Below are 67337 nucleotides of genomic sequence, written 5' to 3'. Positions count from 1 at the left end.
GTCCTGCCCCTCTCAGCGCGGTGTTGGGGGGTCTTTGCTGGAATCGCACCTTCCTCTCATCCATGATGCCTTCCTCTCATCCATGCCAGCTTTCCCTTTACAGCTTGGCGGGGTTTTTTTCGTTCAGCCAGGATTTTCTACTGGGGGAAGGTAAAAGTGAGGCCCAGACCATGTGGAGGTCAGTCGAGACCCATCTGACGCTTTTCAGGAGCAGCAGGTCTCTAGGCAGTTCGCGGGGTATTACTGTCAGCTGTTTTACATACATTTCCCTGTGTTTTCACTGGGGTTTGGCCTCAGAAGTTCTTCTGGGGAGCTGCTTGGTGGCTTTGAAAGGGCTGTCCTCTTTAATCCAGAGCTGGCCACAGCTCAGGAGGGGCTCGTGGGTGCCTGTGGAGGGATGGCTCAGATGAAAGGACTGTACAAAGGTTCCTCTTTCTCCTGAGGAATTGCAGGCAGCAGCAGCGTTCGTCATGAAAGCATCGCTGGCTTTGATAATTTTCGTCTTTGGGGGATTGTTTTTGGAGGCTGCATCACTTCCTTCGGGGAAGACCTGCTGTCCTGTGCTGGGATGGGCCTTCTTCAGCCTCCAAGTCTGGCAGGGGACACGAGTGAGGGGTTTTCTTCCTTTTCAATAAAAAAAAACAAACAAAAAGCAGCTTAAAGATCATCTTAAGAGACTTTTTTTATAAATAGCTGAGGCCAAGGCACACGTGGAGCAGCAGTCCTGCTCAATGAGATAATTATACAACGTGCTTCTGAGATGTGATTTTCATTTTCCACCGTTTCTTCCCCCTGCCCTGTTACGTTACCCTCAGAATGAATCACTCCCCATTACCGTGGAAACAATCAACATTACTTAGTTTTGACTTCTTCGGGCCCGGAGTGACCGATGACACACGCTGACCTCCCTGGGCTCAGGCACACCCAAAATCTGGGGGCAATGCTTGCCCCGAGCTTGTCCAGGGCTGGGCGCTGTGTGGGTGAATCGCTGCAAATATTAACCTTTTGTTGCAGGGAAAGGCACAAACTGGGTGTGAGATTTCCCTTCCTGTCCTTTCCCTATTTCCTTTGTTTTGAGGGATTAAGAGGGCTGGGAAGGTCCCATCCGTGCTAAAAAATGAACACTTTTATTTTGCTTCTGTGCACGAAAAGAAACGAAGCGCTGGTTTGGCTGGTTAAATGAGGAAACCGGGAGCACGGACACATTTCCACTGCGTGAAAAATGACGGACGGGGGGTTTATCTGAACTCCCTCCGCGGTGTCTTTTCCTTGATGGAAAGATTTTGGGGCTGGGAGGCAGATTTTGCATTTTACCTCAGTAACGGTGAAAAGTTGTGACTTTTTTAAAAACCGAATCGTGCCATAACAAGGCCGTGACCACATGGGGTCAGCCCAGCTCTCCCCAGCGGGGCTGGGAGCAGAGGTCCTGGACCTGCGCGGGGAATACGGCGGGTTTTGGACAAGCCTTATCCAGATACATCCTCCCAGTTTCCGGCAACCGGCCATGTGGGAACACCCTGACCCAGGAGGTACATCCGTCCCGTGGTATTTAATAGCTGAACAGAGCTACCCGCTGTGCCTGCCTCTCAGCTTCTGACCTCCAGCGTTCCCACTGTAACACAACGTAACGTTGCAGAATGAGGGAAAAAAAATGGTTAAACCTCCTGGCCTGCCCCAGCAGGGCCGTTTTGTTAGTCCTGGAGACCAGTCCTGTCCTATTTACCACCACAGATGATGCTGGCTTCAGCTTGGCTTGAGGACAAAAACCTTTCTGCACTAGATTTCGCAGCGGCGTGAGTCTAAAACCAGAGCAGGGAAATGATCGGGATGGAAAAACCTTCCCAAGGGAAGGTGAATTTGCCAGGAGGTGGGAACAGACCCTCTTCGACTGGGTTTGTGAGCTGAGAGTGAAAAAACCTGCCCCAATGGAGGGGCTGAAACTGTCAGCGCCTCCGAAACCCTCTTCCGTTGCAGGAACCCAGAGACATTTTGGAGAAGGGCCGTTGCTGCGAGAGGATTAAACTCTCGCAAAGATTTGCTCTTTACACCCTCCCGGGGCCCATCCAAAACCTTTCGGCAAAACCAGAGCCCACCGCACAAGCAGGGCAGAACGGGGCCAGCTGGTTTTCAGCCACCCCCCTCCCCATGTGGTACATTCTAAGCTTTTTCTCTGATTTTAACCACATTGGAAGGAGATGGTGGTGCCACAAAGATGCTGGGAGGGCTGGAGCCCCTCTGCTGTGAGGACAGGCTGAGAGAGCTGGGGGGGTTCAGCCTGGAGAAGAGAAGGCTCCGGGGAGACCTTCCAGCCCCTTCCAGTCCCTAGAGGGGCTCCAGGAAAGCTGGGGAGGGACTCTGGATCAGGGAGGGGAGCCATGGGACGAGGGGGAATGGTTTTAAGCTGAAAGAGGGGAGATTTAGATGAGATCCAAGGAAGAAATTCTTGACTGTGAGGGTGGTGAGCCCCTGGCCCAGGTTGCCCAGAGAAGCTGTGGCTGCCCCAGCCCTGGAGGTGTTCAAGGCCAGGCTGGATGGGGCTTGGAGCAACCTGGTCTAGTGGGAGGTGTCCCTGCCCAGGGCAGGGGGGTGGGACTGGGTGGTCTTTAAGGTCCCTTCCCACCCAAACCATTCTACGAGTCTTACGAGCTTTTAAAGAAGAGTTGCCCCTTGGGGAAGGACCGGATTAATGGACTCGGCAAGGGGAAACCTGAATCAGGGCTCATCCACTTTGCGAAGGCTCCTGAGAGCGCACACGTGAAACAGGCTTTGGTTCGTAACAAAAGCTTGGCGAAAGGCATGTGGCCGCCCATGAGCTCCCACATCTCCTTGGGACACCCCCGGTTCCCCACCCGGTGGCTTTTTAAAGGCCAAGCGATTAGAGCCAGCGAGGATTTACAGCTGTCAACAGATAAATCTCCCTGGCACCTCCGAGGGCCAGGATTTGGTTGCTGGAGAGTGAGGGGAAAGTTGAAATAACACATTTCCACTTGTGGCAGGGATGCGTTCGTCTCCTCTCCCGACAGTTCCACTGCGACGTACATTCTTGCAGAGGGGAAAAAAAAAAAAAAAGCCAAAACCCAAAAGAACCCACCAAAGCGATATCCTGTGGCTGCTCCGTATTTGCCAGCGCTGGAACAAGGCAGGGAAATTGCAAATTCGTGACCGCGGGACAGTCGGAAAGATGGGAAGGGAGCCACGCACTTGCTTGATGTAAATGTCTGAGTCTGAAACACACCCTGCTTTACGAGGAGAGAGAAAGCGCTCTCCTTTCCTTTGGCCGCATGACACAAGGCACTAAGAACGAATAAAGCCTCGCCACGATAAAATTGTTTACGTTCTATTTTGGAAACAGATGCTCGGTGGACCTGGGGACCAGCCTCTTTGGTTCTTTTTAAGCTCTCATAGATGGGGCTTTATCCAGCCACCGCTAAATCCGCAGCGGTGGAAATGTCTGCGGAAGACCCAGATTTTGCGGAGGACCCAGCACCCACTTAATCCCCATCTGTCTGCCAGAGGAAAGAAAAAGGTGCTGCCGCATCTCCCCCCAGATGTTGCCCGTTGCTGGATAATGAGAAACTGAATACCTGCTCAAAGTTAATAAAGTCGTCGGGGAAAACCTGGCGGTCCTCGGCAAAGCCCTGCCGCCATCCAGGTGGCCACCAGGGAGCTGGGAAATGGCGTTTTTTTGTGGGGGGGGTTTATGACAGTGTTCTGAAAGGAGGAGTGCATCTGGAACCTGTCTGCCTCGCTGGAAATAATTATCCTGATCTTTAGCCGAGAAGCCGAATGTAATTTCACTGCAGGGGAAGGGGAAGTGTGAGGGGCCGCAGGTGCGTTGCAGCCCCCTGCCCCGCTGAGGCTGGAAGAATTGCATGTTCGTGTCGTCAGGTTTTCTCATCTCTCCTGCCCGTGGCCCAGAAACGATTATTATTTTTTTTTCTTTTTTTATATGGAGAAAATCCCCACCTGAGGCTAACAGTGTTGTGCCTCGTTAAAACTCAAATATCCCAGCTGAGTCCAAGTTGGGGCTTAAAAAACAAGCAATAGCAGCAGCTCCAGCAAGAAACCTATTTATTGCCATCGGCCTTTTTTGTGCGTGGCTGTTTTAAGAGAAGTTGCCCTGGTTTGAGCGACACAGGATTGATTTCTCATTCAGTCATTTTACTTTTCGGTAAGGTCTCTTCCAATGCCTGGGAAAACTGCACTTTTAGAAGACTCTAGTGTCTGAATTGGTGAAAATATTTACTTTATAGCCAGCTCTGGGATGTGGATTTCAAGGTCTCAGCGTTTTCCAGCTCACCGGGTGCAGGGACGAGGAGGAGCGAGACCCGGGCACTTGCCCCAAGCTGCCAATGGGATTATTTCATACCAAAACCGGCACATTCAATAGAAATTACAAAATTTGCTGAGGAGTCCTCTCTCTCTCTCCCCCCCCCTTGATGTCTGGGATCCTGAGCACTCCTCGCCCTGGTGCCGGAGCCCTGAGCTCTTCCCTTCCTCCCGAAGCCGCAGCGCTCGCAGTGTCCCACATTGGCCGTCCCCTGCTGGGTGTGCAGCTTCCTGCTGGTGGAATGGGATGGAAATGATCCTTGTCTATTTTATACTGGTATTGGGATCAATATTGGTTCCTGAGTATTATTAATGTTAATTATTTAGTCTTATCCTATTAAATCTGTTTGTATTTCAACCCTCAAATTCCCTTGTTTTTCCCCGATTCCCCTTCCCGGGTGGGGAGGGGTCATCAGGTGAGAGAATAATTGCCTAAACAACAATAAATTGTTGTGGGTTCTTCATAACAGAAGCAAAACAGCATCAGCTCACCCCAAAAAGTTAGAGCTGGGGTCAGACCAAGCATGGATCTGGCCTCGAGCTGAGAAATGGGGAGCGCGGCCCAAATGGCATTGCTGACCCCAAACTGTCCCGAGCCTGCGGGTACGAGGGTGTGTTGCCGGTAACTCCAGAGATTTGCTGTCCCTGCAGGTAAAGGGACATTTTTCTCACCATCCACAGGCAGAGCGCTCCGGGTTGACGGGATCTCTCCAGCCTTCCCGTACAAAATGAGCGCACTGTGAATTCGGTAAGCCATTTTCTCAGGATGCATCGGTGAGTAACAGCCTTTGCCCCCTTCCCTTCCATGAAACACAGGCTGGTGGCACCAAGATGGCCTTTATCTAGCGGCTGTCTCTGCGAACACGCCGTCTCACCCGGCGTCCCATCAGTGGGCCAGTTAAGAAGGACCATCCCGTGTTTCCCAAAGGTCGTATTTCTGTGACCTCGATTAAATTCAGGATCGAAGCTTCCTCAAAGGAAATTCCAACCTCATGCCTTCTATGAAATACAGCCCTGATCTCTCGTCCTCCCCTTCCGGATGGATGCTGGGGGACACATCTAAGGGACAAAACCAGCCTCTCTGCAGCCGTGGGGCAGACAGAGTTTGGGCAGGGGCGAGTGTCCATCCTGCGCTGTTGGATCATCTGAAACCTGGAGACAAAATTGCCATTCTGGCGGGATGAGCAGCAGGAAGGGCTTTCGGAGAGGGACTGTGGGCAGGAGGGAGCTCTTGCACCCCGCTGGTATGTGAGTCCCAGCACGGCAGCTCTGCTCGTGGCCACCCCGGCTGAAGGATCAGCGGCGGCTCCAGCGGAAAAGCCTTGGCGCGTCCCTCGGCAGCCGGGACAAAGTGTGCAGCAGTTTGGAAGTAAGTGGTTAATAACTGGCAGAGCGAAGGGAGGCTCTGCCCAGCTGGCTGGACCCTGCACCGTGCCGGGGAACGTGAGGCCTGGGAAGAAGCACACCCCGAAGGCGGGCAGCCGAGCAGGAGGGGACGGCATCGCCCTGCACGCCGCTCGGCAGGCTCGATCTCTGTTTATCCATCGCGGTGGAAATGCTTTATCTTCTGCCTGGGCTGCACTGTGCGAGCAGCGATAAGAGGCGGTTGTTAAACAGAAGCTGAAGCTGATGTTCCTTTGGTCTCCGATTTCCAAGGTTACAGAGGAGAAAAAAAAAAACAACAAAAAAAACCCCCAAAAAACCCCCCAAAAAACCAGTGGCTGATTCCCGAGGCTGGAGCGCGGGCAGGAGTCTGCGGGAAGGACAGCGGGGCTGAAGCGAGCTGGGTCTGAAATAGGATGAGCAGCCGGTTGGTGAAGGTGGGGGTCTGGGAGAAGAAAACACGGGGGCGTTTCTCAGAATTGCTCACGCTGGGAGAGGATCAGCAGGCCCTGAAAACGTCAGTAGTTTGCTAAGGTGCCTGCACGGGCTGTGCCGAGGGGGCTGCTCCTGTGCGGTGCTTCCCACCTCTCCTGCCTGGGGTGATGGTCCTCCTGGACACCAAGCAGACCTGGTGGCAGCTGGTGAGCACTGGGAGAAGGTACCATAGTTTGTGCCAGTGGCTTCACCCTGTCCAGCCATCCTACCAGCCATCCTACCAGCCATCCTTCCTTCCATCCTACCAGCCATCTTTCCATCCGTTCTTTCATCTATCCTACCATCCATCCATCCTTCCATCTTACCAGCCATCTTTCCATCCATCTATTCATCTATCCTACCATCCATCCATCCTTCCTTCCATCCTACCAGCCATCTTTCCATCCGTCTATCATCTATCCTACCAGCCGTCCATCCTTCCATCCTACCAGCCATCTTTCCATCCATCTATCACCTATCCTACCAGCCGTCCATCCTTCCATCCTACCAGCCATCTTTCCATCCATCTATCGAACTATCCTACCATCCATCCATCCTTCCATCCTACCAGCCATCTTTCCATCCATCTATCCATCTATCCTACCAGCCGTCCATCCTTCCATCCTACCAGCCATCCTTCCATCCATTCTTCCATCTCTCCGTCCATCCATCCATCCATCCATGCATGCCTGGGTGTATTCACGTCCTCTATCCCTAGGTTCAGCCAGATGCAGCCAGGAGCGGGCAGAGCAGTCCCCCATTTCCCTCTGAAGGACCTTCCCCTCCGATTGCATGGGGTGGGGAGACTGTGGCCAGCCCACCCCCAGCTCTGGTGGAGTCAGTCCTGGCTGGAGACGGGCAGAGGGTCTGCATGAGACAGGAGGTACTTCCCAGCTCTTATTATGTCTGGCCAAACTGCAGATGGATTTACCATTGAAAAATAGAGACAGGAAAGAAAGGCAGAGCATGCGGGTGTGGACAACAAACGCTCAGCTTTGTGGGGTGTTTTAGCACTGCCTGTATTGGGAGCACTGGGAGGGAGACCCTGACAAGGTGTGGGTTTGCTCGGATTGCCCCAACAATTGTTCCCTGAACTTGTTGCAGGGCTCGTCTGTGGAGATGTCCATGCCTAGGGAAGGAGTGAAATTCCAGGTGTCAGCAAGGAAATAACAACAGAAGGAAACACCCTGAGTGAAGGACTCAGAGAATCGCCCGTGGGGTGGTCACGGATCTCGTGTGTGAGACCGGTGAGTGGCGATTCGTCGTGGGGGTGGAAAGGGATCACTGGGGGTGGGCTTTCGGATCGCTGAGCACTGACGGTGGCTGATACACCCATGGAGAACATCGTGGCACCGCCGCAGCGAGCCATGCCTGCTCTGGTGTCCTGGGGCCACCTGCAGCAGGACAGTCCCCATGTCCAGGCAGCGGTTCCTCCTTGCTCCCAGCTGGCAGGTGACGGGGACATGGCCCGTCTGGCCCAACCGTCCCTTTTCCCTCTAGGTGGAGTTATTACACATCAGATTTCCGCTCGCTCCGTGTCTGGACCCGCTCCCACAGAGCAGCCGGGTGGGTGAAGAGGTCCCGGCCACCCTGCCTGCACCCTCAGCGGTGCTTCCTGGGAATTTAAGGACCTGAATTTAATGAAGCCCAGCATATCTGGGAAGGCTGGTGTCTGTGTGTTGCTGGGAAGGACGAGCTGTGCTTTGGGCGTGCGGGGGCAGGGGATGGAGGGGGGTCGCTCCAAGTGAAATGAGGGCCATAACGCAGGGATGTACCATGGGGCATCTTCCCTTAATTCTGCTTTACGAGCTTCTCCTCCTTCCTCTTCACCTTGTGGTGCGGTTGGAGGGGAGGGAGGGGAGGCAGGAAATCCTGCAGGGCTATTTTTGTACTCTGGATTAATTAACGGCGTCGTTAAGGGGCCAGGATTGGCTTGGCCGCAGAGGGCTTGAAGGACAATTTGGGAGGCGTCGCTTCCAGATGTGCTTGTTCCCAGGCCATGTGGACATCCCAGATCGGGCAGGGTTTGGCCGCGGGTGCCGGGGGAGCTGGACCCGGTGCGGGGGCCGGACCCCGCGCCGCTCACCACGCTGTGACAGGGACAGGGCCACCCTCGGGGCAGCGTGGCCCTGCATCCCCGCCACCTTCCGCTGCTGCCAGGCTGGGACGATCAGTCCGCTCACCTTTTAGGTCGTTGAAAGTATTTTCTTTCTCTATTTTTTGGCAATTCTGCATAAAAGAAAAATGTTAGAAGTGCTCGCCTAGTGCCCGCCCTGGTGCTCAGCTCGTCCCCCGCCCCCCCCAGCGACGTTCCCAGCTCTCAGCATCCCTCCCAGGATCCAGCACTTCAGCGCTTTTGAAGATTTAACACCCTCCCCCCCGCCCCGTCATTTCCCCCCATCGGTCTCAGACATGTTCCCATCTGCTCCTTCTGTTTATGGGAACGGGAAAAACATTCGGGAGATAAAAACAGCCGCCCCCGGCCGTCACCCGGACCCCGCGGCGGGGCGGCTTGCCATGGAGTTCAAGGGGAGCCCCTCGGCTATAAGGGCCGTGTCCTTTGAAGTGCCTGACACACGATTTTCAGCTGCGGGACGATGTGAATCAGATGTGGTCCCTCCAGAAGGGCCACCCAGGACCGGGCACAGCGCGGATGGGGGCCGGAGGTGGCCTCGGGGCGGCTCTGTCCCTCCGGTGGGATGGGGACACCTTGGCGTCTGGGCTGGCTGGGGGCGTTTTTACCGTGTGTTTGTTTTTGGGGGGGCATCTCGGGCTGTTTGTCGCCATGGGGGGAACCAGGTGGCGGTTGGTCTCATTGGTGGGCCAGGACCCAAGCTCTAGGCAGGGACGTCTCCTGTTTGGGTTGTTTTCGGTCTGGGAGCAAATATATACGAAAACCTGTTTTTCTTGAGCCTGAGCATGTCGCAAGCTCCCAGCGTTACACCTAGAGCCTTTCCAAGGCTTTCTGGGCTCCTGCTTTCCAGGTTTGCCATTCCTGAGAGCCCTCCTCACCCTTGCTGCCTCGTCAGGGCGAAAGCGAAGCACCCAAAACTCTTTCCTCGAGGTTCACCGAGAGCAAAGAGCAACTCTTTGTTCGCCCTCCTGCTGAAATCTGCTCTCCGGCAGGTCAAGCCCTCACTTGGACTGGTGAGTTGCGTTTGGGATGCTCAACATGGGGGAGTGCAGGAGCCCTGAGAGGAGCCCAGGGGAGGTGGCTGGCGGGGGGGGGACATGGAGGTGGCTGGGAGCTGGGCTTGTCCCTCTGCCCGGGGCGAGCAGAGCCAGCTGGAACTGTGGCGGTGAGAGGGGTCAGCAGGACTTAGTGGGGCTTCTTCTGCGGGGGACCAGCTCCTCCTCTCCTGCCGCTGGGCCAGCCGGGCAGAGCTCAGCAGCCATGCTGCTTTGCCTTGGGATTAAGGAATTGCACATCAGGAACAACAGAGCTGCTGTTGTCCCACCCGGCCAGCCCGGTTTGGAGAACCGGTGCCTCTCCCCGGGCAGGCTGGGGCCGAGGGGCTTCACTTTCCCCAGCCACCACCGCAATTCCCCTGGGGACCCTTATTCTCGCCCCGGAGCGGATCCGATTCCTCCCTCTGGGACACATCCCTGGGGCCAGGGTCGAAGAGGAGCAATTCCCAGCCGGGATTGCTGGCGTGAGTCAAATTTCTAACCCAGATCCTCTCCCATTTGTTTTACACCCCCTTTCCCGGCAGGAAATCAAAGCCCGGTTTGCTCGTCAGGGGCTGACCAGCTGCTGAACAAAAGCCAAAAAGAAAAAAAAACCCAAAAACAAAAACCCCAGAGCAAATGCTTTATTTGCTCAAACTGCTGATTTCTCAGCGGAGGGGGAGTGGGAGTCCTCCAGCTGGAGGATTCCCACCAGGATCTGCGGCTTCACCGGGAGCCGGCGGCGCCGGGGAGCTGCGTTTCCAGGTCTTTGTCTTAACTATGGATGAAAGGGAAAACTTCCCGGAATGACTTCAGTGTCTGAACAGGTTCTCGCGTCTTTGAGTCGCTTTAAAATACGGGGTTGGCCTTTCTGAGTCACTCGGACTCGAGGGAAATATTTCGATGCTCCCGTGTCAAGCTAAAAAAAGAAACCTTGTCCCCCCCCCACCCCTCGAAGTGCAAACGCTGCAGCCTCTTACATGGATCAGATAAAATCAATCCCATGTAAGCTCCCCCTGCCCCAGCTTTTTGGGGGGTGAATTTGCCATGTTGGTTTTTTTTTTTTTAATTCTTCTTAAACAGGTGTTTCCCATCGTCTCCCTCCCCACGTGGGGAGTTTTCAGCTCCCCAGCGTGGGGAAGGTTCGTTTCACATCCCTGGAGCATCGCAGACCCCCGGCCTCCGGAACACCCTGGGGAAAAAGTCCCCGTGTGCCTTCTGCAGTTACGGAAACCAGACGGGGGAGCTTAAGAGAAACCCGAAGGAGCAGTTTCTGGGAGGTGGGGAGGGGTGGAGGGGGGGGAGAGACTCAAGCCTGAAATATGTGGAACAGCTGGAGGGATGCAGGGGATTTCAAAGGGAAGGCTGGGATGCCAATCGGAACGGGCTGCCTGGACCACAGCACCGCGCTGGTGCTTACAGGAAAAGATGTGAGATGGAAAGCGCTTGTGGTTTGTTTTTGTTGCTTTTTTTTTTTTTTTTTAAATCTATAACATCCAGCAGATATTTATAGATCTTTTATCTCTTTAGTGCCTCGGTGCCACAAATAAAAGCCCATGGTGCTTTTAGGCTACTCAAAGCAAACGAATAAAAAAACCCAGCACTGGTTTCCAGAAAGGTCTTGAGCCGTGCGAGCGTGGTCACCCATCAGTCCGGATTTAATTAGCCTGATGAAACCGCTCCTGCCGGCCGGGATGGTGCCGCCGCCAACAGGCTTTGGCTCTTCATCTTCCTTCCCTGCGCCGGAGATGGGGGATAATACACCCGGGAAGGGCTTCTCGGCAGCTGGACCCCAGCCGGCAACTCGCATCTGCATGTGGTTGTGTCTCTGGGCCGGATCCTGGCTGGCGCTGGTGATACCTGGTCTGGCTTTCCTGCATCCCTGCTCGCCACCGGCTAAATCCCCAGTGGCCCAGGGAGCCCTCAGGGTTGCCCAGGGCTCCTGTCCATCGGCTCACGCAGCCCACGGGGAAGGTCAGGGTGAAAGATGGGTTTGGAGAGGCCGGAGGAGGCAGGGGAAGGTGCCCGCATCCCCTCCGGGATGTGAGCGCCAGGAATTTGGGAATGCCTTTGCACCCGGCTGGTGCCAGGGAGCTGGCGCTGGCCCCCTGCCCGGAGCCCCTTCCCAGCCCGAAAACTGGAAATTCCCCAAGGCGCTTCCTGCAGGGCCCAAGACGCTGAAATGACTCATCCAGCTTGGTTTTACTATGCATTAATTTGATGAGCTTTCTTCAGCCCCTGCCGGCCGCAGGAAAGCCCCGCTGCCCCGGGGTGGCCATCCCATGGGACACGGCTTTACCCCCCACCCCACACACCCCCCCTTGGAAACCCGCCCCCTGCTCCCGCGGGTCCCCATCACAGGCGGCGACCCTATTTGGGGTCTTTTTGTCTTATTACCCTCCCCCCAACCCAACGGCTTCCCCAAATGTCCCCTTCCCATCAATTCACAGCCGTGGGATGTGCAGGTCTCACGCCCCGCCCCCTCCGTTTGGGAGATATTTCTTTTTTCCATGGGTCTGTGAGTCCCTCCCCCCGTACAACACCACTGCCGTTCCGGCTGTAAAACCGCCCTGTGACTCGCTCACCTGCATGGCCTTGAATTACTTGGGGCTGTAGAAGCCGTAGGAACCCCAGGTGACACCCCCTGCCGACACCTCGCTCAGACGGGCACTGGATCCCCCCGCGGACACGAAGCCAAGCGTTTTTTTCATCCCGGCAGCTGGTTTGCATCGGTACCATTCGGTGAAGTGATTTATTTTTTTTTCCCTTCCCCCCGCCCCGCTCAAGCTCCTACAGGAGGGTCAGGAGAGGAGCATTCTCCATCCCTCCCTCCCTCCATCCATCCACCCCTCCCTCTCTCCCTCCATCCCTCCCTCTCTCCCTCCATCCATCCTCCTGCCATCCATCCATCCATCCCTCCATCCATCCTTCCCTCCCTCCCTCCCTCCATCCATCCCTCCCTCCATCCTTCCTTCCCTCCCTCCATCCATCCATCCCTCCCTCCATCCTTCCCTCCATCCACCCATCCATCCATCCCTCCATCCCTCCCTCCCCCCCACCATCCATCCCTCCATCCATCCATCCCCCCGCCATCCATCCCTCCCTCCCTCCCTCCCTCCCTCCATCCATCCATCTGTCCATCCATCCATCTGTCCATCCATCCTTCCCTCCCTCCATCCGTCCATCCCTCCCTCCCTCCATCCTTCCCTCCCTCCATCCATCCATTCATCCCTCCATCCCTCCCTCCCCCCCACCATCCCTCCCTCCCTCCATCCATCCCACCATCCCTCCCTCCCTTCCTCCCTCCCTCCATCCATCCATCTGTCCATCCATCCATCCCTCCATCCATCCTTCCCTCCCTCCATCCATCCATCCCTCCCTCCCTCCCTCCATCCATCTCTCCATCCATCCATCCCCCCGCCATCCCTCCATCCATCCTTCCCTCCATCCCTCCATCCATCCTTCCCTCCATCCCTCCATCCATCCTTCCCTCCCTCCCTCCCTCCATCCATCCATCCATCCCTCCCTCCATCCATCCCCCTGCCATCCATCCCTCCCTCCATCCCTCCATCCCTCCCTCCATCCATCCACCCATCCACCCACCCCCCCCCCTTCCTGCTGTCACGGGGCTGGAATAATCCCATCTCCAGGCACCTCTGCCACTTGTTTTGGTTAAACTGGGGCTTAAGCAGCCCCATTGGCTCTGAGCCTCCCTCCCCATCATGTGCTTATCAAAGTAATTGCAGAGAATGCCCCCACCCCACCACCCCCCAGCCACCAGTTCATGGATGCCAGCCGGCTACTGCCCTTCCTCCCCGAGGCTGGGCCACCCCAGGACACCCATGGGCTGGGTTTTCCTTTGGTTTTGGTTTTGTTTTGAAGTCGGTTTACTTCATTTTAGTTACCCTGAAACTTTCCCTGCGTCAGCAGAACAAACCTCCGCATCTCCCTTCAGCGCCGGTGCTGCGGGAAGCGGGGTGGGGGTGGCGTGGGAGCCTGGGCTCGCCGAGACCCTCCTCATCCTCCGTGGGTGGCTTTAAAGCCCAAACACCCCCAAACCCACCCACCCGGTCCCCGACACCCCTCGCCAGCACATGGCCGGAAACCCCGTGGCCCCACCGCATCCTGGTTACCGTTGGACTCGGCGTCACCCCACCAGCGCTGTCTGATGGCTCCTGGGGGTGGCCTCAGCTTCCGTCCTTGTCCCGGCCCCCTGTCCCCGGGTGGCTCCTTCGTCCCCTCCCGTGGGCTCCAGCTCTCACCACCTCCCTCCCCAAAACATCTTCCAACGCGTTCCTCCTGCTCCCTCCTCACCCCCCGGCCTCCGTCCGTGCCGGCCAGCCCCGGCGCTTGAGCTTGAGCTTCATGCTCTATTTTAGCTGGGCTTTCTCCAGACTTCAGGTAAACCACAGATTTTTATTTTTATTTTTTTAATCTCCCTCCTCCCTCTGCTCCCACAGCCCATTTTCGGTTGCATCTTTTCACCCAAGGAGAAAGGAAAGACTCCTAGAAAACTCGGCAGACTCCTCTGGATGCCCTCGAACCGCCCCCCTGTGACCCCTTCGCTGCTTCCCAGCCTCCTGCAAGCCCCGTCGCCGCTCCCCGCTTCCCACCCAGCTTCTCCCGGCTCCTGTCACCGAGGCGGGGCGGCCACCCGGGGAAGGGATGCGGTGGGAAAACAGCCTCTGCCTTCCCATGCCCCTTCTCCGACCTCCTCTGCTTTTCTGCTCAGCGTTTCCTGGCGTATCAGCCGCAAATTCAGGCCCCGATTCAGCGCAGCCCCGCAGAGGGGGCTGGGGATGGATGGAGGGATGGAGGGATGGATGGATGGATGCTGGGTGGGACATGCCAGCTTCTCCCCCCCGACCTTTCCTCTCCCCCATCCCGCATAACTTCAGGCCATGAAATAGAAGGTAAAACATTTTTCAGGGAGCCCTCCCCCTCCCACGCCCAGCTTGGGTGTTAATTCCAGGTTGGGCAGGGTTTCATTGCCATGCCTCGCCCGCTCCTGCATCCAGCCAAAATCCCATTCCCTGCCTCCTGGGGCTGTCTGGACTTGCTGGGCAGCCGGGACCTGCCAGCACCCAAAAAAACAAACCCGCGGGCGTGGGGCAGGGTTGGGAGCATCCCCGTCACATCCCGAGCACACCTCTGCCCTGGCCGCCGTCCCGCTTGTGGTGGGAGCGGGAGGAATCTCCTGGCCCCCTCCTTCCCCTCGCTTTTATGGAACATCCAAAAGCACGTGGTGCAAAAAAAAAAAAAAAAAAAACCAGCGGATTGCGGCAGAAATGAGGGGGAAACGCATGATTTCCTCTGAGCACCAACCTGCAAGGAGTAAATTCAGCTCACGCCCGGGAAGATGCTGCAGGCATTGCCGTCACCTGCCCCTCTCAGTCCTCCTGGACATGGAGGCGCAGGTGAGCAGCCGTCATCCTCTGGCACCCCTTTCTCCTCCTCGACCCCTCTCCGGCCCCACTGCGGCTGTGCCATATCAGGACGGGATAACCTGAAGCCGGGAGCTGGACCAGACCCCACTCTCGGAGCATTTTTGGGCAGTGGGATTGTGCCGAGTGGGTGGATGAATCCGTCATCGGCATCGCTTCCTGGGAACATCCCGATGGCCTCAGCATCTCTGCCACCTGCCAGATCCCCGCTCCACGGGGTCAAGGGGCCTCCCTGGAGACCAACCCGATTTCATTTCGCTGCTGATCAAAAGGCTGAAATACAGCCTTTTAAGCCTGGTTTGCAAATAGATCGATTTTCCTACTCCCCACTGTGCCGAGGCTGTTTTACACAGCAGCCTTCAAATGAGGTGCCGGCAGGGTACTGCATCCCAGGCAGCATCCTTCCCTGCATCCCGGCCAGCATCCTTCCCTGCGTCCTGAGCAGCATCCTTCCCCACATCCCAGGCAGCATCCTTCCCCACATCCCAGGCAGCATCCTTCCCCGTGTCCTGGGCAGCATCCTTCCCCGCATCCTGGACAACATCCTTCCCCGTATCCTGGGCAGCATCCTTCCCCGCATCCTGAGCAGCATCCTTCCCCACATCCCAGGCAGCATCCTTCCCCGTGTCCCGGGCAGCATCCTTCCCTGCATCCCGGGCAGCGTCCTTCCCCGCACCCCTGAGGCTGCTTCCCCACTACCTGCCTGGCCAGGGACGGGGGCCAAAGCTCCGCCTTGGACTCTCCTGCCCCATCCCTCTGTTCTGCTTTACTTTTTGGTGGTATTTTATTTTGGCAAACTCAGGATAAAGCAGCAGGAGGGAACACCAGGGGCTGGCGCGGAGGCACGGGGCAGTTGTGCCCAACGGGAGCCGCGCAGTTGAGCCACAAAAACCAGGAGCGGCGGCTGAATATTAAATAAAAGATTTGACTTTTATTTAAAATAAAATGCATTTGTACATAGTCTTGAAACCACAGACTACAGGAACGCAACACTGGTTATTCCCCGGCATTAGGTGGGGCAGGACATCGCTCCTCGTTAGCGTTAACGCTGCGCTGGCTTAACGAACGGGGAGGTCCTGGCCCCAGGTATCAGTTATGGAGGGTGTTGTGGCGCAGCTCTGAGATCCCACTTAACTTAGAGAAAAATTTACTGGACTGAAATTGGGGTTTTTCGGAGTTTGTTTTTTTTTTTTTTGTGTTTCTTGGTTACTCCCCGTCCCCCTTACAGGCATAATATAGTTAATGCTGATACACCCGATCTATGCAATATTCTAGCTGGCTTGTGAGACTAGTTAAAAAAACTGTACAATTTTATAAAATTTGTGTTTTTTACATTAGTTACACAAAACCTATACTTCATAGACCTTTACTTCATATTGTAATGAAAAAGTTTGCATATCATAGGCAGAACAGTGACTATGCTGGTGAATACTAAAAGTGTCGTAATACAATACGGTGTAAAAATAAAATAAAATTTAAAAAAAAAAAAAAGACAATATAAATGATTATCAAAAGGCAAGTTAACAAATAAAACCAAGCTATAACAGACTAACAGAAGATCATCTTCGAGGCCACACGCGACTATCTCCCAAGGCATGTCAGGCACCTGGAGCAGTCCCGGTGCGTGTAGTGTGAAAGGAGAGATGGAAATTCTATTTATGGGAAGGACGACTTCGAAAAAGGTCAAATGTACAGAATTCAAAAAAAAAAAACAAAACAAAAAAAAAACACCGCCAAAAAAAAAAAAAAGAAAGAAAACACTCATGCATTAAACATGATAAATAGACTTCATATAGGTTAAGCCCCGGATGGCTTTACGAGAAGATGGCTTAGAGTTCTCTTAAAAAATTGGCTATTTTAAAGTCAGTCAAATCTTATCCTGCTCCGCCTGTCAGATTCTGCATCTAAAAGCCAGCGGCAGGATCGCCTGGCCCAGGCACGGTCTCGTTATAGCAAATTAACAGAAGTGCTCATTAGTGCACACAGATTAACTGGTCTGGTAATGCAAAAATTTTCATGATTAAAAAAAAAAAAAAAAAGATACATTTCAAGCTTACTTTATTAAGCAGCATATTTCAAAGAACAGCTTTTTAAAGTTAAATATTAATATGGCCACGGGGTTTCCTCTCGGTGCAGAGTAGGTGGGACTCACACCCAACCGCTGGTCAGTTTGTAGAACATCTCTTCATCTAAACTCTCGTTCTGGTCCTTCGCGCGCGTCGACAGGAAGATGTAGCCGCCGATGAACTCGTGAACCACTTTGCAATCCACCTCCGTGCAAATGAAGGACACCCGCACGTCGTCGGCGAACTCCACCGTCACCTGGAGGGCGAAACCAGAGGGGTTACCTCCGCCGGCGCCTTCCCAGAGGCGTCACACCCGCACACGCGCTTCCCTTCTGCCTTAGTTTTCTTTTCTCTTAACCCAGATGCCTTCTTTTTTTGTTGCCTAAGCGAAAAACAGGGAGGTAAATGATGATTTGGACTCGATGGTCCTTACGGGCCCCTTCCAACTCGAGGTATCCTGTGATGCAAATGTCCAGGTTGTTCGAATGTTTAGATACAGAAATACCTTTTCTTCCCTTTTTATTGTTTTATTTTTATTTATATTTTTAGACACATAAATACCTTTTCTTGCTTTTTTATCCTTTTATTTTTATTCGATTTAATTTTTTTAGATAGATGAATACCTTTTATTGCTTTTCATTATTTTAATTTTCTATCCATCCACCCACCCATCCACCTACCTACCTGTGTACTTACCTACCTACCTATTTATTTAAATTATCATTATACCTTTTATTCTCAGAGATAACTGCGTCGGCGCTGAGCACGTGGCAGCGCCCTCTTCGCTTCAAGTGAAACAAGAGAACCCGGGCACAGACCTGCTGAGAGCCGGAATTTCCTTCCAGTTTTCCCCGCGAGTTTATTCCAGGTGGGAGTTTGGACGTAGAAATGCTTTACGGGAGCTGGGGGGGGTGGGGGGGGAGCTCGTTTTGGCATGACCGAACAGACTCTCTGTTTATTGATGTATTGATGCCCGTTATTTTTTTTTGTCCCCCCATCCGCGACAGCTCTGCGGGAGGGAGGGGGATTCCCAGCAGAGCATCCCAGCTGAATAATTGGGATATTGGGGCTTGCAACTGGGTCAAAACAAAGACTCAGAGGCTGAGGGGAAGCTGGATGATTTCGCCAGCAACTCTCAATGGCCGCAAACCGCAGGAGAACAGCCGGCCCCCCCTGCCTCCCCCTGGATCCCTGGCACTTCTCCTGGGGTGTTGTGTGGAAAAGCAGCACAAAAACCGTTGCGCGTCCAAACATAACAGTTGGGTAAAAGCCCATCTGGGAGCCCAGCGAAGGGTCTGCCGGTGCTTTTCAGTACTTGCACGCAAGTCCAGCACGAGCTGTACTGCCAACAAAACAAATTTTAGTACGGACAAGACCCAGCACGTTTGTGTTGCTGGTCAGGATCGAGCCTGAGCACCAGGTCTCAAGTTCGATTTTATTTAGCTGCCTTTGAGGGGGTGTTCAGAGACCGGAGAAAATCGTTACGCGTTAAGTGTGTAACCGGATGCGTTAAAGGAAGATTCTTCTTTTAATTTTTTTCTTCTTTTTAAGGTTCATCCTCAACTCTAGCAGCAGTTAGGACAAGCTCCGCTACATCTCCAAGGAGGGAGGAAAAGGGAAGAGGAGAAACTCAATCGCGGTAATGCAGCCAGACAGGACACGCTTGGGAAAACAGTGCTGTGAAAACCCGACTTTTTTTAAAAGGCGAACGACAAAATCAACTTAAAAAAACCCAACAACCCCTCGAGAGCAGCGCCCGCCTCGCATAAGAGGAGCAGGGGAAGCGGCCGAGGCGCAGAACGCCGTCTCACCATTTTGATCTCCCAGTTCACGTTCCACTGCTTCATGTTGCTGAACCGCCAGGTTTTGACGGCGTCGCCCGTGCTTGCGTCCATCCGGATCAGCCGGTTGTAGGCGATGCCGATCAGCTCCTCCTTCTTGCCCCCCTGGAACCTGCGACACGGCCAGGGATTAATAAAATTGATTATTTATGTATTTATTGATTTATTATTTAATTTATTTATTAATTCACCGGCTGCATTAACTTATAAAACCGGTTTTATAAGCCGATACAATAAATGCTTTTAATTTCAGCGCGGGTGCAACACCTGCAGCTCAGGATGCGCTGCGTTATTTAACGTACTCCTGTGATTTATTGATGGAATTCCCCCTTTTTTGCCCAGCCGAGCCACCCACCTTGCTATGAAATGCGTGATGCCGAACTCGGGCAGCGACTGCCAGGCTTGAATAAACCGCATCTTCGCCTCGATGAGGCTCATCTGAGCCACGTTCTGGTGGGCTTCCAGGATGCGGGCCGTGATCTGCGGGCGGCGAGACACAGCGGGGGCGTGAGGCCGAGGCGGAGGGGGCTCGTCAGTGGGCAGCACCGCGACCCTCACGCCAAGGGGGAGCGACTCGGGAGGCGTTTGGGGAGCCAGCGCGGTTACGAACGACGCCGAGGAGTGGCGGTTTCTACCCGAGAGGATGGATTTCAGCTCCCGGCGCTCCCCGCCTGCCACCGCCGCTGATAAATGTGGAGCTGCTCTGGCTTCGTGTCTCCAGACGTATAAAAGCAAATACAGATCTGAGCCGTCTGGAGGCAAAGAGCCGCTTGGGCCCATTCGGTTTAAGGCGCAGGACGTGAGCAAATGGCGGGACGAATTTCTGGTGTAGAATTTCCCGTTTCACAGCATAAAAATCACTGGGGACTATTATAAAAACCAAACAGGGCCCAAATTTCTCCGGGGTCGGGGCGGGGCGGGTGTGTGTGTGTGGATTTTGTTAGTCTTTTGATTGCTGCTCTCCAAACCAAAGGGGGTTCTAGACTATTTTAAGTTTTATCTTAAATGTAGCTTAATGTTATTGTTGCTGTCACTTACCAAGTCTCTTACATAGCCTGGCTGTAGATGGCAAGGCGAAAAAAAAAAGAAAAGGAGGCAGAAAGAAAAAAAAAAAAAGCGATCAGAAATATGGCAACAAAGCAAAGAAAAAAAGTGTAAATTAACTGCAAACCAAAGTTCAAGCAAAAAAAAAAAAAAAAAAAAAATCCACATGCACCATTTCTGAGGCAGAAAAGCAGCCAAAGTGGAACGTAAGGATGGAGAGGGGCAGAGATTCGGAGCAGCGGTGTGGTCCCGGGATGGTTTTTGGTCCTGGGGTGGTTTTGGTGGATGAAGGGGAAGGTGACGCTGCCGGCTCAGAGAAGAAGTCATGTCCTCACACCCACCCCGTGCCTCGGCGTGAACTCCAGGCCACTTACTGGTGGAGGAAGCTCAAGAGCTCGCTACGGGCCGCCAGCTCGAGAGCTCCTTTTATTTGCCGTTCGCAGAGAAATGCTGGGGAGGCTGCTGGGGGTAAGAAGGGGCTGGAGGACAACATCAGCCGGGCTCCCCGGGGACGCCTCTGCCCTTGCAAAGCTGGCTGGACGCCGCTTCCGACACCGAACCCCAGCCAGGCACCTGGGAGCTGCGAATACACTTATTTCGGGTTGGGTTTTTTTTTTGTTTGGTTTTTTTTTTTTTGGCGTTTAGGATTTGGCGCTCCCCAAACCCAACCTCCGGCTGGTGCAAGGGCACGTGGAGACAAACACCACCCGAGCGGGTCTGGGGCTGCTGTGGGACCAAACATATCTATAAATCCTCCAGCAACGCCCACTGCCAATTCCCGTTTCAGTGCTGTTGGTGGGCTGCACAACCTCCTCCTCCTCCTCCTCCTCCTCCCCAGTGCCAGGGCGCGGAGGGACCCTCGCGGCCGAATTCCTTGCATTCCCACAGCCTCCATCCCTCAAAAACATCCTCCGCTGCTGCGAGCTCTGCCTCTGGCCATAAAGGAAAAGCTGAAATCTGCTCTTTAGCTGATGTCTATAGGGGACCCGGCGTTTGCATCGTGGCCACTGGCCCGGCTTGGAGCAGGACGAAGGCTGGTGCCCGTCCCCGTGGTTCCACGGAGGTTGTTTTTCTAACGAGGATACCTGCACAGTAAGCAAGTTCTGAGAGCTAATATTTTTCCAGGTGCCTCCATTTTACTGAGTTCAAGCCTAGAAGGTATTATATATGTTAAAATGGTATATTTATGCAGCCTCTCCTCCATCCAAGTGGATATAAAGGCTTATTCAGAAGAATAATAAGGGCTATAGAAAATATAACTCCACTGCCAGGAAATCATCGTGCTGTGCCAATAAAAAGTTATATTTTTCCTGCTTCTCTGACTTGCAGCCTTCTTCTGGGTTGTGAGAAATCCTATCTAGCCGCAGCCAGCCCGAGGCACAGGGGCTGCGAAGCTACAGCCGAAGGATTAAGTCACCGAAAGGCCACGGAGGAGCAAGGCCTGACTTATTTTTGCTGCTGTCCTGACATATAACGTCTTTCAGAAAGTCAAGCATTTAATTCCAGCGTGGAACAGTTCGGCCCTGTCATGCACGGACCGAGTGCGGCGCGGAGTTCAAGCGCAAGTCACGGCAACTCGAAATGAAGCAACGTTTCAAGGACTGGCATTTGGAAGTAGTGGAAAAGCAAAGAGAGAAATATGCAAACCGCATTACAGCCAAGTCTGGATAAAGCGCTGCAAGCAACTGCAACTCCACTGATCCTGAGGATTTCTGCACGGATTCTGGGCAAGGGAAGGGGTTTTAATCCCAGCACCGGGGACTGATTTCGTCTCATCGCTGCTACGTCTGCACGGGGAGAGACAGGGGCAGCTGGCCCGTGCTTTGCTGCACCGTCGCTCGGTACCAGCAGGGGCAAAAAACCATTCCCCTGTTTTAAACCATTCCCTTGTTTTTAAAATAAATGTAAGAAAATTTAAAATGTAACGAAAATAAGTGGTTCCCCGCTGCCAAGGCTGTGTGCATGCACCGCTGCGTAATATATGGCATAATTAAGGTCGTGGGTGCCATCACCAGGTGCTGGATCGAAACCACACATTTCAGTTGGCGTTTTGTTTTAGTAACCGCGTGCATCCGATTAAGTGACAACATCCGAAACACACAGTGTTAAACACTGGCTACCACCGAAACGGGTGCAGGGTCAGCCCGGTCCACATGAACACCAGCACAACACCGCGCCGGCAGAGCGGGCGAGCACGTACCTGCTTGTTCTTGTACTTTTTCAGGTAGCGAGGAGAAACCAGACACTCGGGATTAATGTCGGTATTGATTTGTTCCGGGATCAGCTGCGGGTCTGGGTTCAAATGCTGCATTTTCAGGAAGGAGAGGATGTTCTGCACTTCCATGCCGTAGGAGCTGTCGGCCATCGTCTTGCCCTTGGAGGCCAGGCGGCAGGCGGCCATCCAGCTGGCATACTGCGTCTCCTGCCCCCAAAACGGAGGGTCAGAACGGCGCGGATACCACCTTCCCCCCACCAAAAATAAAACTGCAGGGAGCCTTTATTTTCCTCCCAGCCCCAGGAGACTCAAGCACACGCAGAGACGGGCAGAAACCCAGCCAATGTGCGGGCTACGACCATGGGACAAAGCCAAGGAAGAGCAAGGGCTGATTTTTCTACTCCATATTCACACATGTTCTCTGAACATCAAGGTCAGACACACGTGAGTGCATTTCGTATTCTTTTTTTTTAATTAACACCAGCTACACAGCACATCCAAGCGTGAGCTGGTGGTGGGCAAAGGACGGAGAGGGACGGTCCAAGTGATAAACTTACATTATCGCAGCGAAGCCAGATTTCATTCATTCCCTCCGCCACCGGAATCAGAAGTTTGATGTTAAACTTCTGACCAGAGATGTTCACGTCGGGTGTAACTTCACATCCTGCAATGAGGGAGCCGGTGGTTAACAGGGGTGTGAAGAGCCACGCTTTAAAAAGCCGGGGGGAAAAAACACAAAAAAAGGAAAAGAAAAAAGCAAAGCCCCTCCAACTAAAGGGTGTCCAACAGCATCTCAGTGCTGCAAAGGACCTACACCACATCTCTGATGGGATGAATGCTTTACATAGCCGGGACAAAAATTGTGGCAGATGTCTCCTTTTCCAAGTGACAGGAAAAAAGGGGGGAAAAAAGCAAGACCTGAGCTGAAAGCAACAAAGCCAAAGCTAACATGTGCCCGCAGGATTCATCTCGCAGATCCTGCCTGGCTTCATGAATGGACCTGACGGCTGACAAACGCCCCACATCTCCAAAATTTTCATGAAAGGGTAGGAAAAGGCAGCTGGATGGGTGCTGACTCTCACCCTGAAACCTCTCTAGATTATTTAGGTTGGGTGCGTCACTGCTATAGCCTGTGGCGAGGTGTGAGCACCTCGCTTTCGGTGTCTGGAGAGAACGACAAGCGGCTGTATAAACACCAGGGGGTGATGAACTGAACCAGCCTGCTTAGCCCGGGCGCCGCTTCAACGCCGCCTCCGAGATTTTTTAAAAGTGCCGTCACAGCAGATATGTCAAAAGCTCCCCAAAAAGGTCCGGCGGGCCGGGCTTCGCTCTGACTCCAGCCTGAGGTCGCTTGGCATCCCATCTGCTCCTGCCTCCACGGGGGAAAAAAAAAGAGCTCTCTGCAGTCTGGTGGCTGCCGGAGCAGGAATGTTTAACTTGACAGAAGAAAAGCCAGCAACCGTAGGAATTTAAAAACTCATGTGCGAGGCTCGCAGGGAGTGCTTGAGCGCGGCTGCTCACAACCAGCACCAGGGAGAGGAGGGAAAAAAAAATTAAAGGCAGCAGAGGAAGAGAATGGTCTGTTCTCTCTGGGGCAGCGTGTGCTCAAACGTATTCTCTGATGAGGGAGTTAGTTCAATACTTTTGGATAGCCACGACGAAAAGGAGAAGGGCAAGTTGTCTCCCCGTGGTATTGGGGAGGTGGTGGAGCTTCCCCTGGGGGTCACATGTACACCGTACTCACTTTCTAAAAGCCTAAGTACACGCCATGCTATCAAACCCTGGCACCCTCAGACCTTCGAACGCATTTACCCAGCGCTAGGACAGCATGCCAAGAAGATAAATCAGTGGGAAATCAAGGTGCAGGAGGAGCAGCCCATTACTGGAATAAAACGCAACGGCGCCGAGGCTTCTCTTACCTCTCAGGTTCATCTGGTGTGCAGGAGTCCCGTTGGATTCCTCTTTGCTTTTATAGCAGGAGATAGAGGTATCTTTGAAGGTGCACCAATACGGCTTGTAGCCTTTCAACGTCAGCTTCTTGGGCCTGCCAGACAGGTTGAGGGATGTTACATTTGGTTTAAGCTCCTAAACCAAGCTGCTGCACCGGGAAACTCATTTCACCCTTGAAAACCTGGTGTCAGCAGCCTGGGGTATGTCCAGCCCCGGGATAGTCCCTGCCTGGGAGCTCAGCCTTGAGCAGAGCTTCTCGCTGCTCCATCTCCTGCCCCACCAACTGGAGCATCCAATTTGCAAGCAATTAGCTCCCTGAGTCGTGCCTAATTTTATTGGCAAATAAGGACATCAAAGGAAAGAGCAAGTTTGTTTGTTTGTTTGTTTGTTTGTTCAAGGGGCAAAAAAACCACCCACTCAGATGCAGGGCACAGGCTGCAGCCCTGAAAACTGCCCTAATTAAGACAGACCGCAAGCCCGGATGAACACCAAGACCTTAATCATTTGCCTTCAGAGAGGGAGAAAGAGCTTTTCAGAACCGAAGTGGCAGGTTCTGACTCCAGAACCAAACAATTAATAAAATAAAAGCTTGTTCCAGAGCTATTTCGCTGCCTACAGCTTTTCTTCCCCATCCTATAGCTACGCTGTGAAATCTCATCATCGTTTCCAGCTTCCAGAACTTTCACCGTAACCCCCGCCGCAGCAGGCAATAAATTGCAAAAGACGGTTGCGGCTGCCAAAATGTTACTTAAAAGTCCAGACGTTGCCGTTCCCGGTTTCCACATACCACTGTCCAAGTCAAAGCAAAATAAAATAGAAAAAAACCCCTAAATCCTGAGTGAGCTGGAAGAGGAGCAGAGTCAGCTTAACCTGCTCCTTTTGGCAAGGAGAGGGCAGACAGACCAGGATCCTGGCTGTTTTATAATTCATCCAGCCTCTTGCGAACCAGGAGAAGTATTTAAGCAAGGTTTCTACGTTTCACTCCTAATTTTAGGACGGCTTGATTATCTCCCAGGCATTAATTGTTAAAAGAAATATCCCAGCACGTGCTGCTGGCTACGGGATGCAGCAAGTTCTCCTGAAGGGATGCGTACCTGCTGGGGCAGTGATAGTGGGAAAATACCCTGGATTTTATATTTAAGATCAACTTCAGCATCGAATCGGCTATTTTGGAATAGCGTGAAATACTTAGCAACCACGCCACGTGCGGGATAAAGACGTGAAATGTTTTAGTAGCACGAGAGCGCAGATGCTCTGAGCTGCGGTATTACACAGCCATTGCTCGCCGGCTTTTCACGTGAGATAATGTAGCGGTGCAATCTTAAGCCAGGAGATTAAAAAAAAAAAAAAAAGGAAAGGGTATTAGGTGGTAGGACCGTTAATTATTCACAGACATTACCAGTCTCCCAAGCACCTCCTCCCATCAGCACTTACTTGAAGACTTTAATGTAGTCGGCGAGCTCCGGGATGGAAGTGATGTCACCCTGAAAAGACAAGACGATCCCATTCACCCCCCTGCCCCAGCGGAGCTGGGATGGTGAGACCGGGAGGGAAGGGACGCTGCGCAGGGCAGGAAGCTGGTGGCAGCTTCACCGGCCAACATCGGGGGCTCAGGGGTCATGAAAACGCTCCTGAGAAAGCCCCATCCGCTTCACGGGAGAGGCAAACGGAGAAAAATCTATTGCACAGAAGTGCCGTCTGGAAACCCGAGGACAAGGTTTTATTTTTTTTTAAGGAATTCCTGCTGCCGCCGGAGCCAATTCCCACCCGCGAGGTCACTGGCGGTCACACCAGCTCCTGTTCACACAGGGATTGTTCTCCTCCCTTCATTTTTCCTTATGCTCCAAACAAAAGGAAAAGACGCTGCTTTGCAGCTGCAGGGAGGACTGGGGAAGGGCTTTCCAACACTCTAGAAAGGCTTTTCCCCCCAGTTTTTTTTTAATATTGAGTTTATCTTCACATTTTGGATGAGCAAAATATACCGGGTGGCACTTCCAATTCCCACGAGCTCAAACTGAAGGGTTTTTTTGAGAGACAGAAAAGGCAAAGGCTGCTCCAACAGCTTCCAGTAGCAAGATGGTTTACTTTCCATCTGCAATGAGCAAGGCTGTTTATAGATACCATGGGGGAAAAAAATGCAGAATCTAAACAAACAATCCAGTAATTGCCCATTATCCGTATTCAATTACTCGAATGCATCTGGAAATGGCTACTGCAAGCAGCCCCTCCGGAAAGGGATGGAGTTTTTTTGATGAATCATTGTCGTCTTCACTCCTATCTGGCAGGGACTGTTCCTCAGTACCGGGCTTCAAATCTGGTTTTGCAAAGAAATTATAAAAGATCTCCCGGCGATTAAAATTTGTCATGATTTCTGTCGCACTGAAGCAGCGCTGCTCTCCCTGCGGCGACTGGTCAATATTATAAATCTCTGCCGTTATTAATGCCAGTAAAGCAGGCTAAGTAGGGACGTCAACTTCAAAGAGACCCTTCGTAAACACTTAAAAAAATTATATGAAGTGTTAAGACTGGAAAATTTCAGGGGTTTTAGGGTTTGAAAGAACTTAAAATGAAACTCAGAGATGGTATAAATGTGCAAAGCGCCTGGAAAAGCTGTGCTGTGCCAAGTCTGACCAAGCCTACTCCTTGTTCTGCAGTTTAGTTTTTGGGCTTTATGTTTTTAAAGGTGGAAAACCAGTGTTAAAACAGCATATCAGAAAAAAAAAAAACCCAAACCCTCTGAAATACAGTCATAGCCCACTCCAGGCTGAAATCCAGTCTTAAAAATAGGGTTTCATAAGTGTAAGTTATTTCTGAAAATCCCACCAGCTGTTTTAAGTACTGTCAAACTTTGCCATGAATTAGCAATAGCGGAAGAGAAACCTCAGCGTGAAGAATTCAGTATTTTGGAAAGTCGGTAGCGAGAACAGAAACCAAAAGAATTTAAATTTATTTTTCCATTATTTCACTGGGAAGGTGGCTTGGTGCCGGAGGGAGTTTCAGTAAGATGCCGGCTCCTCCAGGACTTCTCCAAAGCCATTTGGTCTTATGGTGCCAGCAGGAAAAAAGCAACATTGCACTTGACTTCTGCAGAGACGGGCAGGTGGGATGGGCTGAGCTCTCCCTGCTAAATTAACTGCAAACACCCAAAAAACAGAAGGCAGTCTGACAGCTTAAACATAGCCTTTGGTTCAAATCCTCCATGTGTTTAAAGAGGTTTTTATGCCACTTTGGGCTCAGAGCAGAGTTTGGCGCTGGTCCTGTGCTGGGCACTGCCCGGGGTCCCCTCCCACCAGAATTACCCCTCGGTATTTCAAAAAATATTATTTAAAAAAAAAAAAGATGGGGGTTTGTGTTCTGCATTGCTCCACTGGGCCATGGGCAACTTTCTCATGCCATAAGAGCAGCAATAGAAAAAGAGGGAGAGGAAGGAAAGAAAAACGGTTGGATGCCTGGAAAAATTCCCAGCTCGGGATGATTATTCCTGCCTCGTGTGAGGCGAGGAGGGGACGCGCAAGCCACCCTGCCACCGTGTGCCTGCACTCCTTACCAGGATCGTCGACGTTTTGCCACCCTCCAAAGTAATTTCCAGATCCGAGAGCGCGGCGTCCACCTCATCCACCTCCTTGTCGCTGTTGTTTAGGTGGTTTTCCGAGGACATGATGGACAGCTTATTGATGTGGTACTGAAAGGCAAGGCACAGCATTTCAACTGGGATGCTCCTGCGACCTGCCGGATGCCGCGGGCTCATCACGACACAGCCACCACGGTCGGGAAACAAAGTGGAAAACCAGAGCCATGCTCCCTGCGGGAGCAGAGCCTGGCAAATGCCCTGAGCGCAGTCGAGTCAGGAATGACCATCTAGGCTGTTTTCAGTCCAAAGAGTCAGTGGTACAAACCCTGAAGGACGGCTCTGGACCCCACAGGGCATTTCATGGCATCACAGACTAGTTGAGGTTGGAAGGGACCTCTGAAGATCATCTGGCCCTACCCCCAGCTCAAGAAGGGCCACCTACAGCCGTTGCCCAGGACCATGTCCAGGTGGCTTTTGAGTTATCTCCAAGGATGGAGACTCCACAACCTCTCTGGGCAACCTCTGCCAGTGCTCCGTCACCCTCACAGTAAAAAAGTGTTTCCTGATGTTCGGAGGAACCTCCTGTGTTTCAGTCTGTGCCTCTGGTCCTGTCACTGGGCACCACTGAGAAGAGCCTGGATCCTTTACAGCCGCCCATCAGGTTATTTATATATATTAGTGCATCCCCCTGAGGCTCCTCTTCTCCAGGCTGAACAGTCCTAGCTCCCTCAGCCTTTCCTCAAAGGAGACATGCTCCAGGGCCTTCATCATCTTCGTGGCCCTTCGCTGGACTCTGTCCAGTATGTCCATATCCCTCTCGCACCGAGGAGCCCAGAATTGGACTCAGTTGTCCAGGTGTGGCCTCACCAGTGCTGAGTAGAGGGGAAGGATCACCTCTCTCGACCTGCTGGCAATGCTTTGCCCAATGCAGCCCAAGACACCATTCACCTTCTTTGTCCCAAGGGCACATTGCCGGCTCATGGTCAACCTGGTGTCCACCAACACCCCCAGGTCCTTTTCTGCCAAGCTGCTTCCCAGCGGGGTGGCCCCCGGAATATAGCGGTGCATGGGACTGTTCCTCCCCAGGGGCAGGACTTTGCACTTCTCCTTGTTGAACTTCATGAGGTTTATGTTGGCCTGTTTCTCCAGCCTGCCAAGGTCCCGTTGGATGGCAGCATGACCCTCTGGCGTATCAGCCACACATCTGTTTTTATCCCAGAAAACAGAGACGTCCATAAAATCTCACATGAAGGACCATGCCCAACCCACTCTGGACTTCTTGGAGAGGTAAACTTAGTCTTTAAATTTCTGTTTTCACTCTTTTCTTCCTAGGAGGGACCCTAGGAGTAGACAGCCCTGCTCTTGATGGGCATGCTTCTGCATCCTACAGCGACGAGGCGCGCCAGACCACACGTAGTAAATGGCCTGCCATCCATCTTACGGAAGTCAATAGCAGGTGTAGTATTTATGCCAAATCACACCGAGTATTTCATAAAACAGATAAATAAATAGTTCTGGGAAACCCACAGATTATCACCAGCTGTTTGGGGGGCAGCGTGCCAGAAAGGCACAGTTCAGTAACCTAGTGTACTTTCTGGGGTTTTTTAAGAAGGGCAAAACTGAAAGTTAAGCTAGACATAAACATGTTTGGTAAAAGAAGGCCGAGTTCCTTTTCACGAGCAGTAATCAGCAGCAAGTATTTAAATTACCTAATAAACTCAAGTGAGGATTAGAAGACGGGAAATGATCTGACTTCTACCAGCACAAGAAGTCCAAGCTCTCACTGAAGGCAAGGTGAGGCTTAAAACAACAGTTACAGCAGGCTTCCCTTATCGTGTTAATCAATATTCATCAATAGAGAAATCTGCAAAGCTACAAAAACAAGTTTAACCAAAACAGTAAGCATCTCGGGCTGTCTCCTACCTGCAGTGCCGCAAACATCATCATTTCTTCCTCCGTGCACTCGATCTCCTCCAGCAGAATAGCCCACTTGGACTGCTCGTACAGCTGGTTGATCCTGATCGCGTCGTACTACAGCACAGCGCAAAAACATGCCAAGGTTGTAAAACGTACGTGCCCAGTTCAAGACAAAGCACTTTTATTTTTTATTTCAACGCAATGCTTCAATCCCAGACTGAAAAGCCTCTGCCACCGAAGCAGAGTGGCTCTAGGCAACCCTTAGAGCATCTCTAGCAATGCCTAAGCATTGGCAAACCGGTACGTGGGAGCACACAAAGCCAGGTTTGATGCCTGCGAGACCAATTTTCAAAGAGCTGAAGGATTTATCAACACAAAAGCACATTAGAGATAGAGGCATCCTTTTCTCAAGGCCTTTGCCTGCAAGATGCAAGTAAAATTAATAGCTCTGTACCTTTGGATTCAGGTCAAAAAAGCTGTAGTACTTGAACCGGAGCAGCAAAGCCTCATTTTCTTTCACCTCCTGCTCCATAAGAGATCGGGACGAATCCAGCCATCTGTAAATTGTCAACACGGGATAACACACACAAAAAGCTCCAACGCAGTCGTGATGATACTTTCAAGAATGCAACTTAAAACCACGTATTTGAAAAAAAAAACCAAACAAACAAAACAAAGAAAAAAGCAGAAAAACAAATCCTTAACTCACCCTTGGTTGATTTTGGCTTTATCGAGCAGCGCCTGTGGCTTGTACATTTTTGCTAAGGACTCCGGGGAGGTGACGGGCTGGCTCACGGCCAGGATGCCCGGGTTCCCCTCCGACAAGGCGCTGTCACCGAACCAGGCTGAAGTGGGGGACAGGGGACTGCCGTCGTGAGCGTCGTAAGTTGGTGTCATCGTTTTGCTATAAAGTCCTGGGCTCGAATATATGTTTCCTACCGGTAAGAGGAATAAAAGCTGGGAGTTAGCTCACGGCCAAGCCCTGCCTGCTCCCAACGAAGCCAACTCAGACACGAACCCGAAGCCAGCGGATGAAAAACCTTCCCCCTTTTTTTTTTTAACCTTTTTTTCTGCAATGGGAAAACACTGTGCTGCTTGTTTTCCCATGAAAAGCTGTCCCTCTCTCTCTCTCTGCTCTTCTCTGAGAGCAAAACCGATGGAAAACTCATTCCAGCCCAAATCCATGGGAAAAGGTGTAGGTCTCCCACGCTGGGAAACTCCTGCCCCCTGTGTTTCTGCAGCACCTGGGACACGAAGGGCCCCCGACTTACCGGTATTACCTGTCGCTTAAAGATTTTGGAAGTCAAAAGTTTTAGAGGAGCAGGAAAATAAACTAAGGGCGCAGCCAAAGAGACCAGAGGCAGAGGGCAAAAGTCCTACTGAGGTGGAGCTCACCTTTGACGGGGCCGATGTAAAGAATATCGGTGCCTATAGAGAGGGAAAGAAAGGAGGGAAGTGAGAAGGCGAGAGAAAGTCACCGGGAGAGTAGGAAAGGACAGAAGCCGAAAATGGGCGTTTTCGGAAGAGGGCAGAATAGCGCAGGTGAGGTTTCACCACCCAAATGGAGCGTTTGCAGCAGCGCCGGTGGATTCGGGCAGGCAAAGCAACCAAAGTGACTCCATGGTTATTTTATTCACTTTACAAAAAAAAACAGCCGGGCACGGAAACACGACATTTCACGGACGGAAAAGCTTGCTGAGACGGCCAAACAAATTTGGTATTAATATGCCGAGCAAGTGGTGCGACTTGGTGCAAAACTGATCCTGAAGCACACATTACTCCCAGGCCTTTTAAAGATTTACAGCTCGTACAGACTCCAAGCAGCCAAAAAAAAAAACCCCAAACCCAACCCTTTTAAAATTATGAATTTGAAGAGAAGAAATTGGACCCAGCTTGGTATCTCATACCTCAAAATAGCTAAGAGCTAAATAGTCCCTATTCGTCTCACGGGAACATTGATTTTTACATTAAGAACACAAAACATGGATTTTTGTAAGGGAGGTCCAACGACCATATCCTAATGTCAGGAATTCCACTGCTTATGTACATCAGGCAGTGAGCTCAGCATCATTTGCTGGGCATAAATCTGTGCACCAGTACCGTGAAGGACCAATGATTGGCTTTTTGGGAAAGAGTTGCATCCTTTTTAAATCACGAGCCTGTTCAGACAGGCAATTCGATGCACCCAACCTCCACCTCCAAGGGCACCATTAAGGGTGTTGAAGGTGGCACGTGGCAGGGTTGAGATGCCACAAGCAAGGTCTTCTGTGCCACCTCCTGCCCCTGCCCTGAACCACCTCCTTGGGCCATCCCCAGCCCCTCACTCCAAACAATCCCTCCTTCCTGAATGCCCAAGAAATGACAGAAAGCTGAGAAAAACATCTGGAAAAGTCTAAGACCAAAGCACCAGGAAAACCTTTCCAAACCCTCATTTTTTGCCATGGGTATCTCAAGGAGCAGTAAGAACGGTTTGAATCAGCAGCATCATACTAATGACAGCCAACATCTTGGTTAGGAAACTTAAATAATACAGAAACGCGATTCTAAACTGCCTGACAGGATGGAAAATATATGTTGCCATCAAACAAGAGCAGCACCAGGGTGCTTTTAATGCTCCTGCTAGTTTTGCCGGCCTTCCAGTCTGGATTAATGATCTGGGGGACCAGTAAGCACCACAGCTACATGCCATCAAGACAGACCCAGGAAACCAGACATGAGTAAAAAAGCAGCAGAAATGGTCAAGGGATGGAGATCTCCACCTTCAACCTTCATACTTGGATGGAGAAGGCCGGGGGTGACTTGTATATCTGGTACTTACACTTTGGGAGTTGGACTTGATGAACCTTATGGGTCCCTTCCAACTTGAGACATTCTATGATTCTAAAAGTAGCAGAAAGGTGCTCTCCCCATGGAATGTCGTTACACTGGAGAAGAGCAGTCCAACAAAAAATGGCAATAACCCACCATCAGAATCCATAAACCGCATCCCAAAAGATGCTCTTGCCTCCTCCCCATTTGCCCTCGCACCGCGCCAGCCTCAGCCTTCATGTGGCTCAACCAGACAGGGCTGAGCATTAACTGGACCAACAAAAGAAAAAAACCCACTTCTGGCCCCAAATCGGGCAGGTTTTCCCATGGACATCCCCCCACATCCCTCTGTTTGAGTGCTCCAAAGGAGCCAAGCTTCCCCTCGGATGTTCTCCTCATCATGTCTGAATGCCTGAAACATCTCAGAAGAAGCTTCGCTTAAAAAATTTGCCCGAGGCGGGCAATGTCATGGAAAGTTTCAACTGAAATAAGTTTGGCTAACTTATAAACAAGTGAATACAAGTCTTCTAATGGAAAGTGTTGGGCAACATGTCCTGTGGGTGTATTGACAGCTCTGCCTACAGTGATTTAAATGGTTTTCCTGCCAGGTACGAGGTGTGCTGTGACAAAATATGCCCATTAATTCCACACGCACTGAAATAAGCAGAACCAGCAATTCACAGAAATCAAAACCTAACTTTACAGAAGCATTTGGCACACAAACTCATGTTGCAACAACGCTAGAAATCGTTTATTCAGATTAAAACCCATGACTTTTAACTAATGGCACCTAAACTTCACAGGTAGCTGCAGTGATGAAACCTGCAGCGAGTCATCTCATCCACAAGGAAAGCACAACCAGCAAGACACTTCAAAGCGACCCGCTGAAAGACCAATAAATAATTCAAATTAAAAAATAACCTTCTGCATACATTTCCCCCAAAGTGTGCCAAGTATTTCTTATTAATCTAATGGAGATGCTCTCCGTGAACGCTGACTTTTGGAAAGGCTAATTGCGGACTTCCAAGACAAAAATGCCAAATGAAAATGCAAACTGAATGGAGCCTTGCCCGATGCAGGGAAAACTCCTGGAGCCAGGAGTGGGAGAGGACTCGCCCACAAGTATTTTTAAGTAACTTAGAGGAGAAAGAGCGAGACCTGAGCAAAAGAAGGATTGTTTTTCCCTCGCTACAGCCCCGCGCTGATGGTTTGCCGCAGAGCCTGTGGTTCACACCACTTTGGCACGGCAGCTCCACAGCATCGTCGCCCTCGCCTGTGCAGCCAAAACCTTTCTGCTTGCAAGCCCAGAGCCACCAGCGCTTTAACCACACTGCGTGACCTTCACTTGTACTTCAGTTAACTTAAAACAATTAATACAAGTTTACCGAATTCCAAGATTTATTTTTATTTTTTTTCCTTAAAGCTGCCCCACTTCCTGCTTACGGCTGGATTTAAACCCAAGAGCTCTGGCAGGCAGACAGGTCTCTCCCACCCGGCAGCGCGCATCTCTGCGGCTTTCTCTGCCAGTCCATTTGGGGTAAAGTGCTCCCACTATGGCCGACTTTATGGATTAAGCTCCTGCCATTTGCCTTCCAAGACCAGACTTCCAGCAGCCGCCGAGCTGAGCCGAAAAATCCCCCTCTGCTTGCAAACACCTCCCTGAATCCGTTCGCTGCCTGTGGCAAGAGATGTTACTCCATCAGCGATGTTACTCCAGGAGGAATTCTCTAAGTAGCTCCGCTCGGGTTCTGTATGCCAGACTGGCAAACCACACCCCCCAGCAATAAAAAGTGGGTTTTTTTAGCACTACCATCTACAGCTACACCCTTAACATAAGAGAACACTAATGCAATTAATAAAATACTGGTTTTGCTGGGCTATAAATATGGAGTAGAACGGTGGTACTGCCTCAAACACACCTGGAATTTGACATTAGGAACGACTTTCCATTTAACTCCTTTCTTAATAGGGTAAGAAAACCTTTCAGTAACACAATCCGAGTGGTAAATTGCTCACGCTTGGTTTCTGGTTTATTTTATAAAGTCTGGCGTTGTTCTGCTCCCCCGTATGCGTGACAGCTCCAGGCATGCATCTGTGCGACCGCGACCGAGTGCTGCAGCCCTGCACGGTTTGTGGAATTTATCTGGGGTCTGTTTCTTGCACAGACCTTAAGGAATTAGGTCAGACCAACACCGCTATGTCATTCCCCTTCCCCCCTCCCCGCCCCCCAATTTTATTATCTGTTCGCCTCTTGGTGACCCCTTCCCTCCAAGCCCATCCTCACAAAGCCAGCCCCGGCTCACCAGACCCTGGCGTGATCAGGGGACCCTCCAGCTCGAAGGCGTCGTCTTCACATTGATCATCCAACTTCTTCTTTTTTTTCTTCGATGGATCTCTGGGTTTCCTCAAAAGGGAGAGCTCTTCTGGATGCCTGATGTCTGGGGAGAGAACGGACCGCTTTTACAAAGGCAAGATGGGAAAAAAGGGGGAAAAAACCCCGAATATCCTTCCTTTAGGAACAACATCCAGCAACGTGCAGTATCTCCCTCGGATGATTTTCCTGTTTTGCAATGGTTAAAAATCAAGTTGAGAATATTTTCCCTGCAAGCCTGTTGGAAACAAGCACTGTCCTTGGCTGGAGAGGTAACACGGCATTTGGGGAAAATGCAGAATTTCCCAGGCGCGGCCACTCAAATGCAAACACAAGCACTGCTAGAGCCTGTGACAGAGCCTAGTACCATTCCCATCCATTATCTTAAGTAAATATAAATTATACGAATAAATAAATTTATATGTATTAATTTATATGTATTAATCTGCATGTAAACCCCTATTTAGGCCCCTAGGTAACAGCCCAGGTACTCTCACTTCCATAAGAGCAATCCAAGACTCAAGCCATTCATTTACATGTCAGACTGGAAATTTTAGAGCCTATGTTTAAGGCACCCACTTTTTAAAGAGATCTTCGCCAAAGTGTTTCCTTTTCACAGCCAATCTTTCCCACTTTCCTGCGCAGAACCAGCCGGAATCATTTTAAAACCATGTTATTTAAAAAGAAGAGCATCACAGTGCGTGTTTTAAGCCACGGGAGTATGGGGGGGGGGGGGCTAATGAAAAAGAGAATTTTGGGGCGATTTCCTACAAAGGCGGGATTTTGGCTTTGCTTATGCCTGCTGCAGACTCTTCCAAGAGAGAAGGAGTTTTCCGGGAAAGCAGAGCGCACCGTCCGTCCTACCACCAAAACCACTGGAAGGGAGCCAGGAGTCCCTCACCGACGCTGCAAAAACCAAGAGGGGAAAACAAAAACCTCCACCTCCTCTAAACTGTCCTCAGTCGATATGCGGGAACCCACCTGGAAAAGCCTTCACCTGGGCACGAAGCCATCCTGCTGCGATGCTGAAAGGCTGCAGAAAGGTTGGAGAGCTCTGAAATACGGCTTGTATTCGAAAAAAAGGAGGTTATGGGTCATGCTTGAGCCTGGAAGGAAGAGTTTTGGAGCTCTCCTCTGCAGCTGGTTGTCCATGTTTAAGCCCCTGTGTTGTTTCTAGCTCTGTTTTTTGCCTGTATCGCTTGAAAATGCTCAGCCGCACGGAGATGTCCGAAGCTTTGGGTTCGGGATGCCCTAAGGAAAGCAGCTCCCGGACCTGTCCACATGGAAGCATGCAGCCATAGCTGCAAGGGAGACCGGGAGACGGAAGAGACAGAGCTGGTTGCATCCGCAGCCAGGCTGTATTTTCCCACCAAGAGGAATGCTGAACAAGACAATAAGTCATTATTCTAACGATGAGAGGTTACAGGGTTCGTATCTCACCCTGGTCCATCCCCCACCCCCGCGCAGCCGCCGTGCTGGCAGCAGTGGAATTTGCTGTACACTCCCAGCCGCGAGAACAGAATTAATAGAATTAAAAACTGGAATTTGGTCCCCAGCGTGTGACCCGAGAGGGACACATCCACCCCCATTCCCGCCCGCCCACGCCACTATCTTTCCTTACGGGAAATAAGGGGGGAAACGTCAGGCTGGAAGCGAGCTCCGCTCCCCCCTCGCCCCATCCAGGGACACACCGGGAGCTGATTAACCAAAAGTGCCTTTCCACATTTGCCAGGGGACGGCTGCTGTTACAAATGGCACATTCCAAAAATTACTTTTTAAAAAAAAAATAATAAAAATTTATGAAATCACGGCTTCCCTGACAGGTGACATCCCTGGGCTTCACTCCCCGTTTGCAGACACGGTGAGCATCGGGCTGTCCCCTCCTGGGGAGGACACGGTGACAGCCTCCCTGCCTTTCAATATTTAAACCTGTGCTTTTCCCCTGCTATTTTAAATAACAGCCTGTGCACCCTCACCAACCCCGCCGTGCCTGTGTCACATTTGGGGCATTTGATTTTAGGTGACCTCCAGGGATGGATCCAGTTGGCCTTGGCATTCCCAAACCCAGAGGCTGGGCACCCCTGGATTTAACTCTCATATTGCGGGTCTCCCGTTCCAAACTATCACCTGTCACAGCTTTAACAGAAGCTTTATTTTATATATTTATTGATATTTATTTATATAATATTTATATTTTTATTTTTATATATAAGCTTTCTTTAATTTAAGCTTTAACACTGATTTATTATCACTACATACTTATTACCAAGCTAAATGCTGTCCCTGCACCCACCGACCAACACAGAGTTTCCCCGTGCAACTTTTTGACCATTTCTAGCAATAAATACCTAGCGTACGAATCCAGATGGCTATTCGCGTTCCCATTTATCACAGCCAGCTTACCTCATGATGAAAAAATCTGCTGGGACAACGAGGGTCAGGCGCAAGGGACAGCACACAGCACAGCCCTAAAATGAGGAGTTCCCCCTGGTATTTTGCTAGCAGGGTTTATACTCTGGTGTTTATTTATGGTGCATTAGCAACTGATACAGCCTCTCAGCTGAAACCATTCAGAGAGGCCAAGAGAAGGGCTCTGGGCCAAGCTCAGCTCCCGAAAGCAATCTGTTGGAGCCGTCCCAAAGCTTGACCATCTGATTTCAAAGCGCCTTTTTATAGTCCCTCGCTTGTCCATGATACGGGCAAGTTTTCGGCAGCTGCTTTGAAACGGCGCATGGCTGCGGGGCACAGCAAAGGCAGCAGCATCCGTGCGACACCAGAGCATCCCCGCTCCCCATCAGCCGAGCAGGTTTCCCATCGATAAGCCGCAAATTTCTCCCGAAAATCTATCTGCTGGTCATACCATCGTCTCCGAGACTACAAACCTATTGAAACCAACCGAGGGTTGCGGGGGACATTAAAAATAAAGCCCCATGCTAAAAAGCAGAGAGCAGAAAAGCAGCAAGAGAGCGACGTTGGTTTTATTTCCGATCCCAGAACTAGAGAAAAAGCCAGAAGCAACTTTTCAGTCTTTCAGTAAACGGCCGGTGGAAAAAATATTTGCCGCTGCTTATGATTAATAAGCGTACAAAGGGTCTTAAAGAGTGTTTTGAACAGAGCCAGGCTTGGCAAACACGGTGTTTAGTTACTGTAGCTAAAGCAGAGCCTGTCCCAGGGAGTAAGGGCTTGCAGATGGTACAGCTCCAGTTAATTGGAAACTGGGACAAGGAACGGCTCCAGAGCCCCAGCTCCTGTCTTCCGGCCCTAATAGGAAGATTCTTAAAGTATCCAAATGGAGCAAAAAAAATTCAAGTCTTTTACGGAGGTCTGGGCTTTTTATGAAGTCCCACTGCACCTGGAGGAGCTCATTTGCCGGAGTTGTTCACCTGGGGTAAAACATCTCCCCAGGGCTTGTCTTCAGCCCCAAATTCCCCCTCAAAACCCGCCACTAACTATTTAATCCACATTTTCCAGCTGAAGCCAAGCTGCTCCTGCCTAAGGTCACTTGGAAGAAAAAAGGGTCGGTGAAATGTGGGTGGACCAGGAGAAGTCACCTTCTGAACTAGGCTAATGTGTTGACTCTTCAATTAACGCGTTGGTGGGGGCTGTGTTTGCTTTAAAAGAGACTCCTTGTCTGTACACATGGGACAGATGGCACTGGCAACATCTACTAGAAATTACTGTAAATGATCCTTTTAGCGTTTTATTTCTATTTATTGTATAAGCGCGTGAAAATCCAGCTATCCAGCCTCTTACTAAGCGTCCCTGGTGATGCTGGTGGCAGCCACCAGCAGAAACTATCTACGATGATGCGCGGTGTGCTCCATATGGAGGGGAGAGCGCCAACCAAAAACTGGTCTAAACCCATTTTTCAGCTGTATCCGACTGGGAACCATTCATACTTTGACATCTCTTCCAGCCCAGCCCACGCTGGATCAGCTGCATGTCCGTGTCCCAGCAGAAGGGCTTCACCAAACTTGGGAGATTTGTTGCCAGAGAGGTGGGAGATGCCCCATCCCTGGTAACATTCCAGGTCAGGTTGGATGAGGCTCTGAGCAACCTGATCTAGTTGAAGATGTCCCTGCTCATGGCAGGGGGTTGAACTAGATGGCCTTTAAAGGTCCCTTCCCACCCAAACCATTCTATGATTTTATCAAACTAGGGAAATGCCCTTTGGCAAGAGGAGCAAAAGCATTTCTTAGGTGGCATTTCAAAAATGTGACCAGGAAAGCGGCTTTCAACCTCCAAGAAAATTTTTTCCAACTGTTGGATGAAACCATTCTACTCCCTACAGCATTATCTTTTCCATCTGCCTGCAAAAGCCTCCCTGTGCCTGCGCTGTGTCCCGCTGAAAACAAACCCTTGGCCTTTTTCCCCCCCGTGTAATCCCTCATTTCTCGTCCAGCCCCTGCACAGCTCACCCGGCCCAGCTGTGCCCATTTATCTCCCAGCCAGAGACGAACAGCAGAGCTGGGATGAAACCCTCCTTCACAGGACACCGCACTTAACTGCACCCAGAAAACTGGCTTTATGGAAAAATATCCATCTTGCAGGGTGTAAAATTCACCATTTATGCCCTTTTGCATTGAATCCACCGAGGAAATCTTGCAGCTGCTGCGCTTTTAACCACCAAGGCGTATTGCAATGGGAAAGCAGTTGTGGTCAGAGGCGGGACCAAAATCCACGCGTCTGGGTGCAGAAGAAGGGTTGATTTGGCTGCTTTGTCCCCATCCAAGATGTGGGGTCCCCAGGTCCCACCAAGCAGCATCCCAAGGGGTCGGGGAACACACAGTGATGATTTTGGTGCTCCCAAGGGATGGTCTCTCACTCCCACGAGAAATCAAATTTGAGGTTTTCTTGCATCACCTACACACACAACACGGCACCATCGACTGGAAGCGCTGTCTGAGTATGTACCGACTTCCCCCAAATTTAAAATGATAGTTCCAATATTCAGTTTTGATATATAACAAAAATTAATTGTCAAAAGAAGCTTTTAGCATCCATTTTATCACCTGATTTCTGGCTCCCTTAAAAGGCCAGGGAGCTGGTTCGCCTGCTTAGCTCTTAGAAGCATAAAAACTCCATAATTTTACTTGTAGCACAGACAGCATTTAGGGGAAATCCTCTCTTTAATGCCGATCCAGCTACCCTCTGTTAGGAAATGTGTTTTGAAGTGGGATATTTCTGCACTGGATCACCACTGTCTCAAAGCAATGACTCATAAAAATTACAGCCTTTGCACAGTGACATGACGATTCTTAGAAAAATGAGACCTCAAACCCCATTTCTCACCCATTTCAGGCTTAAAAAAAACAAAAAAATTATTTTTCTTTGGAATGAGTGAATTCTACGGATCGTGTTTCCTGAATTTACAGAATTCCTGCATTTACAGAATTAAGTATGCGACAATCTTCAACATAAATTCACTTGAGATAAAAATTTGCAAAACAGACCAGAAGCAAAAAAAATTAAAAAAAAAAAAAAAAACTTATATAACTTTTGAAGTGCCTGTAGATAAGACCGGCTGTACCGGACGCTGGGCAGTATCTGATGGCGGAGGAGGTCCTCACCCCCTTAGCACAGTTTACTAGGTTTGTACACCCGCCTACATTCAGAACATTTTATTATGGGTTCTTCAGCTGCCTGGTAGCTTAAATATTTATTTGGGTAAAAGCCAAGTTCTCCACTTGCCGCCCCGGGCCATGCAGCTATGTCAGGACATCCCGCAAAGCCTCCTGAGATGCCCAACGAGTGCCATGGGCACAGAGCAAACCGGGGCTGACCCTGGCAGGGGCTTTGCAAGAGCCTTTACAAATTCAGCGTGGAAAGCCCAAGCGCCCGTTGACTGATTGACTTGCTGCCACAGTAGCCATCTGCAAAACCACCCGAAAACCAAGATCAATGGGGCTTCTGCAGCGGCACAACTGCTGCTCACAAATTCTGTCTGTGCGAGTGGTACCCAGAGCCGAAATCAGGCACCATCAGCCAGAAGGAGGAAGAGGAGGCAGCCAGCAGCGATGGAGCCAAGCTAATAAAAAGGGCTGTTGGAGAGACAGTCAACAAACGCTGAGTGTTTGGATGTTTTTTTATGCAAGTGGGACGAAATCCCCAGACTCCAGTTATCATCCGGATGCTTCTCAGAGCACAGACAGCACTTCCAGCCTTGTCCCTGAAGTGTCTGAACTGCAGCTAAAGTCAAATCAAACGCAATTAAATTAGGCACCACAAACAGGAGAAAAAAATCCACTTATACTGTCTGCATTGGACCATAAAGAGCAATCAGAATAATCTTAAGGAAGGAGGCAGCATTGTGTTTGCCAGCATCTCCTAATGTCTTCAGGATGAAAGTCTATTTAAAGGGTCTCTGTCAACAGCGGAGTAAGGATGAAAAAATTCACTGACTCACGCGGTGACATACAACCTGATGCTACTCGACAGGCAGAACAAGGACCGGGGTGGGGAGGGGGGGGAAAGGGCAATCTTTTTTTTTCCATTTCAGTCACTTTGCAATTAAATCTTATTATTTCCCTTACGGTCCAGTTTCTGGTGTTCCTCTGGATCCTACACAACGGCTGCAGATGAATATAGGCAAGCGATAAAAGAGGAAAAGACCGAAATGAAGAAGTTGGCAGCGGTATACTTGGGCCTTGCAATTTAAAAAGCTGAGTACATTGCAATTTGGCCGACTCTCTAAATGGTAAGATTTCCTTCCCCACCCATCCCCTAGACATATTTAGAAATAGCTGCGCTACCGCCAAACCTCTCTGCTCGTGGCAGCAAAAGGCAGCAAACCCTTCCCCGGTGTTTCACCGGATCTGTCTCCGTGCCGGTACACGAACGCCATCTCCAAGGCATCTTCACGGTGCTACTGAGCATCCAGAGACTGCATCACAAGATGCTGGTGTCATCCCCAAAACACCCTCCGAGATGCTCGCATGCATCTACCAGGACTTCATTTCAGCCCCGCTATTTTAGGAAAAACACTACTTGATTTTCCAGCGGGGCGTGAACGAAGAAAAAAAGGTTTAAATAGGTTCGCAACGGCGAGGAGTAAATCCAGACAGCTTTTCCTCCTGGAAAGAGACTGTGCCGGGGCTGTGGCTCCGTGTGCTAATGGGCACAGGCAGAGCCCTGGGAACACTGCGCATCTTGGAGTACCAAAGGGTTGCAGTTTTGCAAAAAAAAAAAAAAAACAAAACAAAAAAACCCCAGAAATAAAAAAAAAATACAGTGGCTTTTTATAGAAGTTTTTTTGGCAACTGAGGGCGTGGAAATATTACAAATACTTCAGAAGTCAGAGGACGTTCTGTACTGGAGTGGAGACCATTTATAAAGAAAAAAAAAAAAAAGGTAGGGTTCATATTCGGCGTCTAGACTGCTGGATGGTGTCACCTTGCTCAGGCCAGGCTTGTGTCATGCTGCTCCCAAATGCCACCGTCACCTCAGGTTGCGTTCGGTGGCTGGAGGCTGAAGCAAGGAAGACCGGCTATCGCCTTCCTATCAGTCACGCAGCTGCGGGCACCTCATGATTCTGGCCCAGGAGAGGCGAGCGGAAGCAGCCCATCACCTTCGCAGGACTCTCCGCATCCCGTCCCCTCTTCCTGAGCCCCACCATCTCCCCGGGATGGGACCACCCTTACCCTAGGCAAGAGGGGTCCAAATTTCCTGGCGTCCCTTGCCCCCAGGGAGCTGGGGACTGGAGCGAGACGGGATGCGGGCACGGAAACTGCTGGCTGCTCAACACAGGATGCTCCCCAGACTTCATTTTCCAAAACAGGTGATTAATTCACACAAAGCTCTTTGAGGATTACGAGGCAGGAGCTGGGTGTGATGCCCTCCCAGCCTCTGGGGGGAAAAAAAAAATGACCCGAAGGGAATTTCTTCCTCTTGCACAGCCTCAGGGCGGGTAAGGGAGGGAGCAGTCATGAATTTTGGAAAGCTTCCTCCCAGAGCTGCCTCCTCCCAGCTCCGGCACCATGTCCTCCTCCCGGCGCTCCCAGCTCCCCCCAGCATCAACTGGAATGAACCTTGCTTCTCTGCTCAGGCTGGAGGACAGCGTAGGCCCCAAATCTTCATAGCCAGAAGAGGAAGAGGATGCAAACTTCTACCCCATCACAGCATCTCCCCTCGCCCTGTGGCTCTGCAACAGTTTCCCCATGAGAAGCAGCATCGCCGGGGCAGGAAACGCCGAGGCATGGGAAAAAAACCTTCACACTTGCATCTCTCTGTTTGCTTTTCCTCTCCCACGTGCCCACACAGCAGCAGCGGATCCTGCCTGGAGTCCCTTACTGCTCCCAGGACACATGGAAAAAACATACAGGCAGCAGCAGGAGAAAGGGGATGCTGTGAGGAAGCAGCTTCAGGGCATGAGCAGATGCAAGGCATCCGCTGTCCTGGAATCAGATGAAACCGCTGTGGAGAAAAAGGGGGTTTTTCCACTCGTAGGATGATGGGTCAGTGGGAGCTCTGCAATGGAGCCACATCTCCTGTCTCCGCAAATCCCACTTTCCAGTGAGGATATTCCCACCCATGCCAATAAAGTGTTGACTGCAGACCCATCAAACTGCATTTGCGTATTTGATGGGCTGTCTGCTGGGCAGAAACATCTCTGCAATGGGACAAGGAGAGGAGGGGGACAAGCGGGAGGCCCGCAGGCAGCATCCCATCCCAACCTCTGCGCCCCGCTGCCGGTCAGGCAAGGCAGCACCAACCCCTGCCGCTCCAAAAAATAAAATAAATAAAAAACCATCATAAGTGAAGTTTTACTTTCTCTTTCTCTGGTCTTTAATTGCAGATCAAAGCTGGCCCTTCAGGCCAGCGCTGCCTGCCAGCAGCTGCCTCCGGGCAGGCTTCCAGGCCACCCTTCGGGTGAGGGCTGCCCATCCCATCCACCGTCCGGCTCCTCTCCTCCTGCCTGCTCCTGCCGCAGGAAGGGTCAATCCCTGCTGTTAACCCTCCCAACCGGTTGCTGTGGGAATGGAGGGGCTGCAATCCAGCCACTGGGAATGAGATCGGGTTTTTTTCTGGCTTCGCACGACCTCCAAGGAAGCGAGGGATGTGCAAGAGGCTCCAGCGTCTTCCCACAGACACCTCCGAGCTGCCCCCCGGGAGCCATGGCGAGAGCTGCCCTTTGCAATAACTTTGCATAAGAACAGAGACTTTTCTTTAAAAAGCAACCACACACCGCAAAGGTGACACCTCTAAAGGGAAAATAAGAAAAGGCACAACCCTAAATAATTCACCCAAGTGTGTTCCTGCTTCCACATAGAGGAGTTTATAAACACAACCAGCTACAGTCCCGGCAACATGAGGAATTACTTACATTACTCATTAATCATGCCATATGCTAAAATTACTCAAGTGTGTAATTAAATGCTCTGGGGCAAAGACAGCAAACAGTTGTAGCCAAAATAGGAGCAATTCACAATCACAGTTCTCTCTGCTGGACATCGGTCCACGCCACACTGGACCCTAACTTTAGAAATCAAGGGATTTCAGAGACAAGAGCTATGCTGTTAGAGCAGGGAATAATTCTTTCCCCTTCTGCGTTGAAATATCTACTGAGTTTTCCTTGGGGAGACAATTAGCATGATTAATACAGGGTACGTTTTCCTGTGCAGAGATGCTGCGAAGGGCAGGAAAAAAGTAATGGAGAAAAATGGGGCAGCATAAACACTAACCCGAGGGAGAAAAAACAACGAGAGAAAAGAGGCAGGTTGGGAAAGTGTTATAGCACGGTCTGCAAGACCCCAAGAGATGGTTGTGCTGGAGAAAAAGGAAAACGCAAGTTCCCCAAGCCAAGATGACCCCACCACCCTACAGCCACTCTAATTTTTGGCAAGCTTGCAGCAGGCACCAAGGTGCGGGGCAGATATCCCCATGCCTTCCAGGAACGAAACGCCCTGTGTAAAAATCAGCATGACGGCCCTGGGATGATTTTGCAGGGCAGAAAGCCTCTCGCCCAGCAAGCGCGTGACCTCCCGGCCAAGATTAGCTCCTGCCTCCATCAGTGCTCGGCTCTGGGATTGCACGCTCGAGGACGTGCCTGACCCACGGCACAGCACCAAGGTCACACACAGAGGAAGAAAGGATGGACGGCGACTGGGATTTGCATTGAGTGGTTTGGTGTTTGACCCAAGGAGCTTTTGGTTCCTACATATCATAGATATGTATATATACACACACAAAAAATATTAATAATCTCTATGTCATCCCACTGGGAAGCTCCTCCCTGTTCCACAGAGCTATCTGGAATACAGATACAATAGGTGTATTCGGACACCTATTATATACAGGTGTGTATCTAAAAGGTGTATTTAGCCTTATATACCTTTGTATATATAACAGGTACATACAGCATCCAAATACACCTATTATATCTATGTCCAAACACCTCTGCGGTCGAGGGAAAAGCTTCCCAGCCCCTCCAGCTCCAGCACTGCCACATCCCCGCATCCCGACGCCGTCTTCCCTCGAGCTGATGCTGAGCCGATGTGGCCGTCTTCCTCGCAGCTCTGCTGAACATCTGTCCCCCGGTAAACACAAAGGCAAGGGCTAAACAAGATTTCATTGCTGTATTCGGCCACGTAGTTTCCGTCCATCCTCACTATTAAGAGTCACTAAAAGGAGAGTGAGGTTTCCAGTAAAAATCCTGTTTTCCCCAAAATCTGGAAGGTCGGATACCACGGGAGGCAAGTCAGAACCACCCTAGACAGATGCGTCCCCCACCCCCGTCTCCTGCAAAGAGCTCCCACCACAGCTGGGCTGCAGCTATCCGAGCGGCTTTTTCCCCTTCCACATCTTTAAATATTAGCATTATTCTGCTGGTTTGCTCATAAATACACTGAGAGCCCTGGAGTTGAATAAATAGCTGCTTCAAGCCCATGTAAGGTTCTGACTGCTCGGCGTCGTCAGAGAAAGATCTCTTTTTACGTGATTAACCGTATCAGAATTTCCTGACGTGACTCACTGCTAGAAAGATTCATCAGCAACCACGCAGATGCCTGTGACCTCTCTGTCTAGCATGGCATTAAAAAAGGCAATAGGAGACGGGGCGGGGGGAAGCAAAATCGACTGGGAAATAATGCTGGCTAAGCCTTTTCTATTTTAAGGAGAAATTGCCCAATATTTATATTTAAAAAAAAAAAACACACAGGAAAGAAATAGCAGAATTTGTAACCGGCTATATATACCGACCTAACCACAGATGCGCCGTAACATCGCACGTACGGCTGAGCTCTTCCTGCCTCGCGAAATAACTGGGTCAGCCAAGAGTAACCCTGGCTGCTTTTTGAGAGCAGAAATAGATTTACTACGGCCGAGGTCAGGTTGCAGGTTCCTTTTGGAGGGGAGCAAGCGGGAAGGACACTGGTACGGAGCCCACACCAAGTACTTATGAGCTCCTCGTAGCGGAGTTACCACCTCTCGGGGTGGTTTTTTGCACAGAGGAGAAAGAAGCACCGGCTTTTGGGAGGAGAAATTTGTGAAGATGGGTAAAGAGCAATGCACAAAAGCAGCAGCCTGTGACAAGCCCTGTGTACCTGGTAGGAAATAATCCACCCTTTCTACTGATGGCTCTCCTCAACAAGGGAAAGGAGCGTGAGGAGGAGTTGGGGAGGAGAAGGGGAGACTCGGTTCCTTCCCTCCACCAGACAGTTTTACAGTGAAGCATCATCACTTAATCTCTAATATGATTTTCCACTGAAAGAGAACCCACAGAGCTGGCAGGCTTCCTATTTCAGGGTTGGTTTTTCATCTAGCACATACATTTGCGGAAAAAAAAAAAATTACGACCCAACACTGGCAGCTTTAACATAATGCAGGGCTGCTACCACCTCGCCTAAGACCAAACTGAGAATAGCCTTGCTATAAAATAGAATTCAGCACAAAAAATATATTTCTTCTCACGTTTGCGGTATGATTGGTCGTGTTATTTAAGTATTTACACATAAACCATTACATTTGCAAGGGAAAAATAGTGGATACCTAGGCTGCCTGATGCCTAAGTGACTGTTGGGTGTTTGAAGCTGGAAAATAACATTAATTTAATAAGTTTATGAGATGAACACACATGCCGAAAGACGGGCAGAAGCCAAAACAAACGATGACCTCCCCACCGGCAGCTGGAAACCGGCGGCTTTCGGCACTCGCTACTTACTGAACGTTTTGCAGATGTCAGAAACTGCCTTGAAGACCCTGTCCGAGAAGTTGACTTTCACCTTGACGTACTTCATGTTGGGCAGCTGAAGGCGAAGCAGCTTGTGCTGAGGTGTGAACTGGAGCTTGGCATCAGCCTGTATCCCGTATTTGTCCAACGTCCAGTGCGTTTTAAGGAGCCAAGTTTTCTTCTTTTCCCACCACAGCGCGTGATCCGACCAGTCTTTCTTGACATCTAGAACAAAGACAGCATTTTACCAGTTAAAACCGGGACCAGAATTAGCTTTCAAAAGACAAAAGCAGAAGTTTAAATGCATTTAACCAAGAAGCAACTATCGATCCAAAAATGCCGGCAGCTCTTTTCAGATACAAATAATTGCGTGTACTCAATAGCATCTAGAAGTTACCTTGGAAATAGAAATAGGAAAAAACCCAAGAGGAATAAGGGTGAGACATGATGTGTCTGTGGATCACTCAGCCTGGCAATGATGAGGCATGAAGCCAAGGGGGTCATAAACGACCCATCACCTTCCCTGGGATGGATTTTGCCGAGCTTTTCAGTTAAACTATTCATTCTTAGGTTTTCCCATCCCCACCACGTAGGAAACCTGTGCTACCCAAAGGAGAGCGCCTGGGCACACACAAGAGAGCAGAACTAGGAGGAGGTCTGCATGAAGAATTCAGTGCTGTCTTCTCCAGGTCTTTCAGTTTGTACAAGCAGAAGTGCACAATTCCCAAATGAAACTAAAAGTTACTTCCCAAAGGAACAACAGTGCAAAACCCAACAGCCTCCTTCCAGCAGGGACATAACCACGGGCTCTTTGAAGGCAATGTCCAAGTTGGGAAGCATTTAGGGAACCAAAGCATGGTGGTAACTCCAAAAGACAGCCACTGGGCAATATTTTCCCTAACTCCTGGAATATTTTTTGCTAGCATCTGCCCTGCTCTCCTTGCAGCCCCCTGCCATTCCTGCGGAGCATCTTCCAGTCCAACAACCACCAACTGGCGTTAACGGTGCAATGTCCCCCCACCGTGCAGGAGAAAGGGAAGGAGATGGGGAGGGAACGATCCAGGCGCTGCAGGTGCATTTTGCAAAGCTCTGATTTGCCTAAACCCACCATCTCCAAAAATACTGACTGAGAGGGGTGTCTGCATCAACAGTGAGAGCAGTGCGGACAGCCGAAACTCTTGTTTCAAAGGAAAAACCAAATGTTTCCACAGGATGTCATCTGGGCATGCACACGAGAACCTCAAGAGGCTGCAGGACAAGTTACAGGGACACTTCTGCACTCGGTATTGCAAATGATAGAGCAACCACCAAGTTTTGAGCTTATGGACTTTGTATGAGGATTATTTTAACCTTCATAATAAAAAAAAAGGAGCTTGAAAGCAAGCCACTTTCCAGGTTAAGGCATAAGCAATAAAATAATTCTGTTTTCAGCTCCAGATGCTCCTCAGATCTTGGATTCCCGACACGAAACACGAATTTAACCCAAATTAAAACTGCCAGCTGACATTTATTGCAACAAGTCCTTCCTCTGTCCTTCGGCAGCGACGCTCGTGCATGGCGGGGCACCAGCCAGAGGCAAACCCAGCAGAGTCCAGGAGCGAAATCCCAGCAGAAACATCAGCCAAACAGGCTGAAGGTACCGAGGAACACGTTCCAGGACAGACATCAAGAAGACTATCCCCACGAGTCACTTCTGATCTTAATCGAGGCGAGAACAATGTGACAAATAAACTTTTTTCTGTCCGTATCTGAAAATGGGATCTCGAACGCAGAGTTACTGAGAAAAGCCAGCAGAAGCTTTTTTTTTTTCTTCTTTGAACTCCTGGTATAATGGTATAATCGTGCAGCCAAAAAGTGGAAATGTTCATCTAGACTTTTCAACAGCTTTGTACAATCAAATTAAACAAAACCAAATATAGAAAAGCATGCAAACTTGCACAAGCCTTGGCTACTCTCAAAAAAATCTGAGAAATCATTACAATGGACTTTGGTAATGAAGTCCAACTCCTGCCCTTCTGAAAGCTGAACAGATCAGCACTGAAAGTCTAGGGAGAGGGAAAAAAAAAAAACGCATTTTGAATCACTAACACTTATCCCTAACAGATTTGGGGATTTGAGTTTACGCTGCAGATTAACCTTTCAGACCGTGGCACAAGTATGCACAGCATCGTCTTTCGGCCTGAGAGTAATTAACGCTTTGAATTAACAGTGAGATGTTGGCTATACCCAGAAAGGTAAAGCTCTGTGGCTGCCCCACGGGGTAGTTTATATATAAAAGAGTTTGGCAAATGTTTAGCAGCTGAGTTGTGGGGTTGAGTTTAACTCTAACACGTTGACAAGAAAAGCTCTGGTGCTCTGCGAGGCAGCCGGCCTGACCCAGGGCTTGGAGCAATCCCGGCACACCAGGGGATACCAACCGCCTGGTTAAATCTGATCAAAGGTTTATAAACCTTCACCAGGGTCCCAATTCACGAGTTACTGATTTGTCAGGGTTACAGCTTTATGACAAGGCTGATTATTTTGGCTCAGTCTTTTCCCATTTACTACTGTCAGTTGCAGGACCGGCCGTTTCATATTTATCAGAGCCTGGGTAAGTCTCCAAGCACCGCAAACTCATTTCAGAGATCCCAGACCTTGAATTCAGATGGCTACTACAGGTCCAAAGCCACGCTGCAAATCTCAGCAGAGGTGGTTGTAGATCCAGAAGCTCCTCTGAGCCGTTAAATGTTCCTTGCACATCCCCGAGCTGCTGCTTCCAGCCATGGAGTGCACCAACCTTATGGCAACACTGTCGCGCAAAGAAGCAGAAACGGTCAGAGCTGGCAAACGTTCATCAGCACCTCAATCAAAGCAAATAGGAAAAGAAACAGAATTGTTCGGTGGGGTGGGAAAATCCACCCATATTAATCTAAATCAGGCTGATTCCTGCACGGCAGGGGGAGAAGAACACCAGAGCCACCAGGATTTAGGTGTCCTCAGTGCAATAAAGAAGCATCCTCCCACCACGGTCGTCTTGGGCAAAGGAGAGCACAGAGGGATCCTTGGAAATGAGCTGCACACATTTGCTAGGGCAAATCGTTGCCACGGATGCTCCCCTTCTAGGCAAGGAACCTGCCAGGTGAAGGCTGTGGAGACGTGGAGGCTGGAGCTGTCAGTGGCAGAGGGGACGGGGAGCTCTGGGAGCCCAGCAGGAAAGGGAAGCACAGCGCTTCCTTCCCAGCATCAAAAATAATCCCCGGTCCCCGCTTCCCCCACTTCCCTGAGCAGCCTGAACCGAAACCTTGGCTGCCCCAGGAAGGCTGGGGGACCCAGCTGTGATTTTTTTTTTTTGAGGAAGAACCTGGTTTTGCATTTGCCTCCCAAAACTGTGCCAAGAGGCAGAGACGCAGCGCGGGCGATGCTGAGGACATTTTGTACAGCAAAACCCACAGAGCAAGCTCGCCATCCACCTTGAAGAGCTGTTCAGACAGTCGCGCAAAGGCAAGAGGCATCCGAAATCACCGCGACGGCTGCAGAGACCTCTGCAAGGACAGAACATTATCAGAAGAGATGAAGAGCTGCTCAGTAAAGTCTTTTGAGCCTTAAACATCATTTCAATTCGCACCGGTGCCTTGCCGCAGTCACATCGCACCAGCTTGTCCAGCATAATTACAATCGCAGATTTTTATTCCCACAGCTACCACTAAATTCACATCTAGAATTCAAGCAGCAGGAAATAAGTCTTAATTGAGATGCATACGAAGTGTATGTTAATTCTGGGCTTGCTACTGCACAGACAAACACGTACACAATCACCATTTCAACAGCAAAGCCAAATTTCGGTGAAGTGCGAAGAAGATTGAGGCAGCCCCATCCGCTCTGCCTGATGGCCCATTTATCCCAGCAGCTGGCTGCTCCAAACACTTTCCCCTCTGCCGATCCATGGATTTTAAAAAGTCCCTTTCCCTCTCTGCTTCTGCAGCAGCTATTGAACCTCCGTTCTTCAGAAACGCTGCCGTCCCTTGGCAGGCTCTCCGTGCAGAGCTTAGGACTTACGAGCAATAGTATACAAGTCTCCGGCGTTATATAAACACTGTGTTTGCCTTGTTATTTCGGGATATCCCCTACTGCAGACGGGCCCTCCTTCCGTGCACCGCTCAGAACAGAAGAGCCCCGACACAACCAAATAAACCTCTTTCCCCCACTCCCCCCGCAACACTTCTCAGCACACGGTAAGACCCCACTAGATTGGTATTTGGACAGCAGGAATCTCCAGCAGGGATGGGCTCCACCTTTTGGAAAGGCTCCCGTGGGGTAGCACCAGATCCCCTTTCACACACACATCCCTGATTAAATCCACAGGACAACAAAGAGCCTGCGAACGCGTCCATCACCTTAACATGGGAGGCAGATTATTAGCAAGCTCCTGCATGAGCTTCGGTAGGTACGTCGGCAACTTCTGTAAGCCTGGCTGGTTTGCATCATGTTTTCTTTTTTTTTTTTGTCTGATTTTTGGAACTAAAGATCTGCAGCTGAAGCTGGGTTCCCCTGCAATACTTTTCACCTTAGGAGGGGCAGCGGATGCAGACAAAGCAGAGGTTTCGGTTCATTTCTTAATTAAAATTGATGGCTTTTAGAACAACAGATTCAAGTCTTCAGCCCTCCCGGGGGAGCAATACGAAAGGATCATTCGCCTCCAGTACAAAACACGGCAGAACCAAAGCTCATCCATCCCACCGGCTGTTTTTCCGTAGGAGCAGAATTAGCACCGCAGCCCTCCCCAGTCCTGGCTCTTCCCCAGCGGTGCCTTTAAAGATGATTATTCCCACTCTGGTCTAGTCACGCTTGGGAAGTCGAGGTAGTAAAATGCCTTTCCATTACCTACGCAAAACCTCAAATTGATCCATATATAGAAAAAAAATAATGTATATGAACATATATACACACACACAAATTTACATCATATCTATATACACATATATATAAAATATATGCATATATACACTCATAAAATGTATGCATATATAAAATATATATACACATATACGTGTCATATATACACACACATATGTTTATACAGACACACACACAAACGTATGTATAAATGATATATATAAGATATGGTGGAAAGACTGAAATCAGCTCACAAGCCAAGCACTTCCTCTTGCAAAAAGTGATTTTTTTTTTATTTTTTTTTTAACTTGGTAAACTACCGAGAAAAAACAACTTTCCAGCTTTTTAGTGAGTCTGGTGGAGATGGGCTGGAATTGGTCGAGGGTTTTTTGTAAGGATGGAAGAAAAAAAAAAGAAAGTGGGTTGCATTACTTTTTAAAAAATTAATATGCAATACACATTTAATTGAAAAAAAAAAAAAAACACAACAGTGTGGACAGCACGTTTAAAACCCTGACTGCAGGCAGCAGACAGCTCGAGAGGCAGTTGGGGGATTAAAGTACCTTTAAGCTCAAATACCTGCCGATAACGCATTAATCCAGTGCTCGCAAGCCCGGAGGAGCGGCCAGGGGCTCTCTGAGCCAGAGGCTGGGTGTTGGCTGGTTACACACCCTTCTCGGGAGGCCGGTGGGGAAGAAAAACTCCTTCAAAGGAAAGGCCGGGGGGGGAAGAGACCTCCAGCAATAAATAGCCGGGGAGTGCCACTGTGTCCTGGGCGAGCTGGTTAGGATGGGATGCAGCCTCTCCTCGGGATGCACCGCACGGCCACCGGGCATGGAAAGCAAGGCAGAAGTATTTAAAAAGTTGAAAACGAGAGCAATTTAAGACTAAAAGTTAAAAAAGAGGGGAGGGGAAAAAAAACCAACCCCAATCCCAAAAATCACCGCACATAACCTCATGTGGTTTGCTCCAGTAGGTCTTCCTTTTCCACGTCCTACCAAGCGGTGCGTGTTAATGAGGTCTGAAGGCACATCTTCACATCACTAGAAACATCAGAGACTATCACAAATGTTCCCGACACATTCAAAAGTTCCAAAAAAAATGGCTAATCCAGTGCACAGGGCAGGACAGAGGGCCTGGGGGAGGGCAAGAATAAAGAAGGGTTTTACAGCCAAGAGCACTGCGGAAAGTCTCGCTCCAGCCAGTGCCCGCTCTCGTGGTCATTAATATTATTCACTTTTCAGAAACTACTGATACAATCATCAAATACCGCTGCATTTCCTCCCCACATCTGCGGATGCTGATGCAGGGATATATATATTAAAAAAAATATATATGTGTATGTCTATGTAATATATTTATCAAATATCTATTTATACATGCAAATGTAAATATATATATTTATATATAAAAATATGGGTTCACGCATAGCTCTATCAGTATTTTATGGGTGTAAATACATACACAAAGACACATATACATCTATACAGCTGAACCCACTGCTCCCTATGGGGAGGGACAGGACATCACCTCCTCACTGCTCATACCGATCTCTTTAAAAACAGATTCCTTTAAACATGCCAAAGCCACTCCTTCTAGGACAATTATGGAAAAAAAAAAATACATAAATTAAAAAACAGAGCTGTTTTCATTTATCTTGAGTCCAACAGAAATGCTGATGGGTTTTTGCTGTGTGACACAGTTGCTGTCTTGTGGCAGAATCTAATTTTTAGTGCAGATTTGAGTCTTTTGGGGCATGGTGCACACTGGAACAGACTGCCCTCCTCCTCCCAACGGGGATTTAATTGCAGAACAAAGTTCAAAACGGAACAAAAATCCTTCCAGCCTCCGGTCACGACACATGAAAAATTATACTTGGAAACACAGAGATAAATATCCTATGAAATTATTATCAGACTACTGTAATAAAGCTGCAGCCACAACAATCTGATGCTCTTGGTTCTAATGAGATTTAATAGGGGGTTTTAATCGCGTGCCCCATAAGTATTTGACACAGGCTATGAAAAATATAGTGTACAGCAGCCACCCTGCAGCAACCACCTGCAGGAGGGACTTACCCACAGGTAAATAAAACGCGGTACCTCAAATTCTCCTATATCTACCACCACGAGCAACTATCACCGCTATTTTATCCTACTTTGTTTTCAGGAGAACAAATATTCAAGAGAACATCTACACACACCCACGGAGGTGTCCAAAAAAAGGGTGGACCCGTGCTAGAATTTAAATTTAAGAACGTTTCTCGCATGAAAAATAGTTTGGCTTGTTAAAAAATAAATAAATAATTAGAAAATATGGACAAAAGCAGCCTTGTTCCCAACACTGTGACTCCTGTGAGTGCAGGAGACCTCCCTCTTGTCCCGGCATGCCAGGGGACACGCTCATGGTTCACCGCCGCGAAATCCTGACGTCAAAGCATGCCATGGAGTGGCAGAGAGCTATTCACGAGCAATGAAAAAAGGAGGAAGAAAAAAAAACCCAACCAGCCTGTGGAGGACACTGAGCACATGAGGACGCAATGCTGAATGCAGATGTTCAACGCGTCCTTGCTCGGAAAAATTACAGAGTGTCTTCTGCTAATGTGGGAACGTGATGCCGCACTGCTGGAAAAAGAATCGTCCTTTTATTGGGTTTATAAGTGAGGTTTACAAGGGCAGGTCCACTTCACGACAGGGCAGGGACCGTAAGTGAAGGGTCAAATAGGTGACAAAAAAGTGCAGCGGTCAATCTTTTAGTTGCTCAAACCCAACGCCTCCTCCTGAAGAGCCCACTGTGTACGCAGCCCCCATGAAATGTTACCGCCCAGTTTCTAATAAATCATTGGTATTCTTTTATAACCCACGTGCAGAGAAGGGATGCTATACAAGCCCATGCTGTCGATGAGCATCTTTGCAAAAGTGCGAGGCTGATATATTGAATGCAAATGCCCCCGAAATGCTGCTCCTGGCAGTGCAGGGCTTCGCTCCTCCACCCGCGGGATGCTGAGCCTTTGATCATCTCTGCCGGAGCCAGGTCCGCACTTTGGGGAGAAGAACAAATCCCGACAAGCCTGAAAGTTACCCTTTTTTTTTTTTTTTTTTTCTTTTTTTAAAGTAAACTCTAGGAAGGAAGCTCTTTTCAGTGTTAATAGCATTACTCAACTAGCACTTGGAAATTTAATTCATTAAGATGCCACTGCAGTATCTACTACTTGCCCTGCTAGCACTGAAACACAAATTCCTCCTCCTCCTAGGTCTGAAATGATTTATTTTGTGCCGGCCACACCGGCAAGCACCTTTGCCCTGAACAGATGCCACTCGCCTGTGGAAAGAACAGCAAAACCCCGTTAAAATTTGCTTTATGCCTCTGACGTGCAGCATTTGAGGCTATCCCACTAACGGAAAAGGCACAGGCAATCTGTACCACAACCTGTGAACCAAGCATATGGTGTTTGCCCTAAAGGCTTTTATTATGGTTTTATGCATACATTTATTACACATGCATATATATATATATATATATAACAAAATCTATTTTATTTCTCAGCATCTATTGCAGCAGGAGGTCTATGGGTTTCTCCGAGCTGCTCACCTGCTACGTGAATCTATACCCAACGCCATTTAAACCCCTGGGCAAGGAAAGCAGTTTTGCAGCGATGCCAAACCCAGCTGAAAGTCAGGAAATCTTCCAGCAGAGCTGAAAGTGGGGGCCAACCTTCACTCGCACCCACCCCCCAACACCCCCATGCTAAGAAGTGCCAATCGGCTTGGGAAGGTCTTTGCAAGCACCGTGCAGACTTGCTTTAAATCTCTGCACCAACTCCCCTCAGCAATTTGGCTTGCTCATTTTCCTACGGGAGGGAATAAACGAAAGCAAGCATGGATTTTTTTTTTTTTAAATAAAACCAGGATCTTTACAACCCGATTTTGCCCTGTGTTTCCCCCCCCACACACATCAAGCACCCCTTCAGAGGAGGCTTTCACTGGCTGCTCCCTGCCTCCTGTGGAATCAGGAGAAATGGCAGAAAACTCAATTAAGCAGCGTGGTTTCCATGATTCATCCAGCACAAAATAGGAAGCATCGGACAGAAACACAGCGGCAGAGGAAGGAAGGAAGGAAAACCACTTCCCCAGGGAGAACTCAACTGCCTTGACTATCAGCCCAGGCGCTCCCTCACCCTCCAGCCATCTATCACGCTTCCCTTCCCTCACCAAAAAGGAAAAGTGCCCCGGGGTGACAGTGCCAGCGGTCTGCAGTCCTGACTCATCCCCAACAACGTGCAAGGCGTAAGGGAGCCAGTCCCTGCCAAAAAGACATCATACCCCATAACAGAACCAAAGGACGTTTGGCAGGATGGATGCGCAGGGCAGATAAAGGAGGATGGAATGGGCAACCTGAATTCCTAACCTCCCATCTGAAGCTTCAGTCTCACTAGGCAATTCCCCAAGTGCGCCTTAATGATGGCTATCCTCTGACAAAGCTTAGCCCCCTAGAAAGCAAGGTTTGCAACCCTTGAGATGCCTCGGGCAGCCTCACCCCACACCAAACCTGTGAGCCAGCATCGGTCCCTCTCCTCCAGACCAGATGGGACCCTGGTCTGCAGGAGAGGGACACACCAAACCACCCAGGCTGCACCCAAAGTGCATCCCTCTGGGGAAGAGCATAAGGAAAAAGAGCTTTGTCCCTCCACAGCAGTGACAGCAGCCAAAACCACTTCATATGCCACCAGCCTTCCCTCATACGTGTTTTGGGATGAGCTCCTGGGGCAAAGCAAGATTTGGGGTGAAGTTGGTCTTTGCCCTAGGTCCTTTGCAGAGCCACAGGGAGATGCCATGGGGAAAAGGATGAAACCCCACCATTTTTCTTATTTATTTCTGCATCTATCAGCCCAAGCTTGTGGACGCACGCAACACGCTTTTAAAGGGCTTCAAGACCTCTGACCTTGAGCTTGGGTCCATCTCACCCATCACGCGACCAAGCTCGGGCAGAAAAGCTGTAGGGCAGGACACGTGGGGCGGAGGAGAAGACTATTTCTGCTGCAGACAGCTCTTGAGCCGGATGTCGTGTTGAGCAAAGCTCTGTGTATTATCAGCGAGGAGGGGAAGCTCAGCAAGACAGCGATATAGCTCTTTCCAGGCAATTTCATAAAATGCAGACTTTCTAATTTAATTTGGAGTTTCATCAATTAACCCTTCCAAAAAGTACATACGCCTGCAGGGAGAAGGGAGGGGGGGAAAAAAAAAAAAAGAAAACAATCGCCAAACAAACATGTATAATCAGCTGGTAAGAGATTTAAAATGTAATAATTGGCAAGATGAATTTTTGGTTGCTGTCGAGCTGTTTTTGCAAGCTAAAAACCAGCTAAAATTATAAAGGAGAAGGTTTATGCAACTGCTGGTGCCCCTGTTTGCCTACACGCACCCCCTTCCCAATGCTGTTCCAAACCTGCTGCCCAAATTCAGCTACGTTTTACCAAAAACTGGAGGTCTCCAAGATCCCACCTGGTTGTCAGAAGAGGGACCAATGCTGGCACATGGACACGCCACGCACACAGCTCCCGATGAATGTTCAGATTTGAACGGCCCCCGAGGGTGAGCAGCACCCAGAGTTGCTGCAACCTCACTGGAAAAACGGGCGAGGGCAAGAAAAGCCCAGGAGCGCAGTTCTCCGTAAATAAAAAAAAAAAAGAAAATAAAGGTTTCCTCTGGTTTGCTGGGTACTTTTCCTCCCCTGCCCCATCAGTATACCCACCAGGTATGGTGGAAGCTCCATCCCAGGCAACAGGAGCAATGTGCAAAAAGCAAAGCTGGGCAAGAAAACTAAGTTACTGCAACTCTGCTCACCTTCATTATTTCTTCATCCAGCAGAATTTTGGGGTTCTCAGTATTTTTCAGAATTACAACAACTGAAAAACCCTGAAAGCCACCGAGAACATTCAGAACCGAACCCCACCAGCTCACAAGTTTTGCTCGGTTTTGTTTCTCTGCCCCTTTCTAAGCTATTGTTAATTCACATTTCAGAGCAAGAACGAAGAAACGAATTTTCTTCCAGATGTTTTAATAGTATGAGACTTTTTCCCCCAAGCCCAGGGTTGGATGCTGGGCTGAAATCGGTGTGCCACAAGCTCCACGAGCCCTGTAAATCTCCATCCTTCCCCTTGTCTGTAAGAAAAACCACAACTAAAAAGAAAATTAAAAAAATCCCCCAAACACCCAAAATAGGAGCTTGCCATGGCTGTGTCACTGGTGATGTTGAAACAACCGAAGTTTGCAGTGCAAATACTCCCTCTGCTCTTTCCCAACTGGGTAAACACTCCCCACATCCACAATTTCATGCAGTTATCCACAATCCTTTTTTTTTTTTTTTCCCGCCGCCATATAATCAGAGACCAAGGGTTAAAAATCCAGGTTTTTGGTTTGCTTTTTACAATGTCCCATTGCGGGGTTGCAAGAAGCTGCTCATAAACTCGCAGCTCTCTGTAAGCTGCAGACAGACAACTACAAAAAGCCATTTCTTGAAGTCAAAAATCAGAGGTGGGGCACGATTTTACCCTGGTACCCAGAGGAGGACGGTGTCTGCTACGGATGCAACCATCACACATGTAACAGCACAGAAAAAGGGTTCAGAGATCCCTGCCAGGGGACACCCGGAGGCATCTGACTTCCACATAGAAATATTAAACTATTTTGAGTACAATTTGTTTGGGTTTTTATACAGTTGAGAGAAACTCAGCCAGATGCCTGGGTGAAACACAAGCCCTGGTGGAGAAGGGTGGGGAAAAGTAAAGGATGGCTATGGGGGGGGGAAAAGAAAGAAATTAATAAAAAAAATAATAAAGGGAAGTGTGTGAACGTGACAATTTCTATCATTTTAGTTCCCTTGGAGTGACGTGAGCGCAGCTCCCCACGCCGGCTTCCCCGCGTGCTTTAGGTCAAATCGAAACCTGAGGGAGCTGGAAGAGGAAACTACTGATTTAGGCTGGGTGGGAGCAGCAAACTCAACAATTTCCTGTCTGTGGTACGACAAACCCAGGCTCTGGTATTCGCGGGAACACTGCCGCCACCTCCCGCCCTGCTCTCCTCCCGCTCCAACCCAGATCCATATCACCGGCTGGGTTCTTTGGAACCAAAGGGGATGGCTCAGAATGAAAAAATTAAAATTAAAATAAATTAAAATACCAAATACAAATAAAATTTGAAAATTTAATTTTTTTTTTTCTTGCTTACAAAGAGTCGTCGCCACTCTGGGTATAAATATTAATTGCTGTGACCGCAGCTTGGAGCTGCCAGCGTACAGCTTTTACCTACCCCCGCCCCGAATTCCTCTGGCCATTGGCAGTTCAGCTGAATATTCCACTTAGGCTAACAAAGAGGACATTATTTGAGCCACAATCCTGTAATTTGGTGTGGGCCTACATGGAAGCTTCCTGCAGGCAAAAGCTGGATGTCAAGTACAGAGCCAGCCCCGCACAGATCAATGTGCACGGCCAGAGATCTGTGTTAACCTGCACATTCTCACTTAAATGCCATTAAAAATGTGTTATTCAGGGCACAAGGATTCAGCACAGGTTGTTCGCAAAAATATGAAATCAAGGGGCAATATGCCAATGCAGGGTGCAATACGTCAATCCAATCTGCGTTAGAGATGTTGAAGTGGGAGCAGCTCTGCCTGCAGCATCACCCGGCAGCTTCCAGGGCACCACTTCTGCCTTAAAACGGCCCAAAATCACTGCCTGTTTCTGGAGCTGGAGGACTTCTGTGCTCAGCAGCGTGCCAGATTCCCCCAGCCTCTATGCTCACCATCCCACCTGTGCAGGTTTTGCTGTTAAAAAGCCTGGGATGAGGTTTCCCCAAGGGAAATGTGGAACGGGGTCAGCGCAGAGCATCGGAGCAGTCCCGCCTGCCCAAACCACAGCAGCCCCAGCTGCCCTCAGCAGCAAACGCCGCCACCATTTATCACGTTATGGGAGACAAGCACTCACCACCCTGCCTCAAAGGGAACACAAACAGCTTCTCGCAAGCCTCCCGGCATATTAAATGGCACTCAGAGTCCTCTCCTGAATGCCATGTACTTGAAAAGCAATATTGAGGAGTGACCGAGCGCTGATTTCACAGCAAAACATCCTTCTCGTCTCGACCGACAGCTGATGGCCAGACAAGTTATCTGCAGATCTTGCAAATGAAGATGCTCAGCTGTCATCCTGGTGTCACGGACCAGGGAAACGCCCCAACCATACTCCAGGCACCAAGCATGGATGCTCAAATAAGTATTTTTGGAAAGCGTGGCTACAGTAAACCCCTTCCTTTATTTCTCTTTAGCCTCCAACCCTTCCTCTCACCTCTTCTAGCATGTGGTCACCTAGTGAGCCCCTGCCCAAGTGTCCCTGGAGAAGTCCAGAGCAAAAGGAGCAGGTCACCTGCAAGCCAGCCCTGCAGACGACTCCTGCCTCGTGTTTGCAACAGAAATGGGCTGGGGCAAGGACTCTGCATTTCTCTTACGTAGCCTTAAGCTGTTTCAAAGGGTTCATTCCAGTTTCAAGGCAGAGAATTTCCCCAGCAAGTCTCAGGATGGCTCAGAGCATTTATAAGCGCTGCAAAACCTCAAACACAAACCCGGGGAAATCAATGACACTGCACTTTCTCGGTGTTTTATTCATAACCCTTTAAGGGGTCCATTAAGAAAAAAAAAAAAGACTTTAGAGGGAGAACACTAATATTTTCAATCGATCTTGCAAAAAGTACAGCATTGGCAAGATAACATGGGCAGAGTCCAGCCAGTGGCAAACAGAGCCCCTGGGGTGAATCCCAGACACATTTGCAGGCTAAACCCAGCAAAAGAAAGAGCTTGATGCGCTTCAATGTGCTACATCACCTAAAACAAAACACTCTGCATGTGACAACTCCTGTCCCAGTCCTCAGGTGACATCCCGCCCTCTCCCAAGTGATGGAAAGGAGATAGCGGAGGAGCTGCCAAGGGGAACACTGGCATTTAAACCAGCTGTCCCAACCCTTATCGAAGATGTGATTCACAAAAAACCTCAAGGCCTGAGAAGATGTCATCACTGCCTGCCGTTATCAGCCGCTCTCCATGATGGCAGGGGGCTTGCTTTGGCGTTTATCCCTGGTGCAGCCCATGCGCCCATCCCAGATGGATAAAATGGGGATGTCACCACATGGCAGCACCTCGAGCCATCCTCTCACCTTGGCCGGGCGATGCAGCAAGCACTAACGCCTTTCGGTCCAGAACAATTATCGTTAGTTCCAATCACAGCTGCCTTTTTTTTTTTTTTTTTCCCCATTCCCTTACCTATTTTCCTCAGGCACAAACCCCTAAAGGTGCTCACTCCTCCCCCAGTGCTCCCAGCGAGTCCCCGCAGCTGTAGCCAGCTGCCACGCATATACTGCCTGCGCAAGAAACCTTGGAAAAAAAAAAAATAATCTGCATTTCCCTTGCAAAACTTCTATCCATGGACTTTCTGAATCTGCTCAGTGCACATTTAGGTCATCTGTCTTAAGCCATTCTTCTGCCAGCCACCATTTGTCCCCCCGTCCCTGTTTCTGTCAGCTATTCTTTTATTCCTGCTAACACACAGCGCATCCCCCAAACCCCATCCTGCGTTTAACTTCTATCCCACAAAGCTCACCCAAGCACATTTGAAAAAAAGCAGTTTGTTTTTTTTTCTTGCATGTGTTTAAAACAGCCTAAAGTTGACAACAACAATAACCTGCGTTCACTTCCTTCCTTCCTCTGCTCCCAGTGATTTTAAGCCTCATTTTTTTTTTTTTTGTAAGTCAATAGTGGCAAAATTCCTAAAAAACCCTGGGTGAACACCAGGAGTTCCCAGTACAGACCCCAACCTGCAAGGACCAACTAAATCCTACCGCTCTTAAAACCTCAGCAGTTTTTTTTTTTTGCCTGTTTTTCAGAGATGACTCTGCCAAGCACACGGCACGGCTCAATTAACGAAGTGGCTTAATCCAGCAGGGTGATAAATAACAGAGGAGAGAACAGGTCATTGCAATTCACTTGAGTAACCAGAATCCCTATCTGCCGCTTGGGTTTTTTCCAATCCCTGTCTGCCTTAGTGACAGATTTTAATTGCCTATTCCCAAACAGTCTGACCGCAGCCGCTCTGCGCAGGCAAGGACCGAGTCGACGAGATTTACCGATACCCAGCCTTGCAATTAATTAGAGAGGAGAGACCTTCCTGAGCTTCTCCGGGCAGGGCGCCCCAACACACATCCCCGCGCACCCCAGCCCTCTCCAAGGCAAAGGGCTATTTACCACGATCGTTTTCTCCTACAAACATCAGAAAATACTAACATAAATCTAGATTATATTTTTTTTCCCTTTTCCAAGCTCTCCTTGCTGCTGGGAGGAGGGAAGGCGTTTTTTCCCCCTCCTTGCTCACTAATGGTTGAAGAACTTCTACCCAGCATCCTACGAGCAGAACGGGGCCGGTCTGCTGCAAATTCACAGTGATGCCCTAAACTTTAGCGAAACCCTGGGCAGGCCACAGAAATCTGCTGGCAGCACAAAGCCTACGGGAGGTTTGTCCCAAAGGATAGAGCCAGCAACCCCCCCCACCCTCCTTTCCTTCCTCCCCCCACAACGCACAAACGAAATAGGCTGTAGGGGATCCCAGTGCCACAAGAAAACTTTATTTTTAAGACATTTCCTTAAAACTCACAGAAAAAAATGTCTGCTTTGCAAAAGATGAGTGGTTTGTTGGGGTTTTTTTTTGTTTTTTTTTGGTGTTTTTTTTTTTTTTTTTAATGCTGGGAGTTGTTAAAAAAGGGAAACAAACACCAGCAGGGACAGAGGAATGATGGGGAGGAACAGGTTAAAAATGCAGGGAAAGGGTTTTGACGTGGAAAGATCGCAAAATTAATACATGTGGAGATGAAGAAGCGGCAGACGCTGGATGAGGGAGGGCACCGAGGAGGCACACGAGGGCGAGAAGCGAGTCCCACCCCACCCCGCTCTGCTAAGCCCGACCCTGATAAACTGGCAGGAGCTCAAAGAAGAGCCATAAAAATAATGAGAGGGCTGGAAGAGCTGACACGCAGGAAGATTAAAAGGAACTAAATACGTATAGCTTGGCTCAGTGACAAAAGCCAAGGGGAAAGGGAAGGCAACAGCCGAAGATATCTGTGAGTCTTGACCATCCCGGGGAGGGGACACTGAGGCTGAGCCCCCCCGGGGAGCACCATCCCCACTCCCCCTCGCCTGCGGCTGCTGCATTCCTTCCCTCTAATACAATCCCTAATTTAACAAGTGGAGAGGATCCGGGCAAACACATTTAGAGAGAGGGGGGAGACGCATTACGTCAGGCACTAATTTAGGTCCTCGCTGCGCTTCGTCCCCGTGCAGGCACCCGGCTTTCAGCACACGAGACGGCCCCGGCATCTCCTGGCCCCAACACCCAGCACAGCTCAAAACCGAGGGGAGCATCGCTTATCCATTCGTGATCAACGGGATGAGTTCTTCTCATTTCTAGAAAGCTGTTATTTTTTCTTCTCCCTAGTCACCAAGCGCTCAATTTCAGCTAATCTTTCCGCAGCTCCGTCACAAAAAAAAAAAAAATAAAAAAAAAATCAAGTTTTCGGAGAGTCAAGGCTATCTCCAGCACGAGACCCATTGATGCGAGTGCTCGCTTCCTTTCGAAACAAGCGTATTTATATCCGTCTCTTCCTTCCTTTAACTTCAGATAATTAATAAATCAAAACCTAAGCATGGTGGAAAATGGTATTTTTAAAGCCACACGGGGGCTTTGCATTTACCCAGGACCTACAGCTGACAGCTCTGCTACTCCCACAGCCGCAGGCACGTGCAGGGACCTCACAATTAGTATTTTATTTGCGCAATTACAGTCATCAGCCCGGACTATACCGTTGAGTAAACACACCCGAGCCACAAAGAGCTGATAAAAAGACGAGGGGGGGGGCTGGCAGGGCAGAGCTCCCCGCGGCATTTTGGGGTGCTCGCTCTTTGGTGTGGAGCGTGCCCAAGCTGGCTCCTCCGGCCACAACGCCATCCCGGTGGTTTTGGCCGCGCGTTCCCACGCGTCCCAGACAAACAGGCTCTTTGTCCAGGTGCGCACCCAAAGCCACCAGACACCACGGTGTCCCCAAGTCCCCCAGCCCCCCTCCTCCCTGTCAGTCACCCCACGATCACAAAGGGCCCTCGGAGGTGCTTCCCTTGTCCAAAGCAGCACAGAGCCAGCTACAACTTCAGAATTAAATCGTTCTGTAAACTGGAGAGCACCCACAAAAATCCCCCCCACTCCCCATAAATGATGATGTTTCCCATCTGGGTGTAAAATCCAGCGTGCAAAAGCAGCTGGCAGATGGGGGCTGAGGCATCCCCCAGGCAAACCGGCCCTGGGGTGTCAAAGTTTGGGTGGTTTTGGGCCGAGGCAGTTGGGAGGCGGCAGCACCCGGCTGGGAGCATGGGTGCTGCTGGGGAGCGAGGGCTTCTGGGGGGAGCTGGGAAGGGTGCATAGGGCAGCCTGGGGCTGGGACGGGGTGCTAGGGCAGGGTGTTGGGCAGGTTGAGGGCTGGGACCTGGGGTGGGCAGGGTGCTGGGGGATGGCATGGGGTGCTGGGTGCTCAAGCACAGTGCTGGGGCAGGGTCTTGGGTGCTGGGGCAGGGTCTTGGGTGCTCAAGCACAGTACCGGGGCAGGGTCCTAGGTGCTGGGAGCTAAAGCACAGTACTGGAGCAGCGTCCTGGGTGCCGGGAGCTAAAGCAGAGTACTGGAGCAGGGTCCTAGATGCTCAAGCACAGTACCGGGGCAGGGTTCTGGGTGCTGGGAGGGCGCTGGGTGCCAAAGCAGAGTACTGGAGCAGGGTGCTGCATGCTGGTACCTAAAGCACTGTACTGGTGCAGGATGCTGGGTGCTCAAACACTGTACTGTGGAAGAGTCCTGGATGCTGAAGGAGAGTACTGGGAGCTCAAGCACCGTACTGGGAGCTCAAGCACCGTACTGGGAGCTCAAGCACCGTACTGGGGCAGGGTCCTGGGAGCTGGGGCAGGGTGCTGGAGCAGGGTACTGGGTGCCGGGTCGGGATGCGGGGAGGACGCCGGGACAGGGTGCTGTGCTGCGCCGGGTGTGTGTGTGGGGAGGGTCCCGGGGACTCACCGAGCTTCTCGACGAGGCGCAGCATGACGCCGCCGATGTGGATCTCGCCGGTGACCCGCAGGGTGACGTCGCGGCCCAGGTCGGTGACATGGACGCTCAGCTCCCACGTCCCATCGGCGTAGCAGCCGTCCGGCATGCGGATCCCGTCCAGCGCCATGGCCCCGGCCTCCTGCGCCGCCAGCCGCGCCTCACCGCCCGCCCGCCGGCACGGCACGGCTCGGCCCGGCCCGCCACGGCCCGGCCCGCCTCAGCGCTGCCCCGGGGAGGGAGGGGGTGGGGGGGTGGGATGGGGGCGCGGTGGGGCGGGATCCGGGGGGGGTGCAGCGCTGCCCCGCCGCCCCCCAGCCGCTGCCTGCGGGGCCGCCGCGGGAGAAGGGGCGGGCGGGGAGAGGGAGGAGGAGGCGAGGCGGCGGGAGGAGGAGGAGGAGGAGGGGGATAAAATTAAAGGAAAAACGCGCCCCGCGCCGCCGGGCCCCTTGGCCTTTTATGGAAGCGAAGGACGGAGCAAGCGGGGCCGCTCCAACATCCGGGACTCGCCGGGGGGCGGCTCGGCCCAGCTGGGTTCGTCTGGGTTCGGCTGGGCTCGTCTGGGTCCGGCCGGGCTCGGCTGGGTTCGGCCCGGCTCGGCTCGACTGGGTTCGGCTCGGCCCGACTGGGTTCGGCGCGGCCCGACTGGGTTCGGCTAGGTTCGGCCGGGCTCGACTGGGTTCGGCTCGGCCCGACTGGGTTCGGCTGGGTTCGGCCGAGCTCGACCGGGTTCGGCTCGGCTCGGCTCGGCTCGGCTCCCCTCCTCCCTGTGGTCAGTAGTGGCGGGGCGAGCGCAGCGCCGAACTCGTGAGCCACCCGGGCGAGCCGGTGACCCAAACGCTGGCGGCTGTGCCTTTCCGCGGCAGCCTTGCCCAATTCTGCTGCCTTTACGGTGCCTTATTTATTTTTTTAACACTGTCCGTTTAAAAGCCCCCATTTCGTAAGCGGGATGTTCCCCGTCAGGCAAACCCCTTACCTTGGTGTCGTAGCCCATGGCCTGCACCGAGCCCGCGCCAAGGCTGGTTCCCTCCATCCTCATCCTCGGTGAACCTGGGAAATAGGAACTGTCGTTAAACACGGGGCTGAACCGGTGCAAATGGAGTACAAAAAAAAAATTATATATATATATTATCCGCTTCCTGTAGCTCTCCACCCAATGATACAGACATCCCGCCAAAGCAACCGGGCTTCCTGAAAAACCGCCACACGGAAAGGGCTGCCTTCAGAGGTCCGGCGCGGTGGTTGGTAGCGACGGGCAGGACATGTCCCGCGCTGTGCCGGGCCATGGGAAGCCACATCCCGACAAAGCCGTGCCCTCCCCGGCGACCTCCGGGATGGTTCCGCTGGCCCAGGGCTTTTTCCACGAGCGCCATTCCCGCGTCCTGGGCTGTGAATGGCAGCGGGATCTTTGCTGTCGGGAAGGCAACAAAACCCTCTTAGTGGGGATGATAAAGCCTTGCCACCCTTTCACTTTTGCTGTTATAATGGAGTTATTTATAAAGGGCTGCTCCTCTGTTTTTCCTTAAGTGTTAATAAGAGCTTTCCTGAGCTCGCTCCGGGGGGAGTAAACCAGTTTTTTACCCAGAAACAGCGCGGAGGATTTGGGCTAAGGTGACTTGATGATCTGAAAGGTGTCTTACGACCAAAATGATTCCATAATTCTATGATTAATTCTACGATGCTGCCAGAGGGAAATTGGGTAACGCTGCTCTGAACGGTGGGAGGATGGACGACAGATGAGCCCCCCCCCCCCCCCAAGATCCCCCCCGGAGCCTTAATCCCTGTCAATGTAACACACACACCCCCCCGCCCCGACTTGGAGGCTGGAGCGTAATTTACGGGGCGACGGCTTGGGAGGGCAGGGGAAAGCTGTAACAACAAAGCTTTCGCAGATTGTATCTGGGTGTTCTTCCAGCGGGGAAACAATAGGGCAATAAATGGAAAGGGTTACTCTCGACCCGAAGGCTTTGGATGAGGTTCCCAGCTGACGCAATTCAATACGGCCCTGCCGGAGCTGGTAACCTTTTAGTACAGCTGATTTGCACGTCCTGCTGGTTCCTCGCGCTCTTAAAACCGTTTTGCGGTGTTTCTCTTTCCCTGAGGATGGGGAAAAGCCCTCTCCGTGCCGGCCGGGGCTGGGTGCCGCCGTCCCCGGGGCTCTCCTTCCCTCCCGGGGTGGGTGTGCGGGGAGGCGGGCGGCGGGAGCTCCAATGCTCGGCCGAGACGCAAAGCGAGGTCAAAAATGCACCGGCGAGGCTCTTGCGTCAGAGGCAGCCAAGCGTCCCCGGGGCTGCTCTTCCCACTGTTTGTAAGAAAGTCCTCGCTCTGGCCAAGCAGCAATAGCCAAATAAGGTGCGGAAACGCTCCGGCGGCTTCCATCGGGATGGGGGATGATACCCAGCAGAGCTGCCGGCAGCTCCCGGCCCACCGCTCCTCCTGCCTCCGCTCCGCCGCAACTGGGATGCTTTTCCTGTGAAATGACTCAACCAGGCATCATGGGGAAGTCAGTGATGAAGCTGAGCGGCTCCTTCCCTGTGACGGGTTTACTC

General features: G+C 50.6%; 1 protein-coding gene across 5 annotated transcripts; it reads right to left on the bottom strand.

The window, feature by feature from the left end:
• Nucleotides 1-15703: 15703 nt before the first annotated feature.
• Nucleotides 15704-66959, bottom strand: FERMT2 (FERM domain containing kindlin 2). 5 transcript variants are annotated; one of them, XM_074583526.1, is made up of 18 exons: nucleotides 66811-66959; nucleotides 65765-65838; nucleotides 64762-64930; nucleotides 46739-46972; nucleotides 34514-34648; nucleotides 30798-30830; nucleotides 30112-30337; nucleotides 29857-29959; nucleotides 29409-29516; nucleotides 27462-27596; nucleotides 25349-25398; nucleotides 23884-24008; nucleotides 22522-22628; nucleotides 21950-22171; nucleotides 19744-19764; nucleotides 19061-19185; nucleotides 18676-18817; nucleotides 15704-17120 (listed from the first exon to the last, which is right to left on the bottom strand). In XM_074583526.1, exons 2-18 carry the CDS (start codon nucleotides 65825-65827, stop codon nucleotides 16947-16949), a joined length of 2172 nt encoding a protein of 723 aa, XP_074439627.1. In that variant the 5' UTR covers nucleotides 65828-65838; nucleotides 66811-66959; the 3' UTR covers nucleotides 15704-16946. The 5 variants fall into 5 exon arrangements, with proteins under 5 accessions (XP_074439627.1, XP_074439628.1, XP_074439630.1 ...); XM_074583527.1 differs by lacking the exons at nucleotides 65765-65838; nucleotides 66811-66959 and having other exon boundaries at nucleotides 64762-65060; XM_074583529.1 differs by lacking the exons at nucleotides 19744-19764; nucleotides 65765-65838; nucleotides 66811-66959 and having other exon boundaries at nucleotides 64762-65060.
• Nucleotides 66960-67337: the final 378 nt, after the last annotated feature.

Source organism: Larus michahellis, chromosome 4, assembly GCF_964199755.1.
Source record: "Larus michahellis chromosome 4, bLarMic1.1, whole genome shotgun sequence".
In the NCBI taxonomy this organism is placed as follows: Eukaryota; Metazoa; Chordata; class Aves; order Charadriiformes; family Laridae; genus Larus; species Larus michahellis.
Note: the sequence above shows the minus strand (reverse complement) of the source record. Positions and strands in the feature narration are given on the sequence as shown.

Coding starts and splice junctions, on each gene's coding strand:
- FERMT2 (XM_074583526.1), bottom strand. CDS start 65,827: ATGAGGATGGAGGGAACCAGCCTTGGCGCGGGCTCGGTGCAGGCCATG. Junction 29,517..29,856: donor TTTTTGACCTGAATCCAAAG/GTACAGAGCTAT, acceptor GCTGTGCTGTAG/TACGACGCGATCAGGATCAA. Junction 25,399..27,461: donor GCAAAACGTCGACGATCCTG/GTAAGGAGTGCA, acceptor TTGTCTTTTCAG/GGTGACATCACTTCCATCCC.